General features: G+C 32.3%; 1 protein-coding gene across 1 annotated transcript; it reads left to right on the forward strand.

The window, feature by feature from the left end:
- The first annotated feature begins 6,179 nt into the window (after positions 1-6,179).
- LOC137402743 (uncharacterized) lies at positions 6,180-35,464 on the forward strand. Its single transcript, XM_068089247.1, has 16 exons — positions 6,180-6,221; positions 7,976-8,083; positions 11,621-11,840; positions 12,536-12,678; positions 13,531-13,688; positions 13,981-14,119; positions 14,596-14,686; positions 16,587-16,661; positions 16,829-16,896; positions 21,604-21,711; positions 22,225-22,453; positions 26,437-26,588; positions 28,938-29,104; positions 29,230-29,344; positions 30,971-31,183; positions 35,043-35,464. Exons 1-16 carry the CDS (start codon positions 6,180-6,182, stop codon positions 35,169-35,171), a joined length of 2,157 nt encoding a protein of 718 aa, XP_067945348.1. The 3' UTR covers positions 35,172-35,464.
- The last annotated feature ends 36,625 nt before the right edge of the window (positions 35,465-72,089 follow it).

Here is a 72,089-nt window from a genome sequence, read left to right on the forward strand (position 1 = left end):
GAAAATTCAATAAAATCGATATTTTATGAACATGCATAGCTCAAATCTTAAATTTATTTCAATGAACAAAAATTTTTGTACGTAAACATTCATTTACCTACCTACTACTAAAAAAATACAGCCATGTGCAGTTGTCTCTGTATAAAATGCTTGGAAGCATTTTTTTTCGGTAGAGTCAAACGCTATAATGTAGCCGAGCGAGCCGCCATAATGATCGTTTTCTCTGTATATTCCAAGTATATTAAAAGTCCAAAAAGTTTACATCATTTCTATCATTTGAATTATTTTATACTGATCAAACAAAAAATCACTAACGATCGCAGGATCAAATAATCTTTTATTTTACCGTTTTCAAAGTCGAGCCGATGTTGACTGGTTTTTCCAACTTTTATTCTTTTCCAAGGACGGGAGATTTGTTTAGCTTTTAGCACAAAGCAACGCCTCTCAGATAATTATTTCATATTGTAAATCATCGACCGATATCTTGTTGATGATATTTAAAACCTACTAGTGTTCATATCCTTTGTTTAACGTTACTAGGCGACAGCTTTATACACGTCTACCGAAAGCGACATAAATGTCATTTCCCCACGCAACCGGTAAACGAAATTTTGGTCGTTTCCCCAGCCAAAGGGTTAAGAGCATGAATATAAAACAGCAGTTATTCTCATCCATTCAATAAAAAACAATAAAATGTTGACTCCAATGAACCCTTACTTGTATATTACTTGAGGATAAAAAATGTTTTCCTCAGCTTCCCAAACACCTTTTTGAGCCAAAACCTTCTTTATATATGTAGAATGTCAGCAATAGCCTGTCTTTGGCTAACTTTGTTTAGCTTAGCTTGTAGTTCACGGTCTATTGTTGATTCTTGTTATCATTTAGCTACTGATCCTAGACACATTACATTACTATAACATGTATAAAGTGTGTATTGAAGCATTAATATCTCTCTGCATCAGGTACAGTATGAGTACTAGTAGTCTGGTAGGTCGGTGCCCGTTAGCGAAATTAGCATGTGTAATAACTAGCTGTGAAGCTATTTTAAGGTGAAGCAAAACATTCAAATGATGTTTATGAGCTAGTTATAGTCTACCAAACCAAAAGTCATGAGCTTGAACACTTGTAAAAGCAAGCTTTCTTTTTTAACCTGTAAGCATCGAACAAATGGGCAGACAGAAATATGTCTATTTATACTTATTTACAGGTACATATATCTATATATATCTATATATATATATATATTTCTCAGAGTCTGTGTGCCAGAAATCCGGCTATATATCTTAAAATCTTGAAACAAATATTCCGTACCAAAGAGGATTCGATCTCGGACCAAGCCATTCACAAGTCTTACACCTAGCCCACTAGACTATGGAAGTCGAATTGCTAGCCTGCCAATATAAGGCATTATATAAGAGCAATACCTAACTGCTTTACGTATGACGCGGGTCATAGCATAACGTCACGAGAAGCTGTTCGCTCACATTATTAAACTGCCTAATAGCAAACTCTCACTACTTCTCATTATTTGTAAGACAAAAAACTTTTCGAAAATATGAAGTTTGAAAGTTAGTGTTAAAACGTGAATTCAGTGCACTGTGTTGTTGCTGCTTGCATATATTCTGAACAACTGACTGACTAACATAACATAAGGCATAACGTAACGTCATGAAGGCAACTCAGACAGTAAGGCCTAACTCATAGGTCAATAAGTACAGGCAAAGGATAGACAGGACAAGGACATGAAAGGACAAATGAAATCACATGTCATTACAAGTTATTATAACAACAGTTCGAATGGCAAATGTTGTAATATGTTAAATACAAATCAATTTTCTGTCCAAATACCCTTCTATTACACGGGCAACGCCGGGTGGCACAGCTAGTATATATACAGTGAAACTCGGATAAATCGCCCTCGGATATATCAAACAAATGGTTAACTCGAATGTATTTGCTTGGTCCGTTCCCACGCAATGATAAATGGCTTTAGATAACTCGACCAAAACTCCGTTAACACGAACAGTTTTTTGCCAAATGGCTACCGAGACGGTTGTTACTATCGCTTTAGAATATAACTTTTTTCCAAGCCATAGAGATAAACATCGACTTTTAGTAGTTTTTAGGCCTCGTTATTACCAACATCGGCAATTATTTTCATTAACGACTTTTCTAAAGGTTTGCAAAAATCAAATTTTACCAAACATCCGCTTAGCGGTAAGCCCTCCGAAAGCAAGAAAAGCGAGGTAAAATTTGGATAACTTTAAAATAATATCGGCAAAATTGATAATGGGTTTTTAACAGTAAAGCAGTTTTGTAATAACTGACTTACCGCAAAATTGATCTTGGTTAAAACGCTCGATAGAAAAATACGTATGTATTTTTTATGAACGGTTTAACTGCGATCAAGTTTTGCCAATTTCAATCTGAGAACGTCCTGGCAGTCACATCACCTAAAGCAACAAACAAATCTCAAGTGATAGAAAAATATCTATACTTTCTGATTATAAATATTTAAAACTTCACACGAGAGACCCTTTAACTTGCAATCTATGCTTTTGATTGATATATAGTTTGTATCTGTACATGTATCTACTGATAAATACGTGCACTTATGACTGTCCTGATAACTTGGACGCTCTAATAACTCGAACACTTTTGCTCGGTCCCTTGAAGTTTGAGTTATCCGTGTTTCGCTGTATTTCTCAAACTCTGTCTGTCGGAAATCCGGCTATAGATCTTAAAATTTTGGAATAACTATTCAATACTGAAGAAGATTGGATCTCGGACCCAGCCGTTCACCAGTCTTGCGCCTAGCCCACTGGACTACGTACGTCTAATTGCAACCCTGCCAAAATAAGTCAGGATATGAGAGCAATACCTAACTGCTTTACGTATGACGCGGGTCATAGCATAACGTCGCGAGCAGCTGTTCGCTCACATTATCCAACTGGCTATAATAGCAAAACTCTCACTACTTCTCATTGTTTATGAGACAAAAAACTTTTTTCATGATATGCAGTTATGTAGTGATGAAATATGTGGTGATATGTAGGGATGAAAGTTAGAACAGCAAATGTTGTGATATGTTAAATACAAATCAATGTTTTGTCCAAATACTTTTCTATTACACGGGCAATGCCGGGTGGCACAGCTAGTATATCTATAAATATAAACATCAGCAGCAGATAACAAATAAAAAAGATCTGATCACTTAAGGACATTAATACAAGTCGAGCATATTTTTACTAATACTTGATAAAGTTCAGTTCTTCAAAGAGGAATTGAAAAACCTTTGACTTACTTTTGGTTTCCTAAACTTGAATCAAACAGCATAAAATTGCTAGATCAGACTAAAGTTTAGATATGGCCAACAAGTAATAAAGGAATATAGCTTTGCAATAAAAATCTTTTTTTGTTTTGTAATTATAATAAATCTTACATCTCAAAGTGAGTTATTGAGCCAAAACGAGCTACTTCAAAATTAGCGAGGGAGAAATTTGGACTTTTGCATTAAAGCAGTCTCTGGCCATTTGTTTGCTGCTTACTTATGTATCAACTGGAAAGAATAGTATTTAATGCGACTAGCGCACAGGCTGTAAATACCATGATGAATAAAGTTGATTGTCCTTGCCTAATCTTATAATGCACAATAGTATAAAAATGTCAGACAGGCAAATACCTTGTTGCTTTTTGCTTATCATTGTGATTGACAGACTGATTTTTATGCATGTTTAATCAATATTTGAAGAGAGATGGTCGCTGTTTTCAACCAGATTGTACCACAGCCTTTAAATTTAATTCTCACATGCGATTGGTGTCAGAAAGAAGTGGATGAACTGAAAGTTCTATTCTGTCAACATTTCGCCTGCAGAAACTGTCTTAATACGCTGCCATGAATGAGACCACATATCAGTGTCAGGCTTGTCACACGGTAAGATAGCAAAGCTCTATATGCTGTTAACACTTAATTTTCACACAACATTAAGACACTGTTAACACTGTATTTATTTGTGTGAAAATGCAACTAGTTAACAATAATATTAGTATACATTACAAAGTGTGCACTTACAACTCTATAACTATCCGGATAAGCTGCTGATATGGCTAACAATGACCAATTTTTCAACAACGCACAATAAAAACTTTACACCCTGGTTGCACAGTTTAATTGTTCTTGATATACCTATTTTCAATTGCTTTTTTATAGTTTTTATACACTGTGTATTTGTTGAATAGATTATTGTTTTAACTGGCTTCGTGTAGTCACCAATGAAATCTACAGCCACCGGTTACACAAAGTTATTTCTAATGATGTTGAATTAAACAGCGACAACAAAGCAATAGTATTTCCAGAAATAATTAGATACCCATAAGTCAATATTGTGCAAGTTGAATAAAATTATGGCACCATTGCAACAGTTTTTTTTCTGTAAGAAAAACAGTGAACTCTAATACTTATAATAATTGTATGAACTGCTTTCTTTAAATCGTGAAGCATATTTATTCAGGCAAGTAACTATATTTAGCTTAATAATTCAGTTTGAAAAACTTTTAAACTTTCAGGCTTTCAAAATTCAACTGTTGGCTATTAAAATGAGAAATTTTTAAAAAAATTTCACAATTTACAAAGTAATCTAATGCTACATAAGATTATTGATTTTGTGTTCAATTTTTTTAACATTTTTAATCTACTTTCTTCTTGCTAAAATTACCTATCAGCTTTTAAAGGCTCACTATCCACAAAATTTGAAAATAGGTTGCAAAATATTAAGTTAGTTAACAGTTAAACTTTTGATTTAAACCATACTGCATTGGAAATTAGTACGAACTACTGAAAAGTGTTCTTAATTGTGCAAGAGAATATGTTAGAACACATACTGTTTGTGTGTCACGGAAAGAGTATAATATAAAAAATACTATATTACAATATAATATAAGTGATTATTTCTAACGAAAATTAGCGATGATTTTACAGCACACATTGGACATAAAATTTGGGCAGCACTCAGAGTAAATAATTTTGAAGCTCTATGAGTGTTGACTAGCAAATGAGATTGGTTTTATTAACCAAGAAAAATAAATCTTTTACTTTTACTTCATATCTAATATTTTGAGTTTTCCATAGACATGAGAGGCAATTTGAATGTTATGTCTTTATATATGCACGAGAGTATTTAGTCATTCATTCAGTTATAGCTGTAAAGTTTAGGCTAGAAAAAATTCCATTTTACTGAGGTTTCAAACTCACAAACCGACAAAAAAACACGAATAACCACTAGATTATGCCATTATTGTCATTTTCAGCTCTTTGTCTATTGCTATTATGTTTGCAGGTTACAAACTAAATTTTTGTTTTTTATTATCAATTAATAATACATTTTGCATTTGTCATTCTTTTGGAAATATTTGAAAGTCGTTTAATAGTTCATTACCTATTTTTTAATTTGTAATTTTCAATTGTGAAATTTCATTTTAAAATGGGCCGTTACACTCATATTTTTAGTTTTTCTTCAGAGTGATAGCTAAATCTACAAATTACTGATTTGTAGATTTTCTACGAACATAAAACATAACTTTTTTCAAAGTTATGTTAATATTTCAGGTGTGCCCTGTTCCTAATGGAGGATATGATTACCTACCCGATAACTTGTTGACTCGACAATTAACTCAACAACTGCATAGAAAAGATTTGTCTCAGAGTAAGAAAACTACTTTAGTGTTTGCAATTATTTAATAATTTTAGTGATTTTTAGACAAAAAAGGTAATTTCTGTATTATATACATGTATTTATCAAGATATTGGTCATAATTTCAAAAAGCAGCAAGCTCATGCCTGATAGAACCATGAAGAAGTTTTTCAAATGTGTTATATTTACAGGTTTTAGTTATTTTTGCTTTACAATGCCTCCAGTGACGTAATTGCAATTAAAAATCAAATGCCTGCAATGCAAATTACATTTACCAAGCTAGAATTGCTGTATAATAAAGTTATTGTTGTCATAAAAATGTTAGGTCTTATTAAAAATAATTATGTTGTGGCTAGCTAGTTTAGTTTGCCTGACTAAAAATTTTAATTTTACCAGTGTTTAGATTTCTTTTAAAGTTTTTTCTTTGATGTTTTAGTTACTTATAAGGACTTGGACCTTTCAGTTCTTAAAGAGAGATTTTACAGACAAATGGTTTCAGCAGTCAGGTGGCTAAAACAAGCAGACTGGATGGTAAAGCTACAAGCATTAAATTATCATCAAACTGCTAGAATGATCTGTGTCGGAATGCATCTGTTACCGTTGACAAATGCATAACTGATATGCAACAGAACATTGTACTAAGAAATAAAGCAAAATGTAAAGAATCTTGATTTAACATATTCTGAACTAAAATAGCAGCTTTGAATATACTCAAGATAAAAAGATGAATCAAAGAAAGTTCATTTAGTAGAAACTTGCTTCCAATCATATATCAACGTTGCTTGATCAACTTCATCAGTAACATCAATTTATGCAAACTTTAGTCTCAAAGATCAATAAACCAAGTGTTATCTAGGATGTTTTCCATTTTTAATTAGATAGCCTACAGTGTGCATGCAAATTTCTAGCAAGAATTGCTATACTGCTCTTTAGACAACAATCGTTTGAGAATTTGTATTGAGGGTAATTGCCTTTAATGCATGCAAAGACAATTTTGGACTATTGACTCAGATGATTGTTTTATAGGCTGGCCTTCAGGTAACTGATGAAGTTTTGAAAGGAAAGATTTTTAACGAGCTGAAAAAAGGCATAGAGCATAGGCTGCTGAGGTTTGAACAAAATTGATCAAAAGTTTGAAAAGCGGAGAGATTACGACCACTAAGAGACATACACGCGCGTCTGCGCACTCATACACAAATGCACACATGCATGTGCACAAAAAATTACCAACACGTTACTTGCAAATATATTATGAACAGTTTTGGGCTACTTGAGCTTGCTTCAAAAGCACTCACGACAATCTATAAACAAAAATAAAAACAGCTGCCAAAATTTCTGTAATTGGTTGAACAAAACAATTTTGTTAGTGTGATGAACTACATATGCCTTTTTCAGCTGTTACATTATATATTCAGAGATTTTGACTTAAATTTCAATAGTTCAAAGTTTAAAATAAAACCAATATTGGTTAAAGGTTGTGCAGAATCAATTTCATTGTATTTCAACAATTTTCTAGAACTTATTTAAAAAAATCATTACTTTGAATGAGTTTCTGACACCTTGATTAGTTGCTGATGTAAACGTCCAATTTATCGCCAAATCTACTGTAAGCAGAAATTGACAAAAGATCGCTTTTTATCCCTACAGTGCTAAATTATTTAGCTTGAATGCATTGAAAAATTGAACTCGACAGGCACCTAATTAACACCAAGTTTATTAGTTTTGAAATATAAAATCGCAGATAAAAAATCTTATTTGTGCAAAGTGCACTTTTTTTGACCAGCCAAAACTACTGTCTTTTCACTGGTTAGCAATGATACAATGTGAACTACTAACAGCAATTGTTTTATAGAATCTTCACTATTAAACTTGTTTGTTTGCCTTGCCAAGCTACCAGCCTAAAGCTTTAGTTAATCCATCGTTTTTTTTTGACGCCATCAAGTCATTTGCACATGCGCTCGTTCACGAAAATGCCGCCATATTTGTAGAAAACCATGTTTTATTTTATGTACTAGTACTTTGTGGTGTTTTTTTGATACTATAATAAAAAAATTGCAAACAAAAGCACTGTTTTTTAATTCATTGCAAAAGCTTCGTGTTTTTAACGATAAAATTTTCTATAAAGATGGTCGAAAACGATAAAATGACGTCACGAAAAAATGAAGGATTGACAGTTCACCATTGATTTGCAGTAATCAGAATGAGTAATCTAACAAGGTAATTTTTTGAAGTAATTTCACACTTTACCTGACTCTTTTGACTTCTGACTCTTACGTGTTTTGTAGCGATTACTGCAGTTGAGCTACATCTTTGAAGTTCGCACAGGCTATGAAACTATGAAGCAAAAAATAGAGGTGTACAGAGATGAGACTGAACAGCTTTGTGATAAGAAGGTATTTTTTCTATTGACTTAGCCAATCATTGTTAAGGTTTTAATCTCCTGACAACTGAAAGACAATCATTTTTGGATATGCCTTGACACACAAACATTGAAACATTCATCTAAAAACTGTACAAATCTATTATTCTAAATTTGCAATAAGTTTCACCATGCATTATTTAAATTTTCTTTTACAGTAAACATAAAACTATTAAGAGTCTAAATTGAAATATACGATGTGAAAATATGGACAACAACAAAATACCTGATCTAAGTTGTTTTAGTCGTGAATAATTATAATTTATCATATGTTTTGCTGTTTGCTTGTAATAATGATAAAAAGATGCATCTCAAAACATGCACTATTGTTTGTGTGTCTGCAAGGTAAAGCAAAATTTTAAAGTTAGTTTTTATCAATTTTAAGGTACTTTGACCTACATATATTTATACACTTGTTTGTAACATAATAAGTATTGCAGCATTGTAGTAATCAACTGCTATATCTATTAGAGCATTATCATAATTTTTTACTTATTATGTTAGGGTTCTGTAGTATATAAACAATTAAAATACAGATAAATACTATTTATAAATAGCTTAACACGCAAGCTTTGCGTCATGCTATATCCAAGTTGAGTAACTCTTATTTCCAAATTAATAGCAAAAATTTAGCATAGATTTTTGAACTTCAATAAAGCAGTTTTAATTTGTCAGTAAAATGGCAAATACTAATAGTGTAAAGTTAAAAAATTTGAAAATGCAAGGTAATTCGGTTAAACTTTACTCATTTGAACTTACCGTTACGCTTAAACAAGCATACGCATCTATAGGCCTAAAATTTGTTCATTTATGGGTAAGATTTTTTATTCTGCAAATTGCTAGATTTTAGAACTTCCTATTAAGACTTGATTGAAAGTATACAGTAACGAGTAATTTTTTAAGTAAAGGTTTTATTTTCATATTCTTTAAAATTAATTCTATTCTAAATTGTACTATATAAGAAATATTAACCTAAAACAAATTAATATAAACCTTTTGTTAATTGTTGAGGCCGCAATGGTTAATGCATCCGGAGGTATCATTCAATTTTAATGTTGTTGTTGTTCTCTGGATAAAGATAAAGTATGAATTCCAAAATGTTTTCAAATTACATTAAAACAACTTTTGTTACAGTTCAAATATAATTTGCTAGCATTTTAATTTTTAGGTATTCGTTTTACAGTTATTAACCCTTGCAAAGCAGGGTCATGCAGGTCAATAAAATTTTGCCGCAATATTAATAGGCTTGCTTGTAAAAATTATTACAGTTACCTTACTACTCCACTCAGACTAAATTTTAGCAAAATAAATAATATGACATCTCTAGCCATTTTTTGGAAAAAACTAATTAGGGCAAAACGCCAGGAGTACAAAAAATTACCAATATCAATATGACGCTCTAATTAAACTATGATTATTAGACCATCAGCGCTAATTTAAAATTATCCTAGTCTTTATTTTCAACAACGAAAAAAGGACTAATGTAAATTATTTGCAAAAATTTAATATACAGAAAGTTGTATAAGAGATCTTTGTAAATTGCTCTTTGCTGGTTTCAATAACATCGACTAGCTTTAACCTTTTTTAAATGTAGTAATACTAATGAGGTACGTGTGGGCAGGGATAATCGTCAGTTGCTACTATTTTATTGTATGTCTATTAACATCTTGCTAGCAATTTTCAATGTGAACAAATACCTGAGATGGTAGTAAATTTTACTTTAAAACTGAGTTTTTATGTATTATACTGTCAACTATGTGCTTGTCTTACACTAATAATTAGGTTCATGTGTTTATGAAATATTATTGTTACTCGTTATTCTCTTGCTAAATAATTGTAGACAGCAAATAGTGAATGTCGATAATGTAAACATTTTTAATAAATAATGTAAAATAAGATTCTCAAAAGCATTAGAAAAAATTCATTTTTACTTATATAAATATAAATGTTATATTCTTTACAAATTATGATGTTTTTATTTTCACATGAAATTGAATAGTATTTTTTGAAATATGATATGTAACAAATTTCTATATTTTCAAATTTAATGTATTGTATTCATAGTTTATTTGATTTTAAATAGGAATTTACCTTTGCTATCTTCATATTAATTATTATAATATTTATAAACAAGAAAAAATATTTTGATGCTAATTTTATTATTGCTGATTATTATAAATAGAATGACCCCATATCAAAATATCAACTTAAGTTCAAATTAGAAGTTCTGTTAGTAAGTACTTACTGTTCATATTCTATCAAATATTTATCATTGAGGTTGCCAACGTTTTTACCAACAATCTATAAAGTCACAAGGAATTTTAGTAATTTTACCTAGTGAAATTGGTGAACAAATAATTTTAAATATCATTTAAGAAAAAATATTTAGCTTAATTGAATAAAGCATATGCATATTGATACAATTTTATTTGAATTAATTATCTTTTAGTTTAAAAATGAATATGGTGGTAATTTCTATATAACGACTAAACAATAATGTTTTACTTTGGTCGGGTTAGAAATAAAGTACTAAAACAGCTATGCAGGCTACTTGGTATAATATGCTACTGGTGCAATTAGCATATGCCATTTCAAAAAAAACCTATAGGAAAAGTGCCAACTAAATTTAAAAAAGGCAAAAGTTACCCAAAGCTTTACAATAAATCGGAAGAATAAACTAAAAACAACAGTCAGTGGTGTTGTAATTATTGTTAAAATGTGACTTAGGAAAAAAGACAAATCAAGATAGAAAAAGTATGTAAGACACCAAAGCAGTGTACTATATTACCACAAGTCAGTAAAAATAGGGTGTCACATCATGTTGCGCTACCAAGTTTATTAGTGTCTTATGACTATCATGTTGTCTATTTGGCACATGCATTTGCATTTTGATGAGACATCACAAAATTTCCTTTAGGCTAGATCATGGACCACAAAACAATTTAAAAATGTTTCATAGTTGTCGATAAATAAGATGGCATTTTATGACATACTAAAATTTTTAAAGGTTTAAACATTTGTTTAAGATTCACTAAAGTTTATGCAAGTTCTTATAAAACCTTACTTACACGTCTAAGCCAAAACAACAATTCCAAATTAATGATTGTAATTTATCAGTGCATATATACACATATACAAAATATATGTATGTATAAAATAGTGAAAAGTTTTCTTCCTATTTTAAAATATTTTACCACTACATAATTATGCACATGTTTATATTAGCGTTTGCACCCTTCAGGTAAAATTTACAGCCACAAAGGCACGTTATAAATTTTTGCAACTCACTTGTGATGGTTTTTGCAAATCTAATCAGCAGTCGTTATTGCACCCAATGCTCCAATGAATCCCGGAGTTATAGTTTTTCTCATCTATGAGAATCAGAGCTACTAAAAATTTCTCAAGAGTTTGTCGCATATATGATAGCTTTTGCCCTAATTTTGCACAGTAAGTTAACCATGAAATACTCCAAACCAGTTCATGACAATGATTGTCATATTATACTGAATAGGTCTCAGGAATAGAAAAAAGAGTGTGTGAGGAGATAGCAGCACAAAAAGAAGCAATCAGAAGCCTTCAGTCTTACATAGAGCTGCAGCCATCAGTAAAGCAGATGATAGAGTGTTTAGCAAATGAAGAATGCTCTGAGGAAAAGTTGAAGGAAGCGCAGATGCTTGCCGAAGACTTTGGAAAAGCCTGCAGTGTTGCCCAAAGCTTACAAAACTGCAAGTGTATTTCTGCTAAATAACTTGATGCCTAAATATTTCACTTTGACCAAAATTTCGGTGCAGATATCGCAATGATTCAACATGTTGTTAACATGAGCACCAACTCAAATACTTCTTCAAACTAGTAAATAATTATGGTGGGCATTTTAAAATTATTATCAATTCTAAAAAAATATATATCTTATATCAAACCATTACCTAGCATGAGAAAAAAATATGCCTGAACTATAAAATCTGTTTTACTCAGGAGTCTTTTTAATTTTGGTAAGCATCTAAATAGTGAACTAAACTTAGTGAGTCATTACGATGTTTTAAAATGCAACAAGACATTAACTTAACTACAGTGTATATGTAACATAAAATAACTCTATGGTTTGTTTTGAACAATGCTTCAATTCAAAGTTTGAAATTCAAAGAGTAAATAAATGAATAATTAGATAAAATAAAAGGGTTCAAGGAAAAGTTTAATCAGTTGTAAAAATAATATTATAAGCCCTTCTGAAAGTTACCAAAAAATTTTGAGCATTATTAATGGAACTTGAATAGGCTCAAAATAAAATGACTAATGTGATTCATTTTTATACCAAGATGATTGTGCCTTAAAAGATTCTGGCAGACAAGGGTCAATTTTTGCAAAACTCTAAAACTAAGAAGTTTATTAAAAACATTCTAAACCTTAAATGAAATTATTTTTACAGGCCTGAATGACCAACCAGAACTTGAACCTGGAGACTCAGTAAAGTTGAGGTGCAAATTACATGGAAACATTGATCAATCTCTAGAGGATGATGTGACTCACATGAGTGTTGGAATTCTACATGAAAAGCTAGAAGACAGCAAGGTTTGAATAATTTTGTTCTGATGAGAACACAACGTATGAAAAAATAAATAAAGCTAGTATATACATGGAAAAAGTAAAAATATAGAGTGTTTTTTTTTCCATTTGTTTGTTCAATCAGTGTTTCACCATAATATATAGTTTGTGTCTACTTTGACCTAATGTTTCCCTGTTTTGTTTCTTTTTATAGCTTTTTAAGATATTTTGTCAGAATATATGTAGTTCGCTGTTGTTTTAAGTTTCAAAATTTAGCATAGCTAGCGTCTAATGTAATAATCTTTCTGTAATACATATCTTAAATTGTTTGTAACTTTTCTATCTTTCTCTAATGCTCTGATTAGTTTGATAAAACTCTACCTGATCAGCTTTCTATTCTGACTCACAATAATTTGAGTTTTTAGTGCTTATTTTTAAAAGGTATTAATTTAAATGCTCAAAATTAGGTAATATTTCTACTCAACTGTGATTTTAGTTAAAACGATAAATAAATTCGGTAATAATACTTAATTTATTCAAAAATTAAACAAATAACTTTTAGTTAAATAAAATAATTTATTCATTAAACATGCATGAAGAAATAAGGAAGATAACAATAACTAAAAAATTGTAAAAAAAAATCAAAAATCAGTCAAAATTTAATAACAAAATAGATGAATAAACGACTGGATTGCTGTTGTAACATTTCCACAAAATCAACAGAATTAATTGAACTACATGTAAAAGTATGCTGCACTAACCCAACTTTGATAAATACTTCTGTCAAAATGTTTAAAGGTTTTTGCAAAAAGGTCGTGCAACTGAATGTTCTGAGTGTTCAAAATTATAATGCAGTCAATGCTATCAAACTATTTTTAGGCTTTAGTCATCTTTCCTGAAAATGTCAAATGGAAGGGGAGTCTTTCTATGCTAGAAAAATCTTTAAAGAAATCAGAACTCCCTTACGTTAATGATCCAGTGAGGGTATGGGCTACTGACACGCACTTTCAGTGGAATGAAGAACTCTCAAAAGAAAGGTAAAAAATAATGTAGGCCTATGTTTTTCATGTAGGTAGCCAGAAGATTTGAAAAATCCCAAAAAAGTACAATTCAAAGAAATCAGAATTTAGATCATAAGAAAAACTTTTAATCTGCATTATACTAAAAGATGAAGTTTTCAAAGTGTTTTTTGTGATGGCTCTTTTACCTTCTTGTTTCGCATGGTGACCCAATAGAATTTCACTTCAATGCCAGGACTAATGAAAAACACAAAAGCATTTTTTTAATTTCATTTTGATATTTTGAATATAACTTTTGATATGGTTGTAGTTATGGAGTTCTCAAAATGATAGACAGTGCAGATGAAGATGCTCCAAGCCAGGAGTTGGTGGTTTACGTAGAGTTTTCAGAGTCAGAAACTTGGAAAGGGCTCTACAAAGAACTTCTAGACCCTCGAGTTTGGAAACAAGTAATGATTATATGCTTAGCTAATAGAACCTCTGTAAAAGCTAACATGAAAGTGCTTTGTAATGCTAAAGTTCCATTTTTTTCTTGTCAAATCTGCGTAATTCTCCTGTTTTTTGTTTTACCTACTTTAGCTTTGATTGCTCTTCTCTAATATTTAGTTGAAATACTTAATATCGTGTGTTAAATAAATTGCCCAAAAAATCTGTAGTCATTGAATAACTAATGTCTTTTGTTGATTTATTATTTTGGTTAGTTTGAAAGATATCTAAAACCACTGTTTCATTTAAAATTAACTCTGCCTTTTTCACCATCAACTGTCTAATTTATTTTTTTAATTTGTATAAAAGTTGCTATTCTCATTTAGCTAAATGCTTAATAGCTATTTAAATGATGCAAAATAGTATCATATAATTTTTTTAAATATCCTGTTGATATTTAATAAGCTCGTATGATATATATCAATGATGTTTTTTAAAGGTGAAGATCATTCAAAAACGGGGGCAAGACTACACAAACATTTTAGCAATCTCTGATGGAAACGAGGAAGTTCCCAGCAAAGAAACAACAGGTAATCACCAACTAGAATTAGTTGTCTGACTAACTATAGTAATACTTATTCTATAATCAAAAACTTCGTTAGGTTGGATTTTGTATTTTTTACTTGTTTTTTTATTTTTAAATGATTGAAAACTTGAAATGTTACTTTGAAATTAGGGTCAAACAGGCGTTTACAACAACTGATCAGTAAAATAGAAAGATAATTCGACAATAGAACAGGACAAGAAACAAAAGCTACAGCAACACTGTGAAACAGCTAATAAAAGTTTTCAAAATTTTATGAATGCGATTTCACAATATGTTGCAGGGAGATACTTTAACCAAAAATCTTTTTCTGCAGAACATGTTTTTTTTAATAGAATATAAATTATATACATGAACTTTAAACAAAAAAATATACTGAATCTTTAATGCTTGTATTGTTTTACTTATCGACTTATTTGTAGCGAACTGAACGTCTTAAAATATGTGAAGATGTTGCCAACAACTTTATTTGCTCCATATATGTTTTAGATATTTGTTTTTCCTTTGTAAAACAAATTGTCATTAATTTCATTAATTAAATTTGAATAAAAAAAATTTTTAAGTTTAACATTTTTCATGAAAGGCCATCATTAATGATTACACCTGTACTTAATTTAACTAAGTAATTAAATACCTGCAGTCTGTTTAATTTGCCCCACAAGTTGCTTTAACTAATAAGTAATCCTATCTACAAAAATAAACTTATCACCAAATATCTCTTTACAATTTTTAAAGATAAAAAATGCAGCTGTTTAATTCTGCCACAATTGTAGTAGCTATTAAGAGCAATCACTTTACTCCATTTGTTTAATCATTTGACATTTTGTTAGGTCTTGGCAATTTCAGTGGTTATTAGTATTAAAATGTGTTAAAAGTTTTTTAGCAAAGATTTAGTGATAGTCCAAGTGTCAGTGCACCTTTTAAAAAAAAAAATCATAATATTTTATTTTTTTTGAATAAATGCTGAATTGTTAGTATTTAGCCAGCTAAACCACCTACACAGTTTTATTTTGTATGCCGATACCTATTTAAATACTTTTAATTAATAAATATTTGATACAAAATTATTTCGGTTGATTTTTTCTTCTTATAATTACAAAAGCCTTCATGTCTAAGCCGCAACCTTAAATAGGTGCACCCTAAGCTTTAAAAACTTTATTTTTATTTACAGGTATACACTATGTATAAGCAACATCCACATTTTCCCATTCAATTAACTAACTAAATTTGACCTAGCTATGTGAGTCATTTGCCGAATCAATTTTCTCAGTCTGTCTGTGCACGTAGACATTGGCTGACGAGGTGGTCATTGGCCAAGAAATTTTCTCACTCTTGCAAGGGTTGCGTTATGCCTTCAGCAACTTACTGTACAGATAATAATGCCAAATCAGCGTGCTCATTTTGGAACGCAAGTCATTGTGAAGGATATTCAAATTTTAAGTTGTGAATGTACATGTAGCTTTAAATGCTTCCAACCGCGTTGCTGCCACAGTTATTGCATCAGCAAACTAATAGGCAAGGATTGCACCAACTAATGACCTCATCACATCAGTACAAGTACGAGATATTGCTCAGGGTTTTGTTGCTGAACAAATTATTTTTACGAAACGCGCTTTCTATAAGACAACTCAACTTCAAATGTAGTGAAGAGTTTACAGGTATAACGTTACACTGAGTGTATAAGCCACGCCCCAAAAGTTAAAACACAACTAGATTTACCGGTGTGGTTTCTACATAAATATTTACGGTATTTTGTCATGCAAATAATTTTCTTATGTAACTTTTTTTATTCATTCATTTTTCAGCTTTACTGCATAAAGTGAAAAATAATGATTTAACAAAAATCAGTTAGTTTTCATTATTGGAATAATTATCTATTTTTGCAGAAAAAAGGCCTAAACAAAAGCAAATAGCCAATGGTAAGGAGCCACCACAGGTTCAAGTTTCACTCAGTGCTGATGGTAAGTTTCTACCAATTGTCTGTTGATGGACTTCGAGTTATGTTATTTTTATTAATTTTGTAATGTTTCTATAATTTATTAAAACTACTGTATTAGTGTTAATTCTTTTTGCATTATCTAGATATAGATATTTTTAAACAATGTGGTAATATACATGTATCTTGTAGATCTCAGAAGCAGTCTTCAAAAGACCTATGAGCAAGGGAAATTTTGGGAAAAAGATTTTAGCAAACTGGTGAGTTCGATGATGAGTTATTTTCATGATGCACTCTGATAGCTATGGCACTATTTTATTTATTTATAGCATATGTACTAGTATTAGTTTTTCAATAAATTTTAACAATACCAAAAACTTCCAAATTTGTTTGATAAATATAGTAGTTTTTGCTAACAAAAGGTTTTATCAACATTCTTTGCAACTTTGTCGTTACGAATGTTTTTTCTTACTAATTTGTTTTATAAATGATCTTTACTCATAAAAGCGTTTTAAAATAATCTTGTCTTATATTGTTGCTTTCTTAAAAGTCTATGTGCCCAACAACATTTATTTGCAGCAATATTTTTTATTTTCAATCGCCAATGCATTTGCCTGTCCGTAATTAACGAGTTTTTTAATTAATTTCACATCAGTGAAATGATTTTGAGCAGAGCATTCTTTGAGTACTCTTTTATCATGCTTAGCCTTTTATTTATATATATATATATATATATATATATATATATATATATATATATATATATATATATATATATATATATATATATATTTATAAACATATATATTGATATATATATATAAATATATATATATAAATATATATATATATAAATATATATACATATATATATGAAAAAAAAAATTGTTTCCTCACCTCGGATACCCCGTATGGGTGGTACATTCTGCTCTAACTCGGGTCTCCTACCAGAGACCTGGGAGTTTGAGCACTCGCCTCAAGATCTTAGCTGTTCCCAATAGCGCACTTTTCTGCAACTCACCTTAGTTGATTGTTGCTGGTATTTGGGCAAGCCACATTTTATGCGCCGGTGTTATTGCGCCCAGTGCCCCAATGACTAAGGGATTACAGTTGTTCTTACATTTCAGCATTTATCAATTTCTTCTCCAAGAGGGAGATATTTCTCTACCTTTTCTTTTTCTTTGCTGGCTATATAGATGTCATTGGGTACTGCTATATCTATTATAGTAGCCCTCTTGTTCTCCTTGTCTACCACCACTATATCTGATTGGTTTGCTAGGACATGCTTGTCAGTTTGGATGTAGAAGTCCCAGAGGATCTTAGCGCGGTCATTTTCATTGACCTTACCAGGAGCTTCCCACCAGTTTTGTGGTTTATTAAGGCCATACTCATCACATAGACTTCTATACACAACACCTGCGACATGATTATGTCGCTCAGTGTATGCGTTCCCTGCTAGTTGCTTGCATCCACTGATGATGTGTTGGATGGTCTCAGGTGCATCTTTGCACAGTCTGCATCTAGGATCGTCTCTAGTGTGATAGATTTTCGTTTGGAGTTGCCTTGTTGGAAGCACTTGCTCCTGGGCTGCCATGATTAGCGACTCTGTATTGGCCGTTAGGTTTCCTTTGTTCAGCTACATATATGTCTGGTGAAGATCGCCAAACTTAGATATTTGCTGGTGGTAAACACCATGAAGAGGTTTCGTGTGCTAGTCAATTTCCTCATCATCAGGGCGTAGGTCCGTTGTAAGAGCAGCCGATTGAAATTCAGCTAGCAACTTATCTGAGATGGCCATGGAGGCTGCATATGCTTTGATGCTTTGCTCCTCCTCTTTCACTGTCTGCTGTACACTTTTGAGTCCCCTACCGCCATCTTTCCTATCAAGATACAATCTAGTAGTATCAGATTTTGGGTGGAGTGCTCCATGCATATATATATATATATATATATATATATAATAATAATTTAAAATAATTTAAAAGAAGATAAAAATTTTGACTATTATATTTACACTACTAATAGTTTCGTGTTAAAAACACTCATCAGGTGACATTCATTTATGCGCAGAAGCTTATATATACGTAGGAACATACAAGCTAGGCAGTGATCTTATAATGAGGCATGCAAGCACTGTAAATTCCCAAATTGATGGCAGTAGTAAAAGTGCAAAGGCTAAGCAATAAAATTGTAAACAATAAATGGGATGAAAAAAGCTAATCTATTAACTGTTTATTAGCAAAAATTTACTTGAGTGTCTACACCCAGATACCATTTCAGATTTCTTATTCAGTGTCGCCATATGTGGCTTGTACATAATGTAGAATTTTTCCCACAGACATAGTTCGCACTTCTTGGCACGGTTATTGTAAGCTGCTGATCTGTGGATAATATTCCATTTGATGGTATGCATGATGTTTTTCTCTTTGAGGGACCATACATGTTCGCTTAGCCTGGTTGCTGATCTTTTGCTGGTATTGATGAAGGAAGACTTGTGGTTGGCGTACCTCTTCTTAAACGTGTTTTCGGTTAATCCGATGTAGGTCTCTTTATTGTTATTTGTGCTTACTGTAGCTTGATATATAATTTGCTCAGTAAGGCATTGACCATTTAATGGACACTCGGTAGGTTGTCTGCAATTACAGCCTGGGTTTATATTGTTCCCGGTCTTAGTTGGTGGTATTTTCTTATTATTGCAGTTGTTAATGATACCTTTAACGCTTTTCATGCAACTATAACTAATCTTCACAGTGTTTCTGTTAAAGATTTTGTGTAAGTTGCTCATTGGGGGAAAGTATGTTGCTATTAGTTTGAGAAATTGTCTCCCTATATTGGTTTTGACTTCTTTATTAAACGGAGGGTTATACCAAGTGATGTTTCGTTTTCTTGTCTTGTGCTTATTGTTGTTGTTATTCTTTCTATATATCAGTTGGTGGCTATATCCACTTTTGTTTATTGCTTCTTGGTATGGTTTAATGTGCTTGTTGAATGAAGCTTCATCAGATGACAGTTCTGATAGTCTATTGTTGATGTTCTCAGGGATAGCTTTTAGGATGCACGGTAGGTGGTTAGATTGTTGGTGCACGTACACGGGTATGTTGCCGGGTTTTGAATATGGGTGGTACTTTCCTGTACGGAGGTCTAGTGTGATGTCCAAGTAGTTAACTACTTTCATATTGGCTTCAATGGTCACATTAAGTTTGTGCTCTTTAAATATACGGCATATCTCTTTCTTGGTATTGTCAATTTGTCGTGCTGTTCCGTTGAATACTGCCAAGCCGTCGTCTCTGTAAAGGCCGATGTTATATATATATATATATATATATATATATATATATATATATATATATATATATATATATATATATATATATATATAGTTATATATATTTATACGTATATATATATATAGTTATATATATATATATAGTTATACGTATATATATATATATATTTATATATATATTTATATATATATTTATATACATCTATACATAAATAAAAAGCTTATGTATATATAAATCTCAATGTTTGTTGGTCTTTTTCCGGACTGTCGTCCTTGTGTTTAGTTATTGCGATTATAAATTAGGAGTGAATCACTCGCTTCAAACTGTATTTGAAATTGTTAAATGTAACCTGCAAGTCTACAGACAGGTGCAAATAACTACTAGCCTAGTCCATCCTTATCACTCTTGATTACCTTACTTATCCATATCCTGATTTCAGGCTACAAACTAAATATGTAAACTTTGTTATTAATTGTTATTGCATTTTTTATTTGTTTTTTTCCGTTGAAATTTTGGTAAAAATGTATGCACACTTTTATGTACTCAGTGTTATTATTACTTCAACATATTCTTGGTTTTTATTTGGGTTTGTCAGTTCATAAAAACTGCATTGGTGTCAAATCATTTTCTGTTATAGCCGTTTTAGCAAAAAAGACAATCTAGCCATTACTTGCTAATTGTTTCACATTTAAACACTTTTAAAGTTGTTTTATTTTGCTTCAAATTTATTTTAACACCACGAAACACTTTTGTCATAATATGTAGTTTAGGAGTTCAAATGGTAAATGCTATCTATGTTGAATAAAAATAAATTTTCTGTGCGAGGCTTTTTTACTAGCCGGACAACACCGCTTCTATATAGTAATAATATAAGAACGCCATAACTCATTTGACAACCTGTTAATTGAAGTTTGGTTCATCGCGCAACAAGACAGCTCTAGCTTTTTATGGAATTGACTGGCTCCTTCAATTTAGAAAAACGTATGGCAGTTTTTAGCAGTTAGGTTATAGAAAAATATAAGACCTGCTAGTACCTGATCTCTCTTTCTCTAAACTGATCTTGTCTCACCAGTTTTTTGTCAAACTTGTTAACTTTTCACCTGGTGGTGTTCAACTTGGTCGTCTTTTTCCTATTTTTGTGGTCACTGGTTTCAATTTCTGTTTAAAGATCAACTACATTTTTAAGTGACTTTCAGGTTATTTGTATCGGCTGCTTTTTTAAGGCACGGTAACATGCTAAATATAAAAACTTCATTTTATAGCATAAGCTATGATTAGTCAATGTTTTTTTGTACTCAGAATAAATAAAAACTCCCTGATCATTTTGTGAAAAGGCAGAATGCTTGGTATTTGATTTATTCCAAACCTAAAAATAGTCCTGTAAAACATACCTAAATATGTTTTTGAAAGCAAATCATGATATTACCACAAAAATGAGAAAAGCGGTAAATAGCTGATGATTTTGATAGAAAACAGTAGTCACTGCAATAAATTTGATCTTAAATTTGAAATTTCAATAAAGTCAAGCAAAAGGAATTATCATGTTCATTTTGATGGAAATGCAGCTAATACAAACACTTCTGAGGGTTATACAGTTAGGATATCAGGAGCTGTCGGATATGTCAGGATATGTCAGCATATCAGGAGCTGGTAGTTGCAATTAATTCCTTTATCTTTTAGAATAAATTTGCACAGAGAAGAGCTTCCAGATTGACTGAGTTTAAAAAAGAAGGCGTAAAAGCCATCAGAGACTACAAGAAATCTTTTGAGACAAAGTGCTACACCAAAGTATACGTCTATGTTTTTATGCTTCCGTTATGTAGATCTAGTGGCATTCTATTTCCCTTTTAAATTTACAAAAACAATTTTTACTAAATCTTAGCATTATGAATGAAAAGCCGATTTTGCATCTATTTGTTATACTGCGCGCATTGTATTAATAAATACCTCATAATCTGCAAGTTTCCTTCAAGTCAGGAAAGATAGTGCAAAATTTTTAGTATCATAATTATTGTCATTTGTTAAGTTTTTCTGTAAGGCATCTGGTGATATTATGTGATATGATGTTGTTTGATTTGGCACAACATGGCGCAATGTAGCTTGTGTCTTCTTGTTGTGTTTTTATGAAAACATTTAGCTTGTCAAAAGACTGTTTAAATATACTAGTTCATATCAGTTCAAACTAAGTTTCGCTTTCATATTAGATTTTACTTTACATTTGGCACCGTTTAGATAGTTTAATAATATTTGATGTAGAAATATGCTGTTGCCAAAAAGTTAAAATTCAATTTTCTGTTTTAGATAGAACAGGAAAAGGTTGGTGCCGAGATTCATGAGCGGGAGATAATAGAATACATAATCTGCCTAGAAGCTGGTTTAGGAAACTTGGCGCTTCTAACATTTTTTGCTAAAGGCGGATTTGACGCACTCAACACGATAGACAATCTTCAAGCAACGATTCTTATTGAATCTTTAAAACGCTCTCATGAAATTAAGTTCTGGAACGACCATGTACGACGAATTGCTTATGGTATGTCTAACTTTTATGTGTGATTTGCATTTCCAACTACAGTGCACCCTCAGAATACGATTACCCCGATATACGAGTTTTTCAATTTACATAGTTGAACATGATGATTTTTTCACTTCACCATTCGAATCTTATTTCACCATACAAATCTTATTTCACCATACAAACTAAAATAGTTTTTTGCCTGAGTTTAAATTTGGCAGTCAGTGTGCTTATTGCGTATGTCACAATAACAAAACACCAAAATTATGTTCGCCAAAAATAATTTCACAACGTCTGAAAGAGAAACAATGACTGATTTCTTTTAGTTCAGCAGCTCTTGTGTGTAAAACGGTTATATTTATCCTTTGAAAACTGGTAGCAAAGATGGAGTCGCGACCCTTCAAACAGAAAATCAGTGCTCAGACAACTTTCCATAACCTGCTAACAAAAATCCACTTCATTACGAAAACAGCATCGTTTGGGATTTTTTGCCAAATTAAATTAAAAAGATCCGCTTAGAGTTATAGTTAAAGCAAAAACAGAAGCTGATAAGTGATAAAGTTTTAATGATGAAAAAGCTGAAATTTAGTGAAATAATTAAAAGACATACTAAAACTTAGCTTTACATGTGTATCTTTAGTAAGCTAAACTTAATTGAGGTGAATTCAAAGTTTATGTTATGCTACGTACATGTACGTCTGTCTTGAAGGTAAGAACTCCCTATGGTACGTACAGAAAATGGTACATTATAATGTTACAATTTATTGTAGATCATAACCTCTAAATAAATTAAATACAATAAAGTTACTGTAGGTAACTATAGTTACTAAAGTTAACATACTATTTTGTTACTAATTTTGATTAAGTACAGCACAATATGTAAAATTTGGAAGATTTTCACCAGGAGATGATTTTGCGTTATATAATTAGGCCTACTATCATGATTTTTATAACCCTACATAAAAAATTTTCACCGTTCGATGCCAACTCTAGAACTAATCAAAATTGTATCCTGAGGCCGCACTGTACATGTATGTGCAAAAATTTGGTCGATCATGAACTTTCACGTTCTGTACAAATTAGTACTTCAAAGATTTGAAAGTTGCATTTGCTCTATACAATAGTACTCTGGCAGTCCGATGTAACAAACAACTTCACAATTACTCCGAATTTATTCAAGGTAATTTACATATGCAAGTGACAGATTGTCTGTTTGCAAAGCGGAAAATTTTAAGAGTTCAAATCTTACTGAAAACATTCTTTTTCTGTCCTTCAAGTGTAGTTTCGGTAGAAAGTCAGATGCGGCTTTTATTATAGTAACAATTAAGAATTAGTATCAAAACAGCAACATTCAGTAAAGACTACTGTAGAACTTGTTGATTAGTATTGTTTCTATGAGCCAATAATTATTGAGCGTTATAAAATGTTGAGAAGGTAAAAGTGGTTTAAACATCTATAACAGATGCTGATTGGTTTTCAAAAAAGTGAAATATTGTGGTTACACGTAATGTGATTTGTGCTTATTTTACAGAGCATGTTTTCCAGCGAAATTTTTTGTCGAAAAATAAATGTATCAGTGTAAAGATAGCAATTAATTGTTAAAAAAGCTATTTACAGAACAGTTCTTCTTATGAACCTATAATATTTTTAGTGTGTTGCAGAAAACTGCAAATTCGTAGACTTTTTGTAAATTTATATTTTTCACTGCTGAACGTTAGTTTTGTTTATTAGCAACTGCATAACGTTCATTAAAGACCATAAATAACTAAATGTTGTTAGCAAGCCTAATAATAATAGGCTTGCTATAATAGGATATAGATTGCCTACATGCATAAAGAAGTCAGATGTGAGTTACAAGTTGTTTTGTAAACTTATCTCGGAAGAGCCAACAAGAACTTTTACCCTGGTTTTTATTATAAAATAATAAAATTGTAAAATTGTGTTAAATTAGATAATAATTAAAGTTAAGGATAATGATAATTAATAGAAAGTTGAAATTTTTCATTACTATTGTTATTTCTTATTGATGCTTCTTTTTATAGCTGACTAAAAGTGTGCAACGTCTCTCTTGCTGAAAAAATATAGTTTAAATGTTATATCGAAGGAGATAACTTTTATTGTTTTATATTCTAGCGTTGCAGTCTTGGAAATATTTCAAAATTTCATGTTTAATGAAAATTGATTGTTGTTTTACATAGCCAGTTGACAAACAAGTTTTTTTTCTAAAATGATGAATTAATTTAAAAAAAAAACATCACCAATGTAAAATGCAGATACCTGTAACTTGTTGTCAAATGTAAATGATTTTACATACAGTGTTTCTCATACTTTGACTGAAAAGTTTTGATATCCATATTAATTTTGGTGGTGGAAATGTATCAACATATGCATTTATTTAACAGTTTAAACCTTTAAATTTTAAAGACATTGATATGGCTCTGTTTACAAATGTTGTTTCTAAGTAACAGCATAAACTAATCAAATTAATTTTTGTACAGGGCATTAGACCACAAACTTCACTTTCGTTTTAACGATTTTCAAATATCTTTATCTACTTCCTTTGTTATAATGACAAGTTTTATTGGAACAAAATCTCGAAAAAATTAATACGAATCATTTGTTGGTGGGTCATGGATGATTGTCATGCAAATGAAGAACTATATAATACTAGCTATAATTTTCCAGATTACTTTAAGTCATGAAACAATGATGAATGTGTGCTTAACAGGTATGATGTTACTGTATATATTTTTCCGACTTTCTAAGACCATATAAATTTTTACGGTTCTAGTTTGAATAGCAGTAAAACACTTTTTTGTGGCATTTGCGGTGAGCCACCAGACTTTTTTACTACTGTTTTACCAAATATCATTGTATTACAAGAACATTTTGATATATTTAATAAAAGTTTAAAAACTACGAATCGTTGGACAAATTGCATTGAGTTAGTTACACACATTGACAAAGACAGGCAGGGTTCAAAGAGTTAGTTATCAAAAGCTTGAGCAATGTTGTTGATTTTCTCATTAAATCGAAGCTAATAATTGTAGTCTAAAACTTATTTTATATTGCAAATTGTGCCATGAAGCTCTTAATTAAACTGACAACTACAATATTATTAATGGCTCACTTTTGGCAACATATACAACAATGGCTATTTTTAATTTGATTTTCTTAAAAACTGTTATGATGCATTCTACAGACCTCATCTGTGAAATTTATACATATAACCATACCATCAAGTATTAGCTACAAAAATAACTGGAAATGTTTAAATTTGGAGATGCAGTTTTGTGTGCTCTTACAGATAAGTGTAACTTTGTCAAACATAAACTTATATGCACCATTGTCAAATATTAGCTTTTATCAAAATTAATGTTTAATTGTCTTGTTATAAATTAATTTGATAGCAAAGAAGGTAAATGACCCAGACAACAGTAAATGATCAATAGGTTTATATAGTACTGGTTAATCAATTTCTGATCTAAAATAAAAAAAGTGTGTTCAGTTCACAATAATTTTTAATGAACACAAAAGTTATAACACAGCTTCAGCCTACTTGTTCATGTTTTTGATTACATGTAAGATAGAAAAAGCGTTTGAACGTGGCTTTTGAAAGAAGATATTGTCTTGATATATTCTCTCTTTTCACAAAAAAGATTATCAATTGGTAGTCAAATAAATCAAGAAAGTAATAAAAAAGTAATTGTTTGGAGGCTTCGAACTTAATAGCTATGTGTTGCTGTAGCAATTTTAATGTTCTGTTTATCATTAGATTTTAAAAAATTGCCAATAATGCAGCTGTTCTTATTATGCCACACCATAACTGTTTAATAGAGTACCCTGATGTTGACCTAAATTTTTCAACTTTGGATCTCTACAATTTACTAAGTCATTTTACAATAGTTGTGTATAGTTTTGTAGCTAGTGGAATACTAGATAAAAATAATGGTTATATTTATTGCATTGCATACTAACAGTAAGACCGTATCTATTTTTAGGTGTTGACAGCTATTGGGAACCGAAAGGAGGTGATTGTATACGACTGAGATCAGATGCGTTCACTAATGATACTATGCAGCAGTATATACATGGGCACACAACTCTAGGGAGTGTTGGAATACTCATGAGATCCTACATCGGTGAACCAGAGGTGCCATCATGTTTCTCAGTAGCTTTTAGCCAATAATATCAATATTTTACCATCAGATTTTTAAATTTGTGCACTTGATAGTAAAACGAAAAATAAAATGTATGTATCATAAGTTGGTGCAAGAAGTTTAAAAACAACTAAAACATTTATGCAATAATCTCAAATATATTCAAAAAAAATTAAAATGGATTATTTTTGAATTGAGATTAAACTTAATCAGTAGCAATATATTTGATGAAAGAGACGCATAATAAGTTATGTAGCAAAAATATTTGGCAATGTTCTTTTTAGGTTTGATAATACAATTCAAACTTACTTTGCTCCGTGCAGGCATAGTTCATATGAACCTGCTTAAAAGTATATTCCATCATTGAAAAAAACTATGCGTTGTTGTTCCTTTTACATCCTTAAACCTTTCATTGGCTTGCAACAAAGGCAAGTCATCCATCAGCCATTTTGGGAAGATCGCTTTATCATAGAATACAATTGCAATAAAAACATGCCTTGCATTTGACATTTATAAGTGTGCACATTGAAAAATGTTAAAATTTTTATTTGTATTCAGTTGCAGCAAACTTTGGTGTGTTGATGATTGATAGAACTAGATTATCATACCAATTACTCTACAACATCTTAGGAATGACTCAGTTTATTATTGAACTCAAATGAGCTGTTTTAAGTAGCTATTGCTCATAGCTCTTAGATATGATTTGATCTTGATTATTGACTGTTTTAAAAAATTTATCGTTTTAAATACTGTAACTAAGATCTTACAGCTGAGCTTCCCAGATGCTGAAATTTAGAGCTAAAGTTTTAAATAAAATGAGAGTCTTAAGATAAAGAATGTCAAGAGGTTTTCCCATAGCCCTATGTTTATTTTAAAAACAAGAAACAGATATAATAGTTATACCTTTAAACTAAACTATAAGAATAGAAAGTAAATGTCTGAGATTTAAAATATAGTCACCATCTTGTTCTCTTGGTAATTGGCTCTTTGACTTGCTCTGCTATAGTGTCTGTCTGTCATGATGAAGTTGTTTTGAAAGAGTACAGAACATGAATAAATATTAGTTATTTTATATTGGTTCAGCATTAGCCTAGTGTTCAGAAGTGAAACTATATGTTTCAGGTCTTTGATTGTGAATCTGGTAGCTTTGGGGCTTTCTGACTATTTTTTGTTTTCCGTCAGTGCATATTTAAACATGTGTAATCTCTAGTCATAACCTTGGGCCGGTTTAGATTGGTATCAGATGTGGATTTTGATACCGCACGACACAAGCTGTGATAGTCTGGGCCATAATTACAATCTTTCGGTGATTTTCTGAGATTTCCTTATGCCTAGTTCTCAATGTCCTAATAGTACAATGGGTCAGTTGAATCTTGAAATTGGCTTGGGATGGTGATCATCTAATTTCTGGGATTTGTAGATGCTGTAACTGTGGCAAACTGTTATGAAATTTGCCATACTGTTGTAACAGGCTTTTCTAGTTATGTTTATTTGTACATGGCTATTATTAGATATAACAACTTCATGCAAAATTATAAAAAATATGTTAAAGTATATTATTGAGTAAGTATAAGTTTTCATGCTTAAAATATTTAAAGGAATAGAAATATGTGTAAGCATTAGCTGCAACTTACAACAATGTCATTCTCTTTTACAATTTAAAATTTGAAGCCTTATAAAATTCTATAAATTCCATAAAACAATAAGCTTTTGTTACGTTTTTATACACTTATCTGCCAATATTACTTAGATTATTTAAGTTATCGTAAAACCTCTATTTGAATGCCATGGCACTCAATTTTTCAAATTTTCCTTTAGAGTGGCGTTTTATTAGAGATGACGTTTATATAGAGGGTGACGCTCTACTTTTTAACTAGTTCGTCATAATTGTTGCAAAATAAATTTAAACTCAATTCGAGAAAAGTGAATTCTGTCTATATTATGCACTTTCTTTTTGGTGGATCGACATTAATGCCGTTGGTATCAGTATTTATGGTAAACTTTTTTCCTATGTGTTGAAGTATCAGACAGATTTAAACAAAGAACTACTTTGATTATAGATTATTAGTGGGAAGCAGTTATCAATTGCTTTGATGGTGACACATTCTAAGTTTTAAAAAATTTAAGCTTTAGAGTTAAAAATGGACATAGTGCTTTTTTGTTTTAAAGACATTTTAAAAGTTTTGAAGTTAGAACATGCCATAATAATGGCTATTATTACATTGTGCGGCGTTCTTGAAGAATATTCTCACTGTTCCCTAAATATTTCAAGGTATTTGTCAAAACTCTCTACTGCTGTTGTGATCATGAAATACAAGTGTTTAATATTTTTGTTATTTTAGGCTGAAGTTTTATTTCCTGGAGACAAAGCTCCTTGGATGCTGAAAACAGAGTTGTTTTCTAAAGTGATGACTAAGAGAAGAATACCCTTTTTGGGAGATAAAGTGAGGTTGAAAAGGAAGGCAATCACCCTCGAGCCTCAATCAGGCAGCTCTCAAAGTTCCTTCAGGTGGAAGAGATATTACAGCTGTTGACTTTAATACAGAAGTAACTAGTTGTAAATTCCATCTTGTACAAAAATTTCCTGTACATACTTTGGCAATATTAATTTTGAAAGATTTTTTCTTCTTTTAGGGCTGTACATGGTATACTCAAAGCAATGTTTCCTGAGGCTAAGGTTGCATTTGGTGACAAATTGTGGACCGGCTCCTATGCAGACATTGAGCTGGTTCCTGGCTGTGGCTTACAGGTATGAACTTGCTTACAGGTGTTTATCTGCTGCCATTAGCTACAGACACAAACAGTTTAAAGTTGATGCTCCCAAAGTTGGTCTTTTGGAAACCGTTGAACAGTGCATAAATGCTAGCATAAAATAAGTTAGCATAATGCTTCGCTTTATGCAAGGTACCATGTTGCTATGGGAAGTTTTTTGTCATTGTTAAATTTGTTCAACGATTACTTAGTATGATACAAACAGTAAAATTTTGTTAGATAATCTATTGACATTCTAAACTTGTGCACAAATACTATGAATGATTTTGGTACACATTAAAAGTTTACCAAGATAGTAATAAATCTATCATGCTAATTATAAGCCAAGCTTTCGTTCTGCGCAGCTTTTGGTTAGACTAAAACGATGATGATGAAACATTAACTTTGATAAAACAGTGGCTCAACTGACTAATTGTTATTTTTCAGAAGTTGTGCTCTTTTTAAAACAGTGTATCACTTCAATAAGATATGGTTTCTAAAAATTGCAAAAGCCTCATATTATTTGGTAAAATTTAATTTCGGAATAATATGAAACTTTTTAGTTAGTTTCAGTTTTCATTATTTTTAGTCTTTGCTTATTACCAGATGCAAAAACTACTAAACATTTACATTTTTAATTATAATTTATTTTGGAAATTTTAGGTACCTTCCTTAATAAAATGTTGCTGATGCAAGAAACTTTCTTTCAATGTAATTTTTTAAGTTTTGTCAACTTTGTCTAGGTACTTTTTGATTCTTTTAGTAATATGTCTATGGGCAAGCCATTTTCGTAAGTTTCAAAGTACACGCAAAATTAAGCCTTTGAGTTTGTTACCGGGGACAGTCATTTTCATCTGGTAGCGGTATGAAGGAAATGAACAACAATGAAGATGAACTTACTGAAAATTTTAGCAGATTTTAATAGATAGTATTAGTATATTTTATTAATTGCAGTTGCTTTTTATGTTTGACATGAAAAAGCCACTATGATGTGAACCATGATACAAAATTAAAATTGACAAAGCTTAATAGACAGTAAAACACTCTGATTTAAGCAAAAGTGTTACTATGGTATCTATAGTTGCACGTTGGCAAAGGGACCGACAAAGATAATAATAAATAAATTGAGATACATGCAGCCAGCAACTAGTGATTTCTTACGAAACATATTTTTATCTCACCGATTCAAACAAGGACAAGTTTTGCTGATTTTAACTTTGAAACATTTGGCAATCAGATCAACTCAAATCAAAAACTATGGCAATTTTCAGAAAAGTAGAAATATTTTTGACAAAATCTGCTACAGTTTTGCATAAGTTTATATTTAATGTGCCAAAGCTACATTTATTCTTAATAGCAAATGCAATATATATGTTATCTATGTTATATATGTTATCTCCTAATATATACTCAGTAGATTATAAAACGCTCAATTGTACATCATTTGGTATGCAAAGCGGTCATATTTAAAAGTAAATTACTTCAACGGCACCTAAATTTATGACGTTATGAAATTATAGATAATTAAATATAGTGAGATATTCCGCCAAACTGAAACAGTTGCAGCTGATTAGAATTTACGGTATTTATAAAAGCGCAGATGGTTAATTTGCTTGAAATTCAGGAAGGAGACAAGGTATGCATAAGAAGATCAATTCCAGAGCCTGTCAGAGGTTGGGGAGGAGTGACTAAAAGTTCAGTTGGTAAAGTGGTACTTGTTGAGGGAGAGGAAGGAAAAGAACGGATCACTGTAGAGTTTCCTGAGTGTAAAAGATGGGTCGGAGTTGTTATAGATCTTGAGTTGGTTCGAGACCTCCGTGAGGCTGACGAAGTGCAGGTAATAATCTACTGTTTGAACTATTTAATAATAATGCTTGCAGTGATCAACCTGCAATCTTATTTTAAATTTTCACCGTCTTCATTGAATAGAAGCACCATTACAATGGTACCAGACACAAAAAATTTCATTTATATGCGGTAAAGTAGTTTAAAATCTATAGTACCAATGCTTTTGCTGCCAAAACTATACATTTACAATTTTGATAGATATTTTGTGTCAATAACTTAAGTTATTAAATCTCACATTAACTCCTTAAAGCTTAATCTTGTATTGTATTGTACAAGCAAGCCTCAGTGACACTAGATTTGTTATCAACCTTCCATTGACAATGGAAGCACTTAAAAGAGCGCAATTTTAATTGACTAGTGTATTGAAGCTCCAAGCTCGCAGAACTCTATAAAAAACTTGAGAGTAAATGGTTTTGACACCACCTTTAAAAAGGGGTGTTTTAGAGGTAACTGAAGAAACTCGATGGTTACAGTACACTGAGTCTGATAGAGTGTGTATACTTCTTTATATACACTGAGTCTGATAGAGTGTGTATATTTATTATGTACACCGAGTCTGATAGAGTGTGTATATTTATTATGTACACTGAGTCTGATAGAGTGTGTATATTTATTATGTACACTGAGTCTGATAGAGTGTGTATACTTCTTTATATACACTGAGTCTGATAGAGTGTGTATATTTATTATGTACACCGAGTCTGATATAGTGTGTATATTTATTATGTACACCGAGTCTGATAGAGTGTGTATATTTATTATGTACACCGAGTCTGATAGAGTGTGTATGTTTATTATGTACACCGAGTCTGATAGTGTGTATATTTATTATGTACACCGAGTCTGATAGAGTGTGTATATTTATTATGAATAAAACAACAAAGAGTTTCAGAACAAATTTTTTTGCTGATAAAAAAAGCTTTTTGAAATTGTCTATTTTTTGTCATTCATTACCAAGGATTTCAGTCAGTGTGTCTAACTACTAGATGTAAGAAACTGATGTTCTGTCATCAGCAATGTTTAATTTTTTGAACGGTTATACATGGAAATGCCATCAATATTTTTCATTATTTTAAGAACTGATTGTCAAATCAACTTGAAAATTTGCCAAGTACAAATTAAAATGCAAAATTTAATTTCAAGTGTGAATTAAAGGTACAAAAAAACAAAGCAAAACTAGGCAGCCGAGTTTACATTTGCACATATACAGGTTTGAAAACAATTCCCGAAATTAGCTTGAGCCCAAGCTGCAATTATATTAGCTAATAAGCTATACTATAAAAAAACTATCATTATTTTAAAGTGCCAAACTACCTTCAAAAAAAATTTGAGTATCGAACTCAACCCCAAAATTTTGAAAATCTTAATCAATTTCTTAACATAAACATTTTTATTCAGAAACAATAGTAATTAGATACAAGCAACAGATAGTATACATATTATCACTCGTTGGTATGCATAAAATCCCAAATTTAGCTTTTGCTTTATTTTTGGTAATTATCAAGCTCATCTAAATATATGTCTGTGGAACTGCATACATAACTCCACATTTATGCAAATGCTTATGTAAAAATGTAAATTCTATCAAACGAAACTAATTATCATTAAAAAAATTCTTTGTTGCAAGAGTTTGTAAATTAGGGGTATGTGTCATATACTTGTTGGCATATTTTCAGTCAGATTTTAATTCTGCAGCCTGAAATAGTAAGCTGCTTTTAAAGTGTCTTTGATGTATCCATACTCTGTTTTTGTAGGTGAAGCTCTCTGTTGGGGAACCAAGAAATGGCTGGCAATCAATAGATCATTATAAAGTCGGCTATATCCTCACTATAAAGGGTGACGGTATGTGTTGGAACAGAACTAAAATCTGTTAGTTCAATTGGTTGTCTAAATTTTTTAAAAGTACCTACATTGGTTTGGTGATGTTTTTGGCACTAACTTCACAGTCCTTCACTTCACTCCACAAACCACACCACTCATGAAGTGTGATATACATGTATATCACGGTTCACCTGATGTTGTAGACAACATTAAAGTCTGTGAGAATTGTAGTGTAAATAAGACAAGATTCTTTTGTTCAAAGATTTTACACAAACAATAATCAGCAGAACAACCGCTTTTAATGTTTTAAGACACTAGAGCAATTTTAGCGTATGAAAAGTTCAGCACTGGTAAATAAGAAACCATACTGTAATTAAAATATTCAGTAGGCAACAGTTGTTTTAAAGTTCAACACACTAATATAAAGACAACCTTCTGTTTGAGATAGAAAATAAAATTGCTTAGCATCATATAAAAATTGTTTTGTTTTATATATTTCTGTACCCCAATACCAGCTTTGGTTATACTTGAAAAAGAAGTCAAAATCACAATGGGTTTACTTAATTGGTGGTTTTACTTTGGATCTCTTTATCCAAACTCGTTTTTATATAATCATGGTACTATACTACCTACATTTAGTGTTGATCACAGAAAATATTTTTATCTGTTTCAGCAAATAATAGACAGGCATGATAAACAATATTTGTGCAGATTTTTTGAGTAAAATTATGATGTTGATTGACTTTGCTTTAACACCAAGCAGACATCAAACACTTGTCAATGTTATAAGCAACTTCATTTGGAAATGGAATTATTCGAATAGTACAATTATTGTAGGAATTCTAGAAATTTTAAATATTAGCAACTTTTTTCAGGGCTGAGTATCGATATTTAATCAACTCCAGCTCAATGATAATAAATTATCACATAATGAAACAGTGCAAAACAATTATAAAATGTATACTTAGCTCCTATTACAAAATCGAGAAAAGGAAGTAAGAAGTGCAACTTTGTTTTGTCTAATGATGTGCATTAGGCAGGTTTTTGTTCCAAGATTAACTGTGATAGTTTAAACTAGCTAGATTGAAACAAGAGACTCAAGTCAAGCTGTAAAAGAATTTTTAAGGAAAAGGTTCTTAAAAGCACTGCCTTTCAAGGTTGGTCGCTAGCAAACATGTTATCAGTATTATCAAGATTATGGTTTGTCTGTAATTAGTTGGGCTTCATAAAACCTTTTGAGTATTATCTTTTTTCATATTAAATATTTGTCTGCATAGAAATAAATTAGATTTTGTTATACAGTTGAAATAAGTCTAATAGATAGGTTGTAGGTTTTGATATATTTTTAGGGTTAAAAATAGTAATCCGAATAACTAAAATACTACATTAGCTCGTTAATATTTTAACTGTTTTAGGCTATAGCTGTACTTTTAAAATCCTTTGTTATAAATATTTAAGTTTAATATAAACTTAATTGAGCAGGTTTCTTAGAGAGCATCAGAAAAAAGATATGAAAAGAATATTTTAGGTAGCAGACGTTAATAGCAACTAGCACAGAAATTAGCGATCAAACTTAGTCAGTGGTTGGTACATTAACAAGAGAATTATATCATCATATCAATGGCAGTATGATTCGTCACTCATAAATAGCAAACAATGGTAATAGTTCACAGAAATGGTTAATAAACTCAATATTGAACAGCAGCAAATATTATTAATATTGATATAATGAATCGTATATATATTGATATATGTTATCGTGATTAAAAAAGCTTTCTGCAACAACTCTCTCCTGCACCAGTTAAGAATATTTATTTAAGTAAAAACAACATAAACATCAATAATTCTGCCATGTCAATAAATATTGGTAACTAGCATGTGATGTGTATAGTAAAAGTTATTTGGGCTTTTTAGTGTTTTTAATTATTACTGGTATTATTAATGGTATTATGGGAAATAATGGTAGGATTATCATTATTGACTCAGATTCATTATTGTATAGTGGTTTTTATTTTGTGTGATTTTAGTTTGTACAGTTGGATTTGAGGAAAACCCACGGTTCAAGTGTTATCTTGATGAGATTGAGCTCTGCAGATACAAAACACCCGAGTATGACAAGCCAGAGACAGAGAGAAAAGAAACACCGTTGTACGTAACTCCTGAAGAAATGCGTCTGCTTTTTCTTCACAACTTTGACTAATGATGTCTCAATCTGAGCTTTTGCAATTATATGATCGAACATCTCCATAGTGACTGAGAGCTATTAAAACTTATGAACTACACAAAACTACTGATTGAGTGTTCAGGAACATCCTTTTGGTTATTTATATACATTCTATGTACAAAATATCACACATATTATTTGACAAATTATTTAAATGTGATTAAGTCTGGAAATAAGATTTTGTTTGTAAGTTGCACTAAACAATTTGTGAATGGCTGATGTTAGCAAACCTAATTTGTTTCATTAAATGAAAAGAGCACTACATTTTCTATTTTAATATAAATTTAATTACTTGCCACATGCTTTATTGTTATGATATGGAAAGAACAATAATTACAGGACCAATTTTCCAACACATTTTCTGCTGTTCCAGGCCTGAATAGAGCTGATGCCAATTTTAAATGTTAACTGACAACATTCTAAAGTTTAAATTATTCATAAAAATATAATCAATATTTTTTGGCAAAATGGCTTACATGATAAAAAACAAGTAAGCAGCTTTGGAGGCAAAAACCAAAATGTAAGCTCTCAGATGTGACATGAGCAGACTATTTTTTGACAAAATGACTATCAATGCCAACGAGTAGCCAGGGAGTGAATTTCAGATGAAAACACTTCTGTCAGCTGCCATTCTAATGCTTTGTGCCATTATCTCGTTGCCACACTACATGCTTTGGCTACCCAAAATGCCAGCTAATTGTAACAGAGGGCCAAAGTGGATTCCACAAATGAGTTTCATGATCCCAAAGCAAAAAACATTTGCTCTGTATTTGATAGAAAGTTAATACATCCCACATTAACTTTTAATCAATGGTTATAGAAAAGCACAAATCAGTTTGTGCATGCCCTTTGTGGAATTTTTCCTTCATGCAAATAGGAAATTAAAACTTTTTTCCATATATTTAGTTATTTTTGAGAATCATCTATTTACGCCTCTTAACACATGCTCCACTTTCATGAGAATTTTTAGCAGATACTTTTGGATCATCTAGTTTAAAAGGCGAGTGATTTTAATTTAATCATATAGCTGCGTTTAGTTAATTTTTTTTTAAAGGTTGAATTGCAACAAAGTTCGCATTACAGTTTTTTAGTATCAAAAAATTTACCATGTCTTACTCTGCTGTGCTGTAGGTGCAAAATATGTTGAAATGTGGTTACAAGCTCTTAAAAGCTAAAAAACGAACAGTTAATTGCAGTCTTCACGAAAATGCTGTAGATTTGAATGCCTTTATTTCAAAGACGTACTCAACTCGATTTTGTTATTGTTTTGGCATGTGCTGTTATCATGCGGAATAAAAGGCCAATAAAAAGCTCAATGTAAAACGTTTTGTAGCACTAGTTTATAACAAACACTTCGGGTTTTACCGGAAAGCTCTTATCAACTATAGATGCTTCCTACTTTACAGTTTCGTTTCAGTTTGGTCTAATCATCTAGTCATAATCTGATCATGTGACCCATACTTCTTGCCAAATAGCGAGAAAAAATTATGCGGCATTTATTTACTACCATAGGTGACCAACAGGCTTGTCATGTTTATCAAATGATGACATGCATTCCTTTGAGCTAAGGTTAAAAATTAAATGAATCTTAATAGTAGGTTATAAGATATCAGTGCGGAAAGTGACAGCATTACAATGATGATGAAATCGATGCGTAAGAACAATAGACATGCTTTTATTGAATGCGTGAAGTATATTTGTAAAAAGATTTTGACGAATGAGGTTGCATAAAAGTGTAAACAAAAGCCATCGTGTTCGACTATGGCCCAATTGAGCCGTTTTAGAAAGGGATTTCAACCAACTGAATTTTTGTGATGGCTGTGATTAGCTGTTCATTTTTTAGCTTTTCATAGCTTGTAATCACATTTCCACATACTTTGCAACTACAACACAGCAGAGTACGACATGGTGAACCTTTTGATGCCATATAACTGTAAAGTGAATTTTGTTGCAATTCAACCTTTAAAGATCGTGAATATTACTGTCCATTTTCACCGCATAAAAGGGTTGATAATAGCTGGTTCTTGACCAAGATTATGCAACAATATTATTCAAACCCACCTCTTTAAAGTCATCTATTACCGGTAGTACAATCATAATCTTCGATGTTGTTTAACTATTGATGTATCAAAATTTTTCATCAAAATGTGCCTTTTATACTTATTTGCTAGTAGTATTTGTATTTTGCGGCAAAATTTCAGTATATGTTATTTTGGTATATAAAACAATTGGTTGGCAGTTTGTGAGAAAACTTAAATCATATGCGCAACATTAACCAGTAATTTGTAAGTAAAGGTAAAAACACGAATAAAGATTTTCATTGATCTTGCTTGACAACCACACCAGGCGTTTGTAATTTTCAATCAAATGTTCTTCTAGCTCAAATATTACAATGAGCTTGCCTTAAGATTGCAAAAGTTGTAAAAGATACCAAGCAACTAGTTTTATTTGACTGGAAACTCTGAAGTAGTTTATAATGTACAATCATTGCGCAATGTACCTTTATTAAAGAATTATGCAAATGAGCACCGTCACCACCAATCAGATAGTTCTTAATACCTAGAAGCAACCGATTCTACTTTTTGAGCTCAAGTTTGAGAGGCTGGCTGATTCAGTCAAGCAATCAAGTTCTCCGTAATATAAGTTTCAACATTTTCAAGCAATAACTACTATGCTTGGCTGCAAAGGCTAAAAGCTGGGAAAACGTTCATTAAAATGTTGCCCAGTAAAGTCCACAATCCATGTGCAACATCCAACTTGAGTAAATTGCACTGTAGTTGCAGATGAAGTGGTTAAACATTAACTTTAGGGTCTTAGTAATGCAAGTTCAATCTGCTTGTTTTTGGTACACCTCATAGCCTCTACTTGATTTTTATCTGCAAAAATGTTTTCTATCTCAAGTCCATGATGCAATTTTGTATCGCACTAGCCTGATACTGCTTATAGATAAGAGCATACAGTCAGACGTCAGTTATTGTTTTAGTAGCTATACAGCATAGTTCAGTGAAGAATCACCAGAGTGGAAACTTTGTGGCGGGGATTTCCCTATCGTTTCTTTACTTAAATAATTGACTAATTGTATTAACTTCTATAGACTGCCTTCCGCGTGACTTTCATTAGTTGCTGTAATGCTCCCTTTCAATGCTGCATTCCTTAGTTTCAACTTACTGATAGAGATCACCTTTAGAAGCATTGTTTCAAAGTAATGGCTGAAGCCATGGACAAGCTATGCAGGTAAGGACCGCATGTATTTTTCCAGCAATTATTTGCTTTGGGAAACCAACTCAAGTAGCAAAATCAACTATGTACAGTATTTGCAGTGATGTTCACTTGCCTAACTTATTCTTAGCTATTAAGTGACGTAAGTAATTTACAGCTATGATGTTTCGGGCTCATCGTAATACTGAAGATGGTTTAAAATGTAATTTCTATTTACCAAAGCATTTATTTTCCAAAAATGTTCAATGCAAAGAGGTGAGTCTTTTAGTTTGTCGCATTTGATCAGGTATGTATAAAACACTATGTTTTGTCGACTCACCTACTAGATTACCTAAGTTTAAAATAGCAAATAGTAGTTTAATTCTTCCCATTTTTCCATAAAACTTCAGAGATGAGGTTGTTTGTCATCTAGAAAATTTAATATAGACTATTGATGTCTATCCTCACGCAGTCTCTGCTGATCTGATTCAGTTTAGTTTGTTCCAGCCCTAGCAGGTATTGATTTGTTTGGCATTCTACAGGCATTTCGGATGTGTGTTCTCTCATTTGGGCTTACACTTCTAGCTGTTTAATTGTAAACCAAGGCAAAAATGTAGTCGGATGGTCTTCAACCTACATGTTTAAATGTGCCATTTTTAAATCAAGTTTTACTGCATCATATACGCTCCGATCTAACCAGGTTAATAATACAGTCATGATGCAATTAGGTATTATAGGTTAATAATACAGTCATAATACAATTAGGTATTATAGGTTAATAATATACAGGTCAATAATACAGACCTATACAGTTATTGTTGTATAGGCCTGACCATCATACCTATACAACAATAACTGAAAATCCATGCAAAAAATGAGTGGGCATGTTTATAGTCTCCAGATATATCCAGAGGTAATTGCAGTAAGAACAACATAGTTTCAGTTTGTAAAAAGTATGAAAGTGTACCTAACTTACATAAATATCATTTGAGCAATAAAACCCAAATTTATTGACTAAGCATTTAATACATTTGAAGAGCAATGGTATCGAGCCTCAGAGATGCTGCAGTAGCACCAATAGAGCTACTGCGGACTTGTGAGTTCTGTGGAAGAGAAGTGGATGAGCTTAAAGTTCTCTTCTGTCAGCACTTTCTCTGCAGACTCTGTATTGACAGGCTTCCTATCAACAAGAGCATATATCAATGCCATATTTGCCATCAGGTAAGAAGTATGCAGTTATAAGCTTTTTCCGCAGCAACACTCTTTGTGAATCAAACTGATCACTTAAAAAATATTTATCAGGCTCATTGAGTAACTCATTGCATGTCGCCGGCCACTTCATGCAGCTTGGCACTGTGTCTGAGGATAACTGAAAACCTCGCGTTGAGGTTTCAGTAGGCTACATACAAACCATTTCTGATTAGTGAGTAGTTAAATAATTAGCCTATCATTTTCAAGCTTACATTGAAGAAAGCAATCAATTTACTGCGTTATCCAATAAAACACATGTTTACAGCCCATGCTGAGGTTAGTTTCACATTACAAAACTTTATTTTCTATTTCAATTTCTTCTTTGTAATAGCCAGCCGTGTCATACGCTGATCATAACTACAGAAGTTTCACAAATTGTAAATCAATGGATTGTTCATTATCATCCACTGAACAATAGTACTAGTGAATGTGAGTATTGTATTTTCCGCAGTATGATAATGTAATAAAATTATAAGCTATGATAATATCAAAAACTCGCCTGACTCAGAAAAAGCTAAACTTGTTTTTCCCCGTGGTAGGACAAAGGGGGTTAAAAAGTGCCCCATCTCATTCTGCAAAACATTTGTAGCCGTTTTATTGCATCGGCAGAAGTAAAATTTTATGCGCACTAATTTTTCGTCAAAACATTTTTCAGCAACCTTGTGGTTAAAAAGTTATGAACAGCTTACATGTGACATTGCCAAATATTAGATTTAACCAAATATTTAATTATGTCCTGGTAAAACATTTATTTTGTTGACAAAAGGGTTATTTTAGCTCTCAAAATGAAAGAGTAAAATTGCTCATAACTCACTAATACATTGAACCATGATGAGTAAATCATTAAAACACCTTGTTTGACTAAAAAGCAACAAAAGATTTGCCACTTTCCAAAATAACTTGATGCCCACATTTACTTTAAATATCTGTAACAAGTTTTTCCAAAAATCCACTAAAAACATTTTTAGAGGTTTGGTTGCTGAACAGATAAAAACTGTCTCCTGAATACTTCTAGACCTCATAAGATCAAAGCAGCCAGTAAAATTTCAGCTACTGTTTCTTCTTATATGTCGTTTACTAGTTCATGTAAAAGAAAATTTACTTGCAGCCACTATTTAAAAGCTGTCATAAGGATAATCTTCTTACATGTAAATCACTTTTAATTTAAGAACTATTCTACCTCGCTTCACCACTTACAGCAGGTAAAAAATAAATAAGGTGTATATAATTTCCCAATTTGGCTGCAACTGATTTGCAATAATATTTATACTAATGCTGAAATACAGTGGCCAAAAGGTAAAATAATGTGGAATTCTGCTAGTCCTTAATAATTCAGCGTTTTCAGATAAGAGCAAAATTCAGAACGTTCTGAAGGTCTATGTTTGTTTTTAGACTAAAGAATCTAATTGCTGTAAATTTACGTTTACCCACACTTCATGATGAATTTTTTTGAGATCTGTTGTTTACCCACCACAATGCTCATACAAAAAAAACTATAATATTCACAGCTTGCTAAGTCATACATACGTTGCTGGTTTTCACTAATAGTTAATTGGTAACAAAGTTATACATGTATTTGGTTTTAAATTACTACGACTTCATTGCATTGATCTGCAATGCAAAAGTTACTGTTTCAATACGCAGTTATTATTTTATTAATTCATTTTAAAATCTCCAATATACATGTACATGTGTTGCGTAAAATACCAAATTGAGCTATTTTTGTTGTCTTAGTTATAAAAAATTGTAATTGAAAAAATAAATGCCATGGTGTGTTTATATGCTTCAAACTTTCACTATTGCTTTATCAGTATTGGCTGCTTGAGGCACTTCCTGATTAGTTCTAGAGATTTTCTGAATTTAAGGTAAATGTAAGACTATGTGTCAATGATGTAATTTAACATATACTAGGAGCAGAGACTTGTTTACTGTAATCGTATTGCCAGAGTATAACATTTTTATCAGAAGACATTTAAATTTTGTAACCTTGTCTTCTCACCAACAAATTTTATTAAAATCTCTAATAAGGGTGTAATTGGTTAAGCTATACTTGAATGCATTATAAAGATTGGAATGTATTCTAAAATAATTCTAAAGGTGAGAAATGCTATTTTTCTCTAGAAATGAATTGAATTTTACAGTTGGCATATTAGTTAATCATGATGGTAAAATACACTTCTGAAACTTTTAGATTTTTAAAATTTGCAGTTCTAACTTTCAAGCAGTTTGCATCTATAATTGGTAAATGATGATACTGAAGTACTTCAGTCTGAAAAAAATAAACAGAGAATTTGTTCCCCTTATCAGCATATTTATACTCCTCGTCTACCAACCTCTAAGATTTCCCATAGCTTCCATGACTTTTTAGAAATATCTGTGACTGTCATGGTCTCAAGCATCCATGTGGGCCATGTTTCAACAACTGTAGTTGTACAACAATCAAGTGGTTGCTGTTAACTTTAAGATAGTAATGTCTCACTAAATAATGAGTGTGTAAATTTTCATGACAAGACAATAAACCTCTACCAAAGGTTTAAAATATTGCGAAATTTATCGTTGAAACATCACAGTTCCAAATAAGACATAAAAGAGTAGCGCACTAAACTTTTTTGCATTAGACGCTATCCTAGATCTATATTTAGTGAACTCGATAAAATCTTCAAACTTCAACAAAATCTTCCAGCATATCCTAATGTTTTCCTATTCTGTAACATTTTTAGTTTTCTGTTCCTAATGGTTTAGGTTATTGAGCGTAACTGTATAAGCAAATAGGATGGTTGGTCAACATCTAGATAGTTTTTGGTACAAGCTGCTACCTCACCATTAGTTTACAGCAACTCAATTGTCTAGCGAACTCACCTCCAATAAAAATAGCATCGGCGAAGCGAAATCACCAGAGTAAGGAGCCACTAGCAGCCTGACAGCTTAGCTTCAGGCTGCGTAGCTGCAGGATACAGCCTTAGCTTTAATTGATTTTCATCACTAACTAATTAGTTAAGCTAATCAAGGCTAAGAATAGTTTGGAGTCAAGCCAACTTCCCTTTTACAATAGCATTAGCCATCATAAGATTTCCACTGAAAAGACCCCATACCTCATTTCCAATTACTTGTTTTGGTTTTTGTAAATAATTTTTAGGAATGTCCAATACCTAATGGAGGATTTGACTACCTTCCTGACAATTTATTGGCTCACCAGTTTACTGAACTAGTACGAAAGAGACGATCAACTGTCGGTAGGTATAAATATTCTAGCGTTGTCATTTTTAACTAGTTTTAAATAATTTTGCCAAGCATCAGTCAAAATAATGCTATGAGATAAAACTACTAACTATAAAAAAAAACTTATGAATTATATTTTCTTTTGTTTTGAGTGCCAGAGACCGTTTGGGTATGGCTGATAGTTGCTATATTGTAGTATGTCAGCATTAATCTCACAATACATTGGTGACCATTTTGACACCAATGTTCATACTACCACTAATCCTCTGCTTTTACTCCAGCATGTAGTCTGCAACATAATGTTCTCATTATACAATAAAAGTGCTGAGACTATAAAATGCTAGTCTCGCAGCAAATATCACTACGAGGAAAACAGATGAAGCAATATGTGATAGCCAATCACCATTGCTGTAGTTGTGTATATTGCACTTACTATTGTGAATGTGCGGTGGCTTATTGGAAAAGTTTGACAGCTGAAAATTTTGCTGACATGTCGGCATTGCCTTAGAAATGTCATCAGTTTTTGGTGCAAATAGCTGACAAATAAATTTCAAAAAAACAACTATGGCATACTCGGATCAAATGCAACTACTCATTAAGTTAAACTCTGAAATTTTTCTCTTTTTAGTTATTATTGCAGCAATGTTGTATTATTTTGTACTAAGCAACTACTGCAATATTTGCATTACATTGTTTTTTTTCATTGCGTCAAATAATAAGGCACATTTAAAACATAAAATACGTACTAAAAAAGCTAAAATACATAATATATGGATGAATCTCAATAGCAAACAGTTGCATAAAGATATAACTGTACCTGTTATGCTTGTTACAATTAAGGTAAGTATTGCCAACTGTATCCAAACCTGTCTAACTGCTACAGTATGACCTTAAACTATAACAAACAGTGTGATGCATTAAAAAATATTCCATCAAACTTCTACTCAACATTGTGGCAGCTAATTGCTTAGGCCAGAGTCGAGCTAGAGAGAATAGCCATTGCAAGAGAATAGATAAGAAGAATAGGAAATAGAGAGACTAGGCGACCGATGCCAAGACCGGGCAGAGCTTTGACTCGGTAGACAACACGATCCTAGATGACACTTTCAGTCAATCGAGAGTCAGCTATCAAGTTGGCCTTATTAGTGAGGAACAGAACTAAGCTACCTTCAAGAACTATAAAAGATGCCGCAAAAGCAACAAAGAGCAGAGTACCTGAAATTTTTCCACTGTGCAGCTACTGAAATGTTTATTAGTGGAATTCCTGGCATTGCATGGGTATTAAAAATCATCAAATAAACATTGAAATGTAATTTAGTTGCCTGTCACTTGCTATTCACCTGGCACATTGCCAATAGCTAATTTGAGTAAGCTTGGTAATAAGAGGTCATGAGAGCAAGCATAAAATTATATTGCACTGTGATGGAGAGCGATAGCGTATTTTCATCTACATAGCAGCATTTATTGCCCAATGAATCTATCAATCTCATGTATGTAGCTTAATTGGTAAGGCAATTGCCTGGTGAATGGGAGATTCCGAGATCAAATCTTCAGCGATACAGACTATTCATTGCAATATGTTAATAAATATAGCTGGACAGACCGAATTACACACACATGCACACACACGCACATACACGCACACACACGCACACACATGCACACACATGCACACACACGCATACACGCACGCACATACACGCACACGCATGCACACACACGCACACGCATACACGCACATACACGCACACACATGCACATACTTTTGAGATTTTTATATATAGATTGCATATTTAGCTATACCCATTATATATTTGCTAAAAAATATATAATTTGTTATATATTTATTAGCAATACTAAAATACTTATTTGTTCTGCACTTGAATGGTTTGGTTCTGTTGGATCAGTAAAGAGAGCACGACAGTTTCCTTTGCAATATTTAAAATGAAGGAAGTAATGAAACTGGCATTTTCTATTTAGAAACACGTTCCAATTTGTAATGTTATAGGTAAATAATCAAAAATAGAATCTACTAATAATAGATTTATTACTAATAACAAGAAATACTAACATGTAACATAAAAAATTTTGATACTAAAGCTGAATAGTAAAGTACATAGTTAATTTGAATAAAATAAAATCAATTTTATAGCTCTTACTAGTCGTGGTTCCTAGATTGGTTGAATGAAGATAATATGATTAGAAAATCTGGAGATAGTCTGAGCAGGAAATATGGATACCAGACCTTATCAACACAAAGAACTGCTGCAGCTTATTAAAATAAAACTAGTAATGTTTTAATTGATATTAATTTATAATATTTTAATTTATTTTTTTACTATTTTAGTAACTTGCAATGACCTGGATCTTTCTATCCTCAAGGAAAGGCTGTATCGGCAAGTGGTGTCAGGATTAAGATGGTGCAGCAAAGTACAGAATATGGTAGCGTGTACTCTTACTTCCTGATTCTGATGAGCTGCTTTTCATTGATCTTTAGAACCATTTATAGTGTGTATACTTATTAACTTGCATCTTTGATCACCCACAGAATTAAATATTTTACTGTAAAAGCTATTATTTATATTATTAGTTGTTAGATAAGATAAAAGGAGATAAGTATTTGTAAACTGATTTGATACAAAAACAAATGGTACATATGGAGACATTTTAAAACAACCTTTTTTACAAATGGTCTTTAATTTAAAGGCTTACCGCTTCCAAAAATCATCCAGAACGATTTTGGTAACACAAAATTTTACACATTTATCATGCAATGCCACAATTTTGAAACCTTTGATAAAAATCTTAAAGCTAAGTTTTATCCACGAATCAGACAACTCTGCAATGATTTTCAATCGCGAGCTGTTTATGTTTTTTAAATATCCTAAAACCGCATTAAAGCTTTGGTTAATCTGCCTAATGTTTAGATATAGTGAACTTGGAACTTTTGAAAGGTGCAAAAAAAAACTTACTGAAAATGTTATGCAGGAAAGTATAATACACAAAAAATCAATCATTTAAAACTTTCAAAACTCACTGAAAACTGCTATGCAGTGTTGCACAGCCACATTTTAATGATGTGACCTAACTGAGCTAATCATATTTAGTTACTGATACAAGTAATAATTTTAATAGTGATGCTGTAGATGGTTTCTAGCAATGAATGTTTGCTCTTTATAGTAACTAACCTAGTTTGAAATATGATTGTCGCTTTCCAGCTTCTAAGCAGTATATTTGAATTTCCTGTTTTATATTGCATGCATACATGTGTGTTTAGTTGTGTCAAAACCTTCTAATATCAATGATTTTTAGTAAAATATCAAAAAAGTCTTTTTTCTTATTTTTTGTCTTTTTTTGCCAGTAATGCATTTCTAAACTTTGCTATCAAATTAACACATAAATTTGATCTCTCAAAATAAGTTTGTTAGAGGGTTTGTCAAAAAATATCTCTAGTAAATTTTACTTTGACAAATAATATTAAATCCACTTTCTTAATGTTTGGAGTGATTAGGTAATTGAAAAGGGGAAAATTTCAACTAAAAGTAGCTAAAAAGTACGTAGTTTGGTTACAGGGAGTTTCTTAAAGTCAAAAAAAATTTTAACAACTGTTTCAGTTGCTCGAAGAACTACATGTCACTGCATGTAGCAAACAAAACAATATAAAAATTTATTACTGTTCTTCTTTAAAAAAGACATCACCGATATACTCTTAGTTTTTCCATGATACATTGAAAGGCCTATAGTAATTTTTCACTTGTGTGAATGCCTATATTGCCTGGAGAACTTTTAGGATATAATCATATTTCTACGTTTATTTGTAATACTAACTGTAAATCATGTTTGGTTAAAGTCTTCCTGAACAAAAAGCCGCCTCTGAATTACTAAAATTTAAAGAAAGTAGTTAATAAATAAAATAATAATATGATGGTAGAATTACATAACTCCAATTGCTTTTTTGTATGTTAATACAAGTTTTAACAGACAATAAAAAAACATATGTTGTTTCCTAAATTTACGTGTGCGCTAAAAATAGAATCGATAGAACAAATTTTAAACTGAACAGATTTGAAAACAAAGTATCTAAATAAAAAAGCTAATAGCGTAAATTATTTAACCAAATGGTAAGCTTTTTAACTATTAGCCATCAGCACAAAACATGTTCTATTATAAAAAAAACTCATGATTGATGCAAATACCTCTTAGACTCTACATAATTATGGTAGTGTGAATAATATTATTATATTGACAATTAAAACACTGTCTTTTTCTTTGACTTTGTGTTACTTTTATTTAGCTGGAGAGGCAGGGTGGACTAGTTCTCAGCGTTCGTGAAGAGTATAAAAAAATGAGGAACAAAATAGAGACGTACAGAGAAGAGAAACCTCTGCGGTGTGCTGAAATGGTAATCATCCTATTTACTGAGCTTATCTTTAGCGAAAATTATCAGAAGCTTATCGAGGTGTAGAACTTAGGTGATTTTTTAGTAAGAAAAGACTAATTGAGCTATCAGCTCTTCAAACTCTGACAGCCAGTATTCTAGCATTGAGTAGCAAGTGTCAGAGACATTGAGAGTTAATATACTAGCATTTATCTGGCTCTGTTTACAAGTTTTGCTTGTAAGTAACAGCGTAAACCAATTAAATTAATTATCATATAAAGTGTTAGACCAGAAATTTTACTTCCATTTGTTACTGTTATAAAATATTTTACCAGCTTCATTCATTATTACAACAATTTTACAGTTGAAATATCATTAAAACAATCAACATGACTCAGGTCTTTGATGCAATAGATAAGAATGATGAAGTAGTTAACATCTTTGAATAATGTATTTGACACATTAAGCCTGATGATGCCTAGAATTTCTTTAATTCCCGACAACATAGCCTGCAAGTGGAAACTCAACAGGCTGTTTAACCATATTGAGTTTGGGAATCAAATATTAATTTTGTATTGACATGATGGAAGGCATGAAGCATAAGTTTGAACAGAAATGCATAGAATTTATCCAGAATAATAGACACACATACAATGAAAAAGCAACATTTATGAGTGAAGATCTAGTATTACTTCTGCTATAGTCAACTAAAAACTTCAGCTCCGCACCAAGTGCAACATCTAGCTGAACTTCAAAACTTACTGTATATATCACTTTAAAACAATTAATCTCAATTTTATCTTTCAGCAGAAGCTGTTATGCGTACTCAAATCTGCTTGCTAGTTGAAACAGCAACAAAAGTTTGTATAAGGTGTTAAGTTATAGCAATTTTTGTTGAAGTAGTTTTTAGCATTGATCAATTTCAAAAAATGTCACCAAATATTATTATCACTAGTATACTTGGCAGTCCTGTGCACTGTGAGAGATCCTAATGTATAACCACTGAATGCATAATTAAATTATGAAGGTAGAAGGTGCAAGCATGGTTTAGTGGTAAGAGTGTTGTACTGTCAATTAGAATACATGAGTTCAATACCAATGTGAGGGATTTTTTTTGCAAAGGCACTTAAAATGGCTTTGGACAGAGGAACAGATGAACACTGATTTTCATATAGTAAAAATTTGTTTTTTTTCAGACAGCAGATCTTGAAAAGCGATTTGAAAGTGAAAGGTTGCAGTTGGTGAAAAGGAATAGAGACTTTCAGACTTACATGGAGTTAAGAGAATCAGCCGAAAAGATGATAGCATTGTTGGCAGGTGGTGACTGCACAAATGAGAAGCTGAAGGAAGCACAAGCACTTGAAGAAAAGCTTGCAAAAGCTTACGATTTTGCAGAAAGCCTGCTGAACAGTGGTTAGTTGGCAGATACACTTGGTATTGGGTACGTTAGGTTTTTCTTTAAAATACTTAAGGGTTAAAATCACTTTTACTCTTTCCAAAAATCATAATTCAGTTAATGAGTATATGTTGAATGCTATTGGTAGATACAAACCAACAGTTAAAGCTGCAAGTTGGAGATTCAGTCAGACTAAAGTACGAACTTGGTGAAAACCTGGATGAGTTTCTAAGAGGGGACATAACGCATGGTAGTGTTGGAATTCTTCATGAGATATCTTCAGACGACAAGGTTTGTGAAGAACTTTTGCATTCTTAGAAATCCAATTTTTATTACTAAAATAATTATTTGTAGCAAATATAGTAACACTGCATAGATAATAAAATGTATATTATTGGTTTTTGACTGATTTCTTGACTGATATTACATGCACAAATACGTTCATCTTGTTATTGGTTATCTGCACACACTAGCTTGGGTATGTAAGAAAAGCAAATTGCACCCAATTGGTCAGTTTGTATGTCAGAGCTGTCTAAGCATTTGCGAATTAAACTTGTTCAACTAACAATTAAACTAGTTTTTTTTTTAAAGATGGCAGTTTTGTGAATGTTGATTCTTTTCGAAAACTATTGACCAGCCAACATTATGGTGAAAGACGTCTATTTACTGGCTAACGCACAAGCACCTTTAACCACTACAAGATTTAAACTTCTTCTTGCTGACTAGCTATTCTTGTTTTTTTCTCTGTTGATTTTGTTCAGTATCATATGATGTTGTCATTTTTTCCTTTTACTAAATTTCTAACTCTTTTATTAGCTTTTCTTTGTAATTGCTATATACCTATCTATTTTTTAACCGCTATCTATATAGGTTCCGTGACTTTGCTAGTTCATGATGAGTGTGCGTCGTTGAAATATGTTTAACTAATTTTTTCACTTTATCAGTTCCACTTTTTGATGTCTTAATAAGCCTGTTTCAACTATGTTTTTTAAAAACCTTGGAATTATCTCCTCTTGGCATCTGTGGGTTAGTCCGTTTTCTTAAGAGTAGTACCGTTTTCAAGCGATACTACACTGCTAGTTTAAGTGTGGAGTTACTTGGATGTTTTAATATTTGATCACTGTTTGTTTTTATTACTTAGCAACTGATTTTATTTTGCCGTGTTCTTTTTTTCACATAGGCTATTCATTTATGAACGTATAGCTTTGAGCTTTTTGGTATCAGTGTTTTTTTATTTAAAAAATTGTTGATAAACCATTTTTTAAGTTAAATTTATTTTATATACTTGTACTTACATGTATATATACTTTATTATACTTTATATATAATATATATACATATTTATATATTATATTATATATAATTTTTATTGTATGTATTTATTATATATACTTATTATATTAATCATAATTAATGTTTTATTTTTATTTTATACTTGTTATATGTATTATATTTATTATTTATTATATTGACATATGATATAATGTTGTATTTACCAATTTAATTTACAGCACTTTGTGCAAGTCCCTCTTAGCTCCTAATCTGTTGATAGTTCTATTTTCTAGGGTTTTATACTTCATGCATTTAAGAGTGGTCAATCTCAACAGCTCTGTGTTTTGTTGGTTTATTTGTTCACAAAAGCAAATGTTGGCAGCCCTTAGCAGGTTTGTACTTGCTGATAAATAATTCAACTATCACATGACATGTTAACTAATGTTAAATTGACATGTTAACTAATGTTAACTTGACATGTTAACTGATGTTAACTTGATGTGGTAACTAATTTTAACTTTACATGTTAACTAATGTTGACTTGACATATTAACTGATGTTAACTTGACATGTTAACTGATGTTAACTCGACATGTTAACTGATGATAAATTGACATGTTAACTGATGTTAACTTGACATGTTAACTGATGTTAACTGGACATGGTAACTGCCAAAACATAATAATTTCACATCTGAATGTTTTTAACACTACAGGTTCTGCCAATTTTACGATGAAAGTTTTACAGGCCACGATAATTTTTCAAGTACTACTAAAGTTGCTCGTGTTGATTTTTAGTAATTAATTTTTCTTAAAGTTTTGGAGAACTTTAGTAAGTTTAACAGCTTGTTTATGATGCTTGTGAGCTACTGAATAAGAAAACCAAAAGTATGGCATAACCCCAATACAAAAAGTAATTATAAAACTAAAGCACATGTGTTTGGTTAAACCAATTATTGATATGTAGGTAAGTTACCTGCAAGGTTATAAGACATCAGTTAATTATAACCAGTACATATTTCAACAGCTTGAGTGTAATGAACTTTGTTATAATAAAAGTGTTGTTACATTTGCTATCCACTCTTCCAGGTCATCGTGATTTTTCCTGAGAATCACAAATGGAAAGGGAGTCTTGTTATGCTAGAGAAGTCTTTGGAAAAATCAAACCTTCCTTACATAGGAGATCAAGTGAAGATTTTGGCTGCCGACACAGACTTTCAACAAACTGAACAGCTGTCTAAGGAAAGGTAAACTTGATGTGCTCGATAACAAGAAGATGTTAGAGTATGTTAAAAAATGCTGCAAAGTTAAGCAATGCTGATGATTTTGAAAACATTAAAAATGTTAATATTGTCGGGTAATATTGTCAATGATGACCACTTTGACAATGTTGATGATGTTTAAAACCTGAAACCTGCAGAGACTCAGCAAAACTGACTACTTTTGACTACCAGTGAATACAAGGGACCTAGTCAAAATATGCAAATGTTGAATAGTTGTAATATGTAGCAAATGAATCAGCTGAATATAGGTAACTAGGTAGCTGTTTCTTAGTACGACTGACCTCCGGGTTCCAGCGCCCCTGCCTTACGATTTATCTGCTCTATTAAATGGAATACAATGTTTTTAACCCTCATTACAGCGTTTTCCCTATCATTAATTCTGGCATTGACAAAATTCTTTTTGAAATTCAAATCACACCAGCTGCATTCAGTCTGCTTTGGTCAGCTAAAAGTTAAAAAAGTGAGGCAAAAAGCACCAAGCCGAAAACAGATAAGTAATAAAAAATTAAGATAAAGTCCAAATTAAAGTTAAGTTTTATCAATTATTAAAACATAACTTTAAATGTATGTGCCTTTATTACGGTAAAATCATTTGAGTTAAATTTAAAGTTTATGTTTCCTAAATTTCACAAAAGTCTGGTGTATTGAACGCATTGCTGTCAAGTCTCTCACACTACCCTTGGCCGCTACTTCTGTCTCGAAAATAAGAACTTGTTACAGTACTGTGCATAGTAATGTTGCGTTTTATTACAGATCGTAACTACTAAATAGGTAACTATAGTTATGAAGGTTACTAAACTATGGTATTGCTAAATTTTAATATGTACAGTATGCATATAAAATTTTGATGGTTTTGCTGAAAGGGGGTTTGCATTAGATAATTACTATAAGCTCCCATACCTCTACATATGGCATTTTCCACTTACGATTCCAATACCAGAATGAATTAACGTCTCATGGCAGGGTTCACTGTATATTTTCATACTTTAAACATTATTGTGCTGTCATGATTGTTTATAGCTGTTTTTCCGCAGCATTAAAAACTTATGTGATTTATTGCTACTTTGTCTTCTCTCAAAGATACTGTACCCTCACATGGATAGAAATTCAACATAAAGACGCTCCAAGTAAACACGATTTGGTAGTGTTTGTGAGACTTTCAAATGGAGATACTTGGCAAGGACTTTATAAAGAGCTGCTTGACTCTCAGTTTTGGCATCAGGTAATACTTGTAAACTTAGTTTCAGCAATTTTTTGCTGAAAGCTTAAAAAATTTACAATATTCTTTATAATTTTTACACATACCTAAAAATCAGTGATGAGCAAACAAAAATCTTGTCAACATATGCATTTTTAGGGTATTGTTAAAGTGAAGTTTAGTTGCATTTGTCATATTTAAGATTATCTGATTATTAGTACGGTCAGTTTAGATAACACGCAAATATGAATAAATTATTACAAAATTAATATTTTAAATTGACATATTTCTGTAGTTTGAAAATCGAAAAATATTTCAGAAAAAGTCAATTTTGCCAATAATATGAGTCAACGGAAAGTTAAAACTGCAAAAACATCAAGCAATTGGAATTGAAATTTTTAAATTTTATTAAATCATTATTATAGTGATCCAACTTGCTTTTAAAACCTGCAATATTATCAGTTGATGGAAGATCAAAGTCACCAAATATGATAACTCAGCATGACATTAAAAAGGTCAATATGAAACGTTAATTGAAAAATGAATTTATAAAGTGAGATGAGTTACAATTGTAAGTAGGATGAGTAAACTGAGAATTAAGAATTTTCATTTAAAAATTTTTCTACCAGTTACAAAAGCAATTCAATTGCAGAGGGCATTATATTTTACTCAGTATTTTATTTTAATAGTTTAATTTACTGTCTCTAAGCTGATTTTAAATTGAAGTAATTTTATATAGTTGGCTTTTTGGTTATGGTGACACAAGCCATTTTATCATCTGCTTGTGTCTGTCTAGTTTCTTTTTATAGAAATTTATTTCTTTACTATACGTTTACAAATAATGGTTAGTTGAATCGATTGTGTAGCATTACCAAAAGTATTATGTAGAACTAGTATCTACCTGTATGGGCTATTAACAAATATTGCTGTTTTCTGAATAGTTGAAAATGACTGAAAAGTTAATGGAAGTTGGGACTAGTCTTCCCGCAATCACTTGGAAAGAGAACCAAACGACTGCTGCTGAGGAAACTGCAGGTAAAAATTTGTAAGCGAAATGTTACGACAATCTGTTAAACAACAAAGCTGTGATCACAAAGTTCACACAATGCTAGCTGATATTTTCAGAATGCTAAAATGCAGTATTCAGAAGGCAATGCTTTAGAACTTTTTACTTCTATGCAAACCTGATAAGAAAAATAGTAAAATGAAAATTGAAGCGAGCTGCTACTGAATTTACTATGTCTAAAATTATTAGTGAATGAAATTATGCTATCAACAACAGATTCTATCATAAAGAACACTGGTGTAGTGGTAGTACTCTAAACTTTCACCAAGCAGGTCAATGGTTCAAACTCTACTTTAGGTATTTGTCTTAAATTGCTTTTTGTGCTGAAGGAGAGAATGCTGAACAAAAACCTTCAGCAGGCACTGAGAAGTCCACATCAGCCTCCTCCCATAAAAACTTTCTGTCTGATGTCTAATCAGAACAATTTTAAAAATTAATAGCAAGTGAGGCATGCGAATGGCATGAATATTAGTAACTAAAACAGCACATGTGCCACTCTGTAGTAGTTAATCATATGCTTCTACTGTTTTAGAGCTTGTAGACTCTCAAGAACAAAAATGTAAGCTAATTGTGTTGCATAATTAACTAAAGTTAAATATATTTTTTATGTAATACTAACTGTAAATCATGTTTGGTTAAAGTCTTCCTGAACAAAAAGCCGCCTTTGAATTACTAAAATTTAAAGAAAATAATTAATAAATAGAATAATAATATGATGGTAGAATTACATAGCTCCAATTGCTTTTTTGTATGTTAATACAAGTTTTAACAGTCAATAAAAACATATGTTGTTTCCTAAATTTACGTGTGTGCTAAAAATTATTTTACTACCTTGTTTTGTTCTTTTTTGCTTGATAGCAGATTATTTTTATAGGGCGCTCTATTAGAAAATAGAGTGCCCTATAAAAAATAAAGTTGCTGTCTTTAATAAGTTTTTGCATGTTTTATTTTGTGCTTGCTGAAATCAGCAAATTATATAATTTGCTGTTAATAAATTTAAATTATATAATTTTTTTCCAAATAAGTGAAAGTCAAGTGTTTTTGTATGATCAACTGAGTGCAATAAGTCTTTAAAAAGTTTTTTTGTTTTAACACAAATAAGAAAATAATGCTCAAGTATTTTACAGGAACTGAAGTAACCAAAAGTTTGATCTCACGCAATGCTGATGGTAAGTTTTTTTCTCTTGTTGCTTGACTCCAGAATTATGTCATCTTCCAGTCATCTGTTTGATTCAACTTTCGACTAGTCTTTTTTGCACCACATGAAAAATAATACCAATCTAAACAGTTCTTTAGCTCATTTAAAAATGTTGGATGATAATATAAACTATTATATCGCTATATTAATGTATGTATTCAAATCCCTCGCAAGCTACTGCTTGAGCAATACCAGTGATTTGTGTTTATCTATATCCCATGAGTAGCACAGTTGATTGTTTTCTTTTTGTATTAGCAGTAGCTAAACTGCAGTAATCACAACTGATAAAAATAATAGTGAACAGTATAAACAGCAAAACAACAAAAACATGCTTACAAGTAGCATCAGAAAGTACTTGTAATCTGATCACTGCAGTAGTTGTGAATCGGTATGTGATACCAGCAATGTCATGTCAAACAAAAGTATATTTTCTACATATTTACCAATATAATTTTGATGTAGACGTTCGACATAGTCTTCAACAGCTCAATGATAAAGGCAGTGTGTGGATTGGGAATTCACACTCATTGGTAAGTGGAAGCACATTGTTGTATGTTACTATTTGCTAGATAAAATAGAGACCTTAGAGCTTTTGATAAATATGTTTATCAAAGGCTGTTAGATCTTTTGTTCAGGTATTTCTACAATTCTTTAAATAGGTGAAACTATGGGTTGCTTTTGGACTCCCAGAAGGATATGTCAAAACAATAATAAAATAATATTGTGAAATAAGGTAAACGGTAAGGAACATAGCTTACTCTTAGACAGATACATAAATTTGGAGTCGTATTTTCATGCCAATTTTAGCCACATGTGGCCAACATGGTAGGTACTCTACCAAAGACCCAAAAACGAATGCAATGAAACTATAATTATACAACCAAAGCCAATTTATTTTAACTCAAACATTAGGTTACTGTGGTATGATGCATTACCATAGTTACACAGATCCTAAGAAAAGGCTTTGGCTGATGTTTTGCCAAGCATACACTCATCGAATTTCAATGAAGTCTACTTGACTTGGCTATTAGGTATTATCACATACTTCAGTCAAGTCAAAATATACCTTATTTCTCTAAAAGTTTGAAGGAAATGTGATGGAATAAAAACACTACCTTTATATCCATTCACATACCTTGTAAGTGTTGGCGGTCCGAAAGCACCCAAAATTTATTGCTGAGCACTATTTATGATGCAAAATGGGCCCAAGTTTCTAGCTCTCACTAAGTCGTACACATGCATATTGCCATTCATGTCTATTGGTTTGTTATTATTTTACAACATATTACAAACTCACTTAAAAAAAATTGTTTATTTTTCAGGAAATCAAATTTTAAATGTTTTTATTATGTAAAAATGACCCATTTTAACTAAACATATACCAGCCATTACTACCACTTCATAGCTGATGAGTTTTTCTGTCATTTGCTTCTTCATATTTTGGTGAACCGAGTTGCAAGAATCAGAGAAGATTTTACTGGTTTTTATTTGTTAAACTTTTGGTAGTAAAAGGTATTGGAATACCCAGCTATTCGGTTATCTGATTTTACTGCTTTTACAAAGCATAGCTTTTTTATTAGCTAATGAGTAAACTGGATCTATCCAAAAAAACAGTTAAGTGTAATGCAAGCAGAAAAGCTGTGCTTTTAGTCTGTAATCCCACGACCAAACAAGAGTGAAGCGATTGATTGGGAGATTTATGATAAATGCACATGTGCACACAACTCCCGAAAAATTATCCGTTATTAGCCGTCACCGAGCCCTTGCAACGAAATCCTATCAACAAATTTAACTATTTTTCAGTAAAGTCGTCTAAGTATAATAATGATACAAAACACATATAAACCTATTTAAATATGTTACCAAGCCTTTGAAAGGTTACCGCAAATTCCTAAAACTAACCCCTCTGATCGGATTCTACACAAATAGACAGATTTTTTTGGACGGAAGTTGCCACAAAACGCTTGAAAAGCTTGGATTAATAAAAGTTAAGACCGGTAATCGGAACGCCGGCGACAGAGAATAGAACGATAAAGTCTTGCGCGTTTCACGAAAAAAAGCGGGCACTTTTCACTAGTCTATAGCATTGTCGAATTGCCGGAGGTTTCGGCAATTAACATAGAAGTACAGAAATCGTTTCATTCTTGCCGATTTCAATTTTTTCATTTTCAATTTCATTTGCCGACATATTTGAATACTTTCGCATTCTAACTGATGTCCAACGCAGTGTCAGTAAAGCAAATGACGATGATATTTTTTATGAGTTTCTTATGAGATTATTACAATAATTAATTATAAGTTTGGATGACTATGGAACAATGACTACGTAGTACAAATTTTTGGAAAATCTATATAAATATCACAACTTCGTGATATTGTTAGCTATGCCGTTTTGAAATGTAAAAAAATTGTGCTTTGGTTTTATATTATTACTATATAAATAATATTGGTTATTCTAATAATATCAGTGCATTTTACTTCTATTATTGGCCAATATTGCATTTCACTTTTTGCAGGAGAGATATAAACATATAATCTTTTCCTTTCATTATTGCTATTTGTTGTATATAATAACACCCACACCCAGTACATTACAGCTACCATTGCAGTTATCCTATTTGACTGCTAATATTGCATTTCTCAACCATCAGTACCCTTTCTTTTTCCAATATCACTTTGGTCATTGGCTGTATGACAGTGGAATTTCTAGTTTACGCTGTTGAAATAGTCATACTTAAAATTTCAACTTTCAGTTAACCCCTCTTGTCCGCCAATTTAACCCAAAGCTAACTTTTTATTTTTGATGAATTAAAATCTTTGTCAACTCATCATATTGAGGGATACGGTTATTACAACCCTTGCAGTCTGATATGATGAGCAAGATTGTCCAAAGTAATAAATGTACATACAATTGCTTTACAATGCTAGTGATCAGTTGAATGACACATTAGTAGTGCGCTTTGCTGCATTTCTGAAGCTTATGAGCTCAACTATTGTTGAAGGCATTCTTTGTTCATCTCTAGCCGTGGCTTCTGACAGATAGAAGAAAGACGGGTGAACATGGCTTTTCTGATAGCAAAGATTAATTTTTGCTGTTACTTATGTTAACAAAGCTAAGAAACTTATGTTCTGTATGCAAAGCTAGTATAATCAATTAATATTAACAATTTTAAATTCAAATAAGACATTTTTATTGAAGGAAAAAAGTTATGAGCGTATAAAAAATTTAAATGTTTTTTTGGCAGTTTGTTTAGTTGTCGTTATGGCGAGCTCACCTGATTTAGCATTTTCATAAAAAATGTTACTGATTTAAGCCTATGTTTTGCCACCAACTGATACTTGTCTTTCAGACCACTTGTTGGTCTTCCTGAATCCTTACTATTCTGAAAAAAATATGTTTGTAGTTTAAGGCTGTCAATTTTGTTATATTTTGTAGCTTCGCCTTTCCGAGAAGCAAAGGGCTGAGCTGACTGAAATAAAGGAGAACACTACAAAGGCTATCAGAGAATATCAAAAGTTTATTGTTACAAGATGTCAAACAAAAGTAATTAACTACATTTATTTGGAATTTTTGGCTGTAGGCTAACTTTATGAAACTGTATTAAAGTGCTGGACTAACAATTGGAACATTTATGAACATTTTCAAAACAATTTAAAAAAATTTAAATATAGTTGATCATTTTTTTGACAATTCTACTTGTTGTTAGAAACAAGGTACAGTTTAAGCGTATTATGTTTCTTATCATTTTCACTAGGGTTAGAGTCTATGATTACGGTAACTTTATGTTAAGGTAAGCAGAGTGCACACCTTCAAAATCAATTTAAATTAGTTTTTTTAGTTTTTTATAAACAGCAATGTCTATGCTGCAAAACAAGGAAAATAGTTTAATGTCTGAAATAAAGTACAACAAAATTATATCTTTACTACAACAAAAATTGTGTATTTCTGTCTGCCTGTCTATTCATCGCCAGAATTAAAGGTAATATAACATAATGTTTTTAATGAGGCTCCAACTCAGGTCATTTAGATCGATAGACCACCACTCTAACATTTGCACCAATCGACCATTTTCAAGTAATTCAAAAAGTTGTGCAGCTACATCTTCTCTTTGCTTTATCAGCACACCTGAAAATCTTTCACGACGCACTCGACTGCCAAGGCATTAATAATTATTATAGATATACTCCTATATGGCATTTTCTCAAAAGAGAACTGTCTTTGTAAGGATAAATATGGTACTCTTATTATTCAAATTTAATTTGAGAACTTTCACTGACTCAACGCTTTACATTATATGGCATTTCTTACATTGTACAAAGCAGAAGCCTTACACAAACTATCTATGTAATGTGAAATTTACATTATAGGAAGTTTGCATTATAGGAATGACTACTGTACTAACAAGTACCAATTTTGTCTAGATTGACCAAGAGGAGATTGGAGCAGAGAAGCAGAAGATGGTGGTTACTAACTACATAGAGCAGTTAAATAATGGTTTAAAAGCTCTCGCCAACCGAACAATTCATGCCAAGATAGCATTTGACACACTTACCGTACCAGAGAACATATCTGTACTGTTTCTTCTTGAAGCCGTGAGAAAGTTTCATTCGCTAGAATTTGGAAACAACCATGTGCGAAGAATTGCTTATGGTAGGTGTTCATTAAAATGGAAGTATAAATTATCTATAGGTTGTTTACTTCTGATATTTACTAATCTGGTTTTCCTTATAAAGATTGAGACATATAAAAATAAACTTTTGATCTATTAAAAATCAAAAGGCAAAAATTAATATGCTCATACTACTACTACTACTGGTATATTTTTTATTTGATGGTCTACTTACGTTCTTTGACTTGGTGTAAACAGTCTAGGGGTGTAGTAATTTACATTACTGTCTGTCCTCAGCTTCTCACTAGTTTCTAAAAAGCTGTTTGCAAAATGAGTAGTTTTAATTCCAACAGGAAGTTTTAGCTACAATTATTCCAAATCGTTTTAATCCATTTCAATAATATAACACAATTTTTAAGCATGTTTACATTGATTCACACTGCCAACTGTATGTGAAAAGTTAGGTGACATAAAATAAGTTACTTTCTGATAGATGCTTTATCAAGAGAATACACTAGGTTAATAAACTTATTGCTGTACCTGCAATAGCTTAAACTCAGCCTATTTATCAAGTTTTGACTGAAGACAAAATAGTTCAAAATTGACTAGTGTGTTTACTTCCATTAAAAGATAAAAATGAAATAATGCACTTTTGTAATACACAAAAGACAAAAAAACAGTACCATTTAAAACACAAAATAAATATCTTCATACAATGGTTATTTAGTAAAATGTCAAAGATGAGCCAGAAAGTAGACAAAATCAAGAAATATCTATATCGTACAAGAAGTGAGATTGAGAAATTGATATTGTGGAAGAGAAAGAAGGAAAGGGAGACAGTGAAAAATAAGGTATGACAGAGATTAAAAAAATAGTCTGAGAATAGCGGAAAAAAAGAGGAAGAGAGTGAAAGAAAATGAGGAAAAGTGAGAATAAAGGGAAAAAAGTTGAGGAACTAGAATAGAGTCAGAGAAATGAAGGAAACACAAAAAAGGAGTGAGGTAGAAAAAGAGTAAGAGATATAAAAAAATTAGTGAAGAAAAAGAGGAGTTGGGCAAAGGAGAATAAAGGATAGAGAAGGGAGAAAGATAACGATTTGAGGATAGCAAGGAAAAGCAAGAGTGCATGTTTGGAAAAAAATAAGCAAACAAACTTTCTATCCTTTTTCAAAGGGTCTCCGAATTCCAAATTTGAGTTTTAATTCAGGAATTTTTTGTTTGATGCTTAATTATAAATTGTAGTTAGGCTGTCTTTATTTCTCTCGCTTGCTGCTTTTAATTACCTTCATAAATTTTCAAGCTCTAATCAGTATTTAAAACTATCAGGTATAGACAGCTTTGACGAGTCAAAAGGAGGAGATTGTGTGAGACTAAAAGCTGATGTATTCACAGAAGGTTCCATGTACAATTATTTGCAAGGACACACAACTTTAGGAGACGTTGGAATACTCATGGGATCGTGTATTAATAAATCTGAGGTATTGTGATTGCCTGGTAGACTTTGTATATCACGATTTCGCTATTAATATTTAAACAAGGCTATACGCATAATTTTTAATGCTTTTCTTAACTGATCTTTAGCTCATTATACACAATTTCTGTAATTAGCAGAATCTAAACTATAATGATAATTACTCAACTCATAACTTTATTGTCGACTTTTTGTTTTGCTTATGAAAATGACTATTTAGCTCCTAATTATCAATATCAACAATCATTCAGTTTTCATAAAGTTCTGTTGAAAAATGATTTGTTTATAGAAAGGCGCCTGTTCTTCAAAAATGTTGGTCATACTATATATTGTTTCAGCATTATTGTTATATAGTGTATATATTGAAAAACCTAAAGGCTGTGAATTTTTGCTGTACTGTTTAAGAATTGCTTTATCAATATAAACTAGGTCTTTTAAAATTGAATAATTGACAACTCTAATAAGTTAAAAACTTGTCTTAAGAAGTATACTATAGCCTTTACGATTTGTGCTAAAATGTTCAAGCAAGCAAAACAATGGTCACTTTAAATTGAGCTTGAGCGAAATTTTTGTTTATGTAATAAAATTTTATTTCTTATGTTTCCGCTCTAATATTTTGCAGGCAGAAGTTCTGTTTCCTGAAGACAAAGCTCCATCGTTGGTTTCCACAAAATCAATTTCTCTAATACTGACAAAGCGACGAATTCCATTCAGAGGCGACAAAGTGAGATTCAAAAGAAAGGCAATCGCTTTTCATCCTCAATCCGAAAGCTCTAAATCATCCGCTAGGTAACAGTATCATGTGTCTAGCACTGTTACAAACAGTTAACTCACACCTAAAACTGAATGTTTTACCAAATACAAAGTATTATTTTTGTTCAACAAGTTCATTGAGCTGTACACCTTTTTAGCACCCTGTTCTAAGCCTATTTATTTTTTGGCAAAAAACTTTAATTGACTATTATTCAACATAGATTTTAACACAGTTTTTTTTGTCAAAACCAGGGCCTCTCATGGATTACTTATGGATCTGTTTCCGAAGGCCAGAGTCAAGTTTGGTGAGGAGTTGTGGACAGGCTCTTATGAAGATATAGAGCTGGTTCCTGGCTGCGAATTTGAGGTAAATTGTGCAGAGACTTGTTGACTTGTTACAAATTTGTTATACATGTAATTAACCTCAATAATTGTTATGTAAATTTTGACTAGAGAATAGAAGTCCGCATTTTTTTCATCAGATATCTTAAAAATAACATTGTATGCCATTTTTAGATTGTGGAGGTTGTATTAAGGCTGTATGTAAAAGTGTCTTATAGCTTGTGTTAGAAATATAGACTTCCAAAGATCAGTCACACAGTAGTCTAAGAAGCCTAACTCCTGACAGACAAGGCTATTAATATATTAAATCATTGACTTGGAGTCAGTTTCTACATATAGATTTGAAATACGAATCTCAGAGTGTGTTTTTTTGTTTAACCATGTGTCCCACTATAGCAATTAGAATCTAGCAATAAAAGATCTGTACAGCACTAGATTCGATCTCAGTAGTTCCAGATCTAGAGGCGATGAATTTAACCATAAAGCTACACAAAATACTATGGAATTATTGGGCAAAAGTTCAATACATTGGTTAAGATAATCATGCATAAATCGCTTGTTTGGATTAAGAACTAGCACTGTAGGCCATTACAGAAATGATTGTTAAGCTGGCCTTGTTAAGCTGACCATTGTTTTAGTACAGGTGTTATTAAAGATGTAGCTTTCCAGGTGAGCTGTGTAAATTTATTAGGTAATTATTCTATTTCTGGTGTAATGCCGGGAATTCACCTAGTATCTAGAATCTATATATATACTATATAAAGCTCAATGTTTGTTTTCTGTCGTTTGTCGGTCATCTGTTGTTTGTTTGTTATGTTAACTTTGTTTATTTAGAGTAATATATTCTGAGTATGATAATAACACAACGTGTCTCATGGAGGAACAACGAGCAACTAACAAAAAAAAAAACATGGCTGCAACGAACAAAACATGGCCGCTACGAACAAACCATGGCCGCTACAAAAAAACAGATTGTCTTCCCTTAAGCAAAGGGGAATAAACTCCCATACAAAAACAAAAACCCAAAACTACATGTACACAATATCCTACACACCCCCTTAGTTGCAGGGTCCTTTGTTTTTTTTTTCTTTATAAAAGAAATAGACAAACCAAAAACCAAAAAGTGTAAAAACATCACACACAAACACTAAATCCTAATCTAGCATTTCCCAAACCGGCACCTATGCTACACCTAGTTTCGAGCGGAGTTCGTCGTATCGAGGTCGTGGGACAGGTTTGGTGAGTATGTCCGCTATCATCTCTACAGTGGGACAGTGTACAGTTTTTATATGCAGACTGTTGACTTCTTCTCGCACATAATGGTAACGGACATCCATATGTTTGCTTCTTTTCGTAGTCGCACTGTTATTTGCAATGCATATGGCAGAGGTGTTGTCGATGTACAACGTAAGCGGTGTGCACTCACATCCTGTTATATCCAAGTATAGTTGTCGGAGCCAAGCAGCTTCTCTTGTGGCGTCAAAAGCTGCTACATACTCTGCCTCGGCGGTCGACAGAGCAACAACACTTTGTCGCTTACTTAACCATAGGACTGGTCCTCCTGCATACATAAATACAACACCTGAAGTTGAATGACGAGTGTCATCATCAGCCCAGCTTGAGTCTGAATAGCCGACTGGTTTAGAACCGGACCTGGAGTAGCTGATACCGAGCTCTGGAGTAAACTTCAAGTACCGGAGCACTCTTTTAGCGGCAGTTAAGTGGGTTTCTGTTGGCGCGACTGTAAATCTACTGAGAACACTCACTGCATAAGCGATATCAAGACGAGTGGCAGTTGATAGATAGAGCAGACTACCAATGAGCGACTGATAGAGAGACTTGTCCGCAGGCTGACTGCCATCATCGGTACATAGTTTCACATCCATGGTCATTGGTGTGTGTACGGGGTTGCAGTCATACATCTTGTACTTCCTCAAAGTTTGATAGATGTAGTTAGGCTGGTACATCTTCAGTGACTCATCGTTTACTGCAACACTGATACCTAATACATAGTGAATCGGACCGAGGTCTTTCATTTTGAATTTCTGACTGAGCGATGACTTGATGTCATGCATAGACTTTTCACTATCACTAAGTATTACAATGTCATCTACATAAACAGCCAACAATGTTTGTTGACCACCGTCATTTCGTATGTAGACACACTGATCAGCAGACGACTGAGAGAACCCTAGTGATTTGAGATATTGATCGAGCACTAGATTCCAGCAGCGGGGGGATTGCTTCAATCCGTAAAGAGAACGCTTTAACTTGCATACCAAGTTTTCAGATCCAGGAGTGACAAAACCCTCGGGCTGTGTCATATAGATGTGCTCTGCTAGTTCACCGTTAAGAAATGCGGTGACGACGTCCATCTGGTGAATTATCATGTTTCGACTGAAGCCATATGAGAGCAGTGCACGCAGTGACGTTCGGTGCACAACAGGAGCGTATGTCTCATCGAAATCAACCCCCTGTTGCTGTGTGAAACCACGAGCTACGAGCCTAGCTTTGTAACGATCTACAGAGCCATCAGAGTTACTCTTCAGCTTGAATACCCATTTACAGCTAACAGGCTGTCTACCTGGTGGTAACGGTACGAGATCCCAGGTATTCATATCAATGAGAGACTTGTATTCTTCGTTGGCCGCCCGCACCCAGTGGTTAGCCTCAGGACATGACATCGCATCAGCAAAACTAGAAGGCTCACTGAAAACATTATCAGTGGGTGCATGATGCTCAGCATTATTACAGAATTCGTCGATACCAAACCGTATTGGCCTCTTAGTGTCGCAACTTGAGCGTCGGAGCTCACCAGGCAAGCTCACTCCATCATGAGGGGACAAGTCTAACATGAGCGTATCGGGTTCTGACTTACCGGCCTGTGGGATACCGAGCTTACTTTCATCACATATGACATCACGTCGTACTACAACCTGCTTACTCACAGGATCATACAGTCTATAAGCTTTCGACTGCTCACTGTAACCAACAAACATCATAACATCAGCTTTGACATCTAACTTCTGACGCAGCTCGTCGGGGATATGCGCATATGCTAGAGAACCAAATACACGAGCGTTACTGATGTTGGGTTTCTTACCATACCAACGCTCATAGGGAGTGATATGATCTCGGATAGCAGCAGTAGGTAAACGATTACGCACATATACAGAGGTAGCAATAGCTTCAGCCCAGAATGATTTAGGAACATCAGCTTCTATAATCATTGCTCTGGTTGACTCACACACTGTACGATTATATCGTTCGGCACACCCATTCTGCTGAGGTGTATATCTTGCTGTCAGCTGGTGTTGAATACCGTTTACTCTGAGAAAGTCACTAAACTGGTGTGATAGGTATTCACCCCCTTGATCACTACGTAACGTGGCTATCCTATTGCCGGTCTGGGTTTCTACCTTAGCCTTATAATCCTGAAATGCACTAAACACATCTGATTTGTTACATAGAAAGTAAACATGAGCATATCTAGAAAAATCATCAATAAAGCTGACAAAATATTTTCTACCACCTAGAGAATTTGTTTGCATTTCACCGCATACATCTGTGTGAACTAACTCTAATGTTCGCTTTGACTTGATACCACTAGACTGAAACGGCAATCTTGCCATTTTACCCTTAACACATGAGCCACACAGATCGAAGCTTACACTAGATAAATCTGCGCCATCTACGAGGGATTCGTTGTGAGCACGTTTTAGAGTGCTGATACCTGCATGAGCAAGCCGTTTATGCCAGATATCTATACCTGATGCTACATTGGCAGTGTGATCGATATCAGCTAGATCAAGATAATACAGTTTGTTTACCAGTGTACCCTTAGCAATGACCATGCTTCTCTGATTCTTGACCCAACACCGATTACGACCAAACTGCACTACATAGTCATTCTGAGTGGCTGCTTTGACTGAGAATAAATTACCATTAAGAGCAGGTACATGTAAAACATTTTTGAGAGTTACAGTGCGTTGCTTAGTCTGACTTACCCGCACAGAAAGTCTTACACTACCTCTGGCGATGCCCTGAACTTTCGAACCATCAGCGACCGTCACATACTCTGGATTATCGAGCGTAGTGTACTCTGTGAATACATCCTTAGTCTGACACATATGACTGCTAGCACCACTGTCTATAACCCACGGCTGTTGTACAGCATCATCATTGACAGCAGATTTGCTTTCTGGTACCAAGAAGGCTATTTCATCATCTGCTGAGGCAGTTGATGCTAGGTGTTGTGTGTGGCCACCACGTCCTCTGTACCTTCCACCACGACCTCGGCCGCGACTTTTGTTCTGTGGACAGAACCTCATATAGTGATTAGGGCTATTACAGATATAGCACCCCCTGACTTGTGAGCTATCGGCAGTTTTGGCTTCAACTGATAGAGCAGCATCAGATTTAACATTATGACTGGTGCTGCTGGAGATGCCGGCAGTTGCTGGTAATCTTTGTTCCTCCAACCGCTTTTGTTCCTCGTTAAGAAGAGCGTTCGATACGAATTCGAGAGCGAGTCTATCACCATGAGCCTCTAACGCTGTAACTAATGTGTCAAAACTCTCTGGCAAGCTACCTAATAAGGTCACAACTTGGTCCTCTTCACTTACTGGTGCTTTTATCGCGGCTAATTTGTTTGTGATTTCATTCATATCCTTTAAATGGCTCTCGATGGACGCATTCTCACTCATAACTGTCCTGAAATATTTCTTCTTAAGGAACAAGCGGTTTGCGAGACTGTCTCTTTCGAAGTGCGATTGCAACTTTTCCCATGTGTCTTTTGCATCCTCACACTCTGTTATGAGATATAACAGTTCATCACTTACAGAGAGCACAATGTGACTGTGTGCTTTAGCTCTGCCACTCTGATACTGCTTCTTGTCATCTGCTGAAGCACTAGATCCAGGTGCTGTCTCAGAACCATCTACATAGCCAAACAGTCCTTTTGCAGTTAAGAGGTGTTTAGCCTTAAATTTCCATGTAGGATAGTTGTCTTTGGTGAGTTTGGTAATCTCTAGCTTATCACCCATCTTTATGTCAGCAGCACTGGGCCCATAACCTGTTAACTTTGTTTATTTAGAGTAATATATTCTGAGTATGATAATAACACAACGTGTCTCATGGAGGAACAACGAGCAACTAACAAAAAAAAAACATGGCCGCAACGAACAAAACATGGCCGCTACGAACAAAACATGGCCGCTATAAAAAACAGATTGTCTTCCCTTAAGCAAGGGGGAATAAACTCCCATACAAAAACAAAAACCCAAAACTACATGTACACAATATCCTACATGTTAAGTTACAGCAATACAGTTTCAGCAACAAAAAGTCACCTTCACACTAGATTTGAACTCGCAACATTCAAATTGCCAGTCTACTAACAAGTGTGGATAACCACAAGACTAAGCCACTGTTATTACACCCATTCTTCTTACCACTGTACATATATCCTTCTCGCGATTGCAAACGCTAAATTTTGAATTCAGTACACCCTCGGCTGACGATGCTTCTGTTAAAAGACTTATTCGTCTTACAATATGGAACAACATGTTTTTTATCCTCACCCAATGAGAACAATTTTTTCGATTTTTTACACCATACAATATGAACGAAGATTTTTCTCCAAATTAAAATTTGGCAGTCAATGTTTTGATTATAATGAAATAACAAAAATGGCAATATGATGTTTGCCAAAATCCCTCCCACTAGCTTTGAAAGAGATGCGATGCTTGCTTACTCACTATATCAGTTCAGCATTAATCATTATAAGTTATAGTAAAAGCAAAACCGAAAATAGATAAGTTATTAATTTTAGCTTATGACAAAGTTGAAGTTTAGTTTATTAAAATGCATAGTAAAACTTAGCTTTAAGCATGTGTTTACCAAGCTATATTCATTTAAGTTGAGTTCAACTTTAATGTTATACATCTGTCTCAAAAGTAAGAACTCCCTACTGTATGCATTTCACGTAGTATATTGTAATGCTACAATTTTTTGCAGTACATTACAAATAAATACACTAAATTTGCTGTAAGAAACTATAGTTTTTAAGGTTAAAATTTTATTTTCCACTAATTATTAATATATATAGTACGTATATAAAATTCTGATGAATTTTATCAGGGGGTGTTTGCATTAAATAATTACTAGGGGTTTTTATACCACTCCATACAACATTATCTTTTTACGCCGCCAACTTTGAAATGAATTAAAATTATTTAATTGAATACCAAATCATTTTTTATTGTACTCATAGCAAAACTGATTTTACAAATGTATTTAATCATTACTTGCTAATTATTTTACTTTTACATTTAAACGCTTTGAAAGATGTTTTATTTTTCTTTTTAATTTGTTTCGACTGCACAAAATCTTTTTTTTATGTTATAAATTTTTAAAAAGCTGCAGTTGTTTGAAAACGTTTGAAATCCCTTACAAGTGTTTTGTTTTTCCTTTTAATTTATTTGAACTGCACAAAACACTTTTTTCATGATATGAAGTTTAAAAATTACAAAGGTAACCCTGGCAATGCTGGGCATTCAGATAGTTTATATATTATCTATATAGTAGTATAGAAAGTATATATATACTATATACAGATAGTACGTAGTATATATATATACACTATAGAATATTAATACTATTATACTATATATATACAATTATATATATTTATATATATATACACACACTAGATGAATACCCTGCATTGCACGGATAAAAAAAACAGCTCATAAACATTACATTACCTACATCACCTAACATTACACTACATGCAACTGTTTGTAAGCTGATTGCATTGCTTGTCGCGAGCATTATTATTATTATGGCAAGCATCCATCTAGTGAGACCGTGAGTCGTGAGGCCAGCTGGTAATTGTTTGATGTGATGCAACGTCATTATGCGTATTTTAACCGATTTAATAAATTTTGTCACTATTATTGATCGCTATGTTCAGATGATGGCGGAGTCTGATGAGTAATTCCTAGCCCTCTAGATCTGGAGGTTTAGAGATCGCATCTTCTGAAAAGTGGAGTTGCTATTACTAAAACTTTATTGTTGTAGTTAAAGTTGCTATAACTGTGAGTATCTGTCATATATCATTAGGCCTGGTTCCCAAATCGATTGCAAGACTCCAGCGGTAACTTGCGCAGCAAAACGTTTGCGGCGTTAGGCTCGACGGCATTTGTTCACATATAAGCTGCATCGCTAAACATATTTGGCGTAATCAAATAAAATGTTTGCTCACCATGCCGTTTTTATAATGGTGACTTTCACCCATACAGCTCATTTTGGCAAGATTTTGCCTGCTGCCTCTTGCGAAATTTGAACAGCGCTAAACTATTGCGATTTCGCCAGCAACTACCGGCGGTCCTTGGCGGTACCCGGCGTGTAGGTTACCATTTTACCGCTAATAGCCTGTGGTGCTATCGCCAGTGCTTTGCGACGTATATGGGAACCAGGCTTTAGTATGCCCAGTTAAAGCAATAAATCTACAAAAAATAATCTGCTTCGCACAGGAATTGAAACTTGGAAATTCCAGTTATGCAGACAGGTGGGACTACTACTATGTTATGCTGTTCTAGCTGTGCTTATAAAGAAATTTCGCCATATACTTATGCAACAATTGCAAAAATACTATTGGTTAGTAATAACACGATTAAAGATAATGATTGGGTGAGAGACAATGACGCATAATGCGATGATTACAAGTTGGCTCAACACTCTTATTATAATAAAGTTAGCTAGCTTAAGTTACTCGAATTCAACGAAGCTCACTTCATGGTAACTACATTACCTGCGACTGTTCATAAGCTGTTTTTTATTACTCGTGCAATGGTGGGAATTCAGCTGGTGTACATATACAAATGTATACATATTATACCTACATCTACAATATAAATGTATGTAAATATTCTGTAAGTCTCTAGAGCAAGGTAAATGTAAAAAAAACAATCATCAAAAAGTGATAAGACTAACACATATTTTAATTATTATTGCCTTGTTCTATTAACCCACAAAATATTGCCCGTGAAAACCACAAAAACTTTTGGTTTTTAAATCAATATTTTTGATGCTATTCAAACTAAAACACACAATAGAAGCTATTTAAAATTTAGCTTAGTTTGTGAAATAAATTTAAATTGAAAAGGACATATAGAATAGACTACAGTGATCCCGAATTTAAATGAAAGCTATAGAACGTTTCTTTTTATTAAAAAATTTTAGACATTATTTTATAAATAACAAGCCAAACATAGCTGCCATTTAACTTCAGACACTGATGTAGTTGAAATATATTGATAATGGATTCAGATAAGATTCAAGAGGTTTTGAATATTGCAATGTGTTCATTAAATGTAGATTTCAAATGGTTTTATTATGTCCCATCTTATCTCATCCTGTGTCATTTTGTCTCACTGCTTTTCACCATGTCTTGTTGTATGGCACCTCCTCATATTGCACCTTAAAAAGTCTCATCTCTTTGTGTTCTTTTCTAGCGCTTTTTGTTCTTGCATGTCTTATGTTGTCACATCGTGCATTATCCAGTCTAGTTCCGTCTTATTTAGCTCAATCTTGTCTCATCTTGTATTATTATAACTCGTCTTGCTCCACAAAGTGGCATATCTCATTAAGCCAGTTGAAATTTGTTCACAAAGTTGCAATTTAGGCGGTTCATTGTGTAGATAAGTCAATTGCCAAAATATGTTATTTGTCTGCTAAGATTATTTAACCAAAACATATTTTTGAAAATCAGGTTGGAGACAAGGTATGCATAAGAAGGTCAATTCCAGAGCCTCTCAGAGGTTGGGGAAGAGTGACTAAAAGTTCAGTTGGTGAAGTTGTACTTGTTGAGGGAGAAGAAGGAAAAGAACAGATCACCGTAAAGTTTCCTGAGTGCAAAAAATGGTTGGGACCTACGACCGACTTGGAGATGATAAGAGAGCTTTGGGAGGCTGATGAAGTACAGGTACAATTTATTTTGTTTTTTTAGTTTATTATCCGATTGATTCTATTTATAATCACATCAAGTCCTACAGTTTGATCTGTGCTTGTTGACATTATCATTGTTAAACGGTATTTGCAACATAGTTTAAGAAAGACCAACTCTGCCATGATTCCTATATACTGTAGACTGATTATTTTACAAAAAAAAATGAAGCTAAGAAGGGTAACATAGGTTTAAACATGTACTATACCGTTCTGGTTAAAGGTTTTTTCTCAAAATCAATTAAAAAAGTCAACTAAATCTTTTTGAAATGTTAAGTTGGTTAGTGTAACTGTGAGATTTTGTATAAAAACAGCAATAAAATTAAAATAATGTTTTGTTTCAGTAATGCAATGTTAAGGTTAATTTTCAAATTTGCCCAAAATAATTAATAGTGTTATAAAATATAAATGGTGCCAGTTTTTACATCAGGATTGTTAATGCTATTTTTCCTTGTATTTTTGTGATTTAAAACAAATGAATAATTTCAGTTAACAGTCAGTAATCTATTATAACAGCTTGCAAAATATTAAAAACAATGATATGAAATATTTCTGTAGATGTAGAGTAACACATGAAGTATTTTAACTGTTTGGCTTTGAAGAAAAACATACTTGTTTCGATAGACCTCTTCATAAAAAGATTATAGTTGTTTTTACTTGCAGTTAATAATAAGCTACAATTGTGCTTCAGTAAAAACAGTTAGCTGATTGTCAGTTGGGGTTCCAAATTTAAGCTACAAACTTGGCTACAGAGCTGAATATGTGTGCTGTTGGATTGTGTTTTCATGCAAAGTTTACACACTGAGTTTTGATTCAGTTTATCTCACAAAATGTATTTTTATTAATTGAACCAGATCTGTAAAATTTAATCCCTTTTTCATGCATTTTCATTGTATAATTTTATTTACGAAATATTCGGTTTTTTTATGATTACTTATGTGCCAGAAGTTTTAGCACCTTTGACGTGTAGCTAATTTTGCTATAGGGGAACTATTCACCAGCAATTTCATAAAATAATGGATCTGTATTTTTAGTTGAACTGCATTTCATTAGTCTGATAAGAACTAAAAAAATAGCTAGTTATTATTTCTTATGATGATCATTTCAAGATTCTATTTTTTAATCACAAAATATCGCCATTACAAATTTTACGCTCATGTATTAGGTTTTTATAAATGCAACTGTTTGCTAACAATCTATAAAACATT

Source organism: Watersipora subatra, chromosome 8 (assembly GCF_963576615.1).
Source record: "Watersipora subatra chromosome 8, tzWatSuba1.1, whole genome shotgun sequence".
NCBI classification, from domain to species: Eukaryota; Metazoa; Bryozoa; class Gymnolaemata; order Cheilostomatida; family Watersiporidae; genus Watersipora; species Watersipora subatra.

Bases quoted from the DNA above. Each gene is read 5' to 3' on its own strand.
- LOC137402743 (XM_068089247.1), top strand. From the start codon at position 6,180: ATGGTTTCAGCAGTCAGGTGGCTAAAACAAGCAGACTGGATG. The intron at 14,687-16,586 runs GTAATCACCAAC...CTATTTTTGCAG, and splicing joins TCCCAGCAAAGAAACAACAG to AAAAAAGGCCTAAACAAAAG. The intron at 22,454-26,436 runs GTATGTCTAACT...ATCTATTTTTAG, and splicing joins TGTACGACGAATTGCTTATG to GTGTTGACAGCTATTGGGAA.